Source organism: Strongylocentrotus purpuratus, unplaced genomic scaffold, assembly GCF_000002235.5.
Source record: "Strongylocentrotus purpuratus isolate Spur 01 unplaced genomic scaffold, Spur_5.0 spur5_scaffold_19, whole genome shotgun sequence".
Classification (NCBI taxonomy): Eukaryota; Metazoa; Echinodermata; class Echinoidea; order Camarodonta; family Strongylocentrotidae; genus Strongylocentrotus; species Strongylocentrotus purpuratus.
In genome coordinates, this window is record NW_022145604.1 from 1,702,475 (window position 1) to 1,766,866 (window position 64,392).

At 38.0% G+C, this 64,392-nt stretch overlaps 3 protein-coding genes and 1 long non-coding RNA gene across 4 annotated transcripts in view; 2 read left to right on the plus strand and 2 right to left on the minus strand.

Moving 5' to 3' along the window:
• LOC115925950 overlaps positions 1-2,642 on the minus strand; it is a 2,756-nt gene extending 114 nt beyond the window's left edge. Inside the window, exons 1-2 of the long non-coding RNA XR_004064881.1 lie at positions 2,501-2,642; positions 1-1,611 (exon numbers count right to left, since the gene is read on the minus strand). The exon at positions 1-1,611 is cut by the window's left edge and continues 114 nt beyond it. This is a non-coding gene — a long non-coding RNA (uncharacterized LOC115925950). The remainder of the gene's footprint in view (positions 1,612-2,500) is intronic.
• A 185-nt stretch (positions 2,643-2,827) lies between these two features.
• LOC105438434 lies at positions 2,828-9,932 on the plus strand. The gene is made up of 8 exons (XM_030990004.1): positions 2,828-2,973; positions 3,793-3,874; positions 4,642-4,860; positions 5,463-5,540; positions 6,189-6,267; positions 6,986-7,032; positions 7,781-7,845; positions 8,533-9,932. Exons 1-8 carry the CDS (start codon positions 2,930-2,932, stop codon positions 9,458-9,460), a joined length of 1,542 nt encoding a protein of 513 aa, XP_030845864.1. The 5' UTR covers positions 2,828-2,929; the 3' UTR covers positions 9,461-9,932.
• Positions 9,933-20,536: 10,604 nt separating this feature from the next.
• LOC581353 (urea transporter 1) lies at positions 20,537-46,290 on the minus strand. Its single transcript, XM_781359.5, has 5 exons — positions 45,501-46,290; positions 30,005-30,191; positions 28,308-28,455; positions 22,125-22,259; positions 20,537-21,469 (listed from the first exon to the last, which is right to left on the minus strand). Exons 1-5 carry the CDS (start codon positions 46,010-46,012, stop codon positions 21,231-21,233), a joined length of 1,221 nt encoding a protein of 406 aa, XP_786452.4. The 5' UTR covers positions 46,013-46,290; the 3' UTR covers positions 20,537-21,230.
• Positions 46,291-59,330: 13,040 nt separating this feature from the next.
• Positions 59,331-60,458, plus strand: LOC100892230 (delta-type opioid receptor-like). The gene has a single exon (XM_003729518.2). It carries the CDS (start codon positions 59,331-59,333, stop codon positions 60,456-60,458), a length of 1,128 nt encoding a protein of 375 aa, XP_003729566.2.
• Positions 60,459-64,392: the final 3,934 nt, after the last annotated feature.

Below are 64,392 nucleotides of genomic sequence, written 5' to 3' on the forward strand. Positions count from 1 at the left end.
ATTCGCCACCAAAGACAAGCATTACACATCCCAAAACCGCCACAATAACTCCCAAAACATAAATGTCAGGAGGCCAATGTCTATGTGTCAAGATGTCAGCGATAACGAACACTTTATTAACTAGTCTTGGCTCCAAGCGCACGCAGGCGCGTTACATTTACTAATAATACAAAGACATTTCATCAAGTAATAAATGCAAACCAGAAAAAGTAATTGAGCATATATATTCCAAGTCACCTGTATTGCTATGAAGAACTATAATTGAAGAGACTTACATCTCAGGATACTGCACTACACTATTCAGTGAAACCTCATAGTAACATGGTCTTTTGACATCATTATTTATCAGGTATAATAATAAATTTGAAACTGATTACCCTCAAATGTACACAGTAGATACAACAAGCCAAAGAGTGCACAATCTTATGGGTTTACATCTAGTGACATCTAGTGACATTATTCCATATAATTGTTCTGTTATCAAATCTCTTCAAAAGCAGTTTTCCATTTTGGAACAAAATTCAAACCTATGTACAAAACGATCTATGGGTGTGTATATGGTGTGCAACTGTGCATTACACAAGCTTTTCAATTGCAACACATCTGTGAATTCTTCTCGTTTATTGAAAATGGGCTCACTTGATGTGAATTTCTTGCTTTTCATCTTTAATGATGTAAATCACTTGGTTGAGAGCAATCCAGACAATGTTATAAAAAAAGGTCTACATGTTTATCTCAGGTTATCCATACTGTACCTGCAGAATCAAAGCACATGTAGAGTGCAAATAATTTGCAAAAATTATAGCAACTGAATCAGATACAGCAGGTACAATTATGAAGCTTATAGAGTAAATATTCAAATACAGTGTACCTCACAACAACTCAAAATTCAAGTACATTTTGTTTAACCCCTAATTTAATCAACTCTTCTAAGTTCCACTTTAGTTTGCCTTCGTGTAAAGTTAACAAACAGAAAATTATGGTTAGGTTGTGCAACTGTCACAATGTGTCCCAAGAATTTTATTTCATTACACAGAACAAAAGTCTCAGATTGTTCTGTTTTTTTAAAAGATTATTGAAAGCTCTCTCCAGTTTTAAACGGCTTCACAGTCAATCATCCAGTGGATAAGCTATGCAGACAAGAGGCAAAATATAAAAGACTGATCTGTCTTTGTAGTTTGTACGAATGGAGTTCTATGTTTTGTTTTTTTTCCTGAAAATGCGTTCTCTCCAAAGTTGTGTTGAAGTAGGTCAAGCTGATCCTGGCTAATGAGCTTGCTTTCGTGGACTTCCTGCAAGAGAGTCCTGGTTTTTCCATCTCTCCTGTTTACCTTGTTTCACCACTTGAAGCTGTTTCTTGGCATCCTGCACTTGCTGTCTGGTTATATTCAGTTTCTAATCAACTCAGACAGAAAAAGAATAGTCATGTTCTTTTGTAATGTCATAGGGTTTCTTTGGAGGCACGGGAACACTTTCGGATGTTGTACATGGTTTTGCTGGGAGTCTTGAGCCATGGGTCTGTTTATAGGGAGGATGTCCAGGAAAGACAGTAGGCACAGCTCTAGGAATGAGATGTGGTGTGTAACATCCTTTCCTCTCTTGAGTGTATTCCTGCATTACAATAAAAGCAAATGGAAACAATAATGAGTTTTTTCTCATAACATGACAATTGTTCTACTATTCATGCTATTTCATGTGATTTTTAAGACTGAAACTGAAAGCAGCTTCCAGCCAAATAAATAAAATAATAATAATGTCAGCAAGTCATAAGCAAATTTGATAGAAATAGTGTAGTGTGCGGTGGGATTTTTAGGCTTGCCTAGCCTAGTTGGATAACTCCTGTGATGTGAAATATGGCAGGCTAGCCTGGCTTAGACCAAAAGCTTCAGTCTCTCTATATCGTCGGTTGTTCTACTGAGACTGCGTCTGGCTCCACTAGACCTCTGATTATATTATGGGGAATGTCAACAAATGTCAGTTTTATTAAAGAAATGACCCATATCAGACGGTTATTTCTGTCTAACCTGGCTTTGCTGTTCAGGCTTTAGAAATTAGAGACTAGAGTTTAGATCTAGAGTCTAGAGTCTAGATCTATCATCTAGCTCTAGTCTAGTCTAGTTAAAATATAAAGAAGCTGACATTTGATTTTTAATTTATCTTGAAATTAGATAAGATCAAATTAATTATATCATTTTATTCTAGACTTTTCTTTAATAGAATCAAGCTCATGGAGTTATATTTCCGAGTTGGACTCTCTGACTCTTGGAGTTGCGAGCGACTCCAGCGCAGCAGAATTTTCCCATCACCATCCCCAGAACCTTAACCCATGCCTGCCCCAGCCCGGCGGGCGTGGACTGGCGCGCTCCGCTGCAGCAGGAGCTGCCGTGGCTTGTCATGAGACAACCCGGGTACAGACTACAGTCACTGCATTATCTGCATAAACTACATTTTTAGCTCTAAAATCTCCTTATTAATCAACATAACATTAAGAAGAACTTACTTGTGAAATATTATGCAGTTCCCTTTCTTTCTTCGGTTCGAACATCCAAATGCAACGCACGAACCTGGCTTCTTCAATTTTTCCACGTATGTTGTGCACAGTATCTTGTTGGGTCGTCCGTTTTTCTGCCCTCCTTAGTAATGGCGGCTACCGCTCCAGCTCGGAGCAGCAATTTGAGCGAGTACGCCCTCTAGTGTTTAGTAGTATATATCTCTATGCCTCTATGTCATTGGCTTTGTTTAAATGGCGCACACAACTAAAATGGCGCACACAACTGTAAACTGGTGTATTGAATTGAATTGAATTCCTAGTCTACATGTACGACGTTGAGGTCAAAGGTTGTTGATACGAGCAACAAAGAACGCTCAATACTTTATCAATGGAAATGTAGAATTATACGGGACTATTGTGTTCACTTATGCCAACAACATGAACGAGGAGCCAAAGGTCTCAAAGCGGATAACACGTAAATTGTAAGTGGATCAATTTTGGTGTTCATTTGACTTTATTTTCAGCGCTAAATATCCAATGTTCTGCCCTTTATTTATGCCAGTCCCACACACTTAGATATGTGTAAGCAACTCACTGTGTGATGAAACGAAACTTGCACCGAGTGAATGGCATTAGAATTGACTACTACTAGTACTAGACCAAGTAATAACATGCTTTGCTGCAGTGAGTGAATGTGAGCTTCTCAGTTTTATGATTAAGACATGTTTTGTTGTTTAATTTATTTTATTATTATGCAAAGCATTGATATTCTTTTACTGAGTCTTTGATCATCAGACGACATAGCCATGCCGGGTCTACAATTATACTTTGATTCAATTAGTTGATACATCGGCGCTAGTTCAGAACAGAAGTGTATCTAGACTTGACCCGTAACTCCGGCATGGAAATACTCTACTAAAACATACCGAAAATCGACTAAATCTTCATCAGTTGTTCAAATAATGGTCATGATTTAAAAGTTGTTATGTTTCTTACCTGTTTCGTGTCATTTTTCGAGTATTTTTCCTAAAAACGAAGACTTATGCTGCACAATACAATTGCATACCGTACCGACGGTGGGGTGCAGGCGCGCGTGTGTTAAGTTAGGGACCGTAATGATGAATTGCTTAGATTTTTACTTTATGTGTTTGCATTAAAACCATCTTAACCCATTGACTGCTTTTTTAGTTCTCACAGACTTTAATATTTTTTAATGTAGTCTAGGAGTTCCCCCAAACAATTTGTTAGTACCAGGGTGGACTTTCTTTTAAAAAAAAGCTTTGTTTTCTCTTTTTGAACAGGGAGAGATATTTAAACAGAGAGAGGGTTGAGCAGAGATTTGACACCTCTGGGCAAGGACTGACCAGTACACACCCACTGGTGGTGAGTATACAAATAATACACATCAGTGAGGGCACAGTTAGTAAGAATTACCCACACAAGGTACCTTTGAAACAGTCTAACACGCCCGAGGCGATAGCCGACTGTTTTGAAGGTACCCATTGCTGGTAATTTTACTAATGCCCCAACAAAATGCTATGTATTATTTGTTCATCTATTTATTTGGTATATGAAATGATGTTGATTTTTACTAATGACCAGTCATTAGAATTGGATAATGACCGGTCATTAACCAAATTACGCCTGGTCACGTGTACGCTTTCAACCAATCATTTGATTAGGATCCAAATCATCATCTTACATGTATAATATTCACTATTCTTCAGTGGAATTTGACAGTAACTTTTGTAAATAAGCTGGATAGATATTGTGTGTTTTCACTATATTAATGTTACCCTCTGTGTTTGTTTTAAAGAAGGTCATTAACAGAATATGATACAATTAAGTTTGTCTCCTTACAATTATGTGTTTAAACTTCATACATGTATGAGATAATGTCATTATTTATTTTTTATAATAATGGGAATTCTAATTGTATGTGGCACCATTTAGTGGTTGCATACAGGTCATATTATGGCAGTGTCATATTCTGCAACACAGTTGAGGAAAATCATTGTACTTTTATAAAAATTCATGCTGTAAGTTAAAGTGTACGTATCTAAAAATATATATATGATATGAAAATAACAATATTGTCAAATTTGTGGTGCTAAGGTACTTTTTTTTTTTTCTTTGAAAAATGTTATCAGGTAAAATTGGAGTTGGCATATCTGATAGCTAATGAGGATGAAAAGAGGAAAGATGGAGAGAAGCAAGGAGCAGAATCATCTCAAGATGACAGCAAGAAAAAAGGAGAAAAAGCATCACATCATGGATCCATGCCAAGGATCAGATCACTCCCTCAGAAGAAGACCAGAGTTCAAATGTCAGAGATAGAGAGACTAGCCAAGACTGCTCAATCTGCTCTGGTAAGTATTCTTAATTCAAGTATTGTTCTCTCACTCTCTCTGTCTCTGTCTCTCTCTCTCTATCTCTCTCTCTCTCTCTCTCTCTCTCTCTTTCTCTTTGTCTCTTTCTCTTTGTCTCTCTCATGTTTGTCCTTTTGTCTCTCTGTGTGTATGTCTGTATCCCCCTTCCCACCACACCCCCTGTCTGTCTCAGTGTTTCTCTATGTCTATGCATTTGAATGGGGGGGGGGGCTGGTGGTGGGGAAGAAAGACCACCTACCCATCTCTCCCGCTTTCTCTTCCAACTCTTCTTTCTGTTCATCTCTTTTATCTTGTTCTAGTCAAGTAAGTCTATGGAAATTTGCAAAAAAAAATGTCTTTATCCATATACATGTACCTAAGAAAGGAGCACGAGCGTATATTCCTTTTGATGTGCTGTAGCCAGCACTAATAAATGCAAATTAATATTTTTGTTTTGGGGTTATCTCATCCAATATAGTATAAACTACCCATTGAATGATTGATGCAACTAAACATAGAATATTTATCAAGATGTGAACAACAGCAGTCACTCTGCTCTTTGAGCTTCATTTGTATTTATTTCTTTATCTTTTCTCTTCCAGAAAAGTATTGATGCAGATAAGATCAGTACAGTGTATCGCTTTAGACAACAGATGATTCCTTATGAAGTCAGACATCAGGTTTGTATTCATGCTTTTTTCTATCTTTCATTTGGAAAATACTTCTTCTTTTGCAAACAGATGCATTGGTTCAGGGACCAACAGATTAGTTCATGCTCAAATGACCCCTAAATCACAAGTATTGTCAGTTTTCTTTAAATTTCCTTGGTGGAGAGTTCTGATACTCCGTTGAAAAAGATGTTCATGATTCAGTAAGAGGAAAAGAGATATTATTCTGATCTTTGATCCGATTCAAATTAAACTGATTGAATCTATGCGCAGCACAAAACGTACACCATTTGGTACATGGATCTAAAAATCAGACTATCTACTAAAAGGATTGCAATCACTAAAGTTGATTTGACACTAACGGTCATTATTTTCCCACATAAAGACATTTTTAAGCCCTTTTTTGTTGAGGGAAGTTCTAAATTAGTATTATCTTTCATATGCGGGTGGGATTTAACCTTTTCATTTGTTGTTGATGTCATTCTGAAATCCTCCCCTACTCTCCCCCCCCCCCCTTTCCTTCTGCCTCTCCCTTTCTGTCTCCCTCTCTATTTTTGCCTCATAACCTCCCCTTTCTCGTCCCTCTCTTTGTTTCTTCCCCACCCCCCCCCCCCTCCACCTTTGTTCCTTCTTTGTATTTCCTTGATACTCTCACTACAGGGTAAAGTGAAGCAGGTCTCAACGAGTGTCCATGCTATGTTAAATGCAGAAGAAGCCTGGAGGTACAGGAAAGAAAATGGTGAGAGATTGGGATGCACATGAATGTGAAAGGAATCTATGGGAAAACAGTGACCTACAAGAGAGGTTTTGGTGCAAACAAAAGTTCCACAGGGGAGGGAGGGGGTGGGGGGGGGTAGGGTGGAGAGGGGGGCTAGAGAGACCCCATCACTCTGCTGTCATATATCACAAATCCTCATTCCTTGTTCACCTATTTCAAGGCCAAACAGATACATTTAATTTTTGTGTCGTCTATGCCCCACTCTCTCTCTCTCCCTCTCTCTCTCTCTCTGGCTCTTGAGGCCCCTTTCACATAATGGTAGAACAAAGGGTCCTTGCAGGATCAGTAAGCAAGTAATATGGACAGTGTCGCCACTTCAGCTTTACTTTGACCCACATTAGGATCTAATTAACTTTATTTACCTTCTATTGAACAATACATGATCTGTCTGTTATCAGTTTGCGAATGATGTTTTACTTTGATTTCACTCTTTTTTTATCTCTCCTGGGATTAATGTTGCTCCCAATATTTCATCTTATCTTGATGTTTCAAAGTTTAAAAATGATAATTGCTACAATTATCACATTTATTTTGCAATGATCAACATAGACGTTATATACACTGTACATGTATTCAAATGTAAATCATAAGCAAAATAATTAAGAGCAAAGATATACAGATTATTTAAATACCTGTTGGTCACATGTTTAGAAAATATATTTGGATACTTTATTTTTAGATGAAAGAGCAAAGGTAAAGATATATAGAGAGCAACAAAAGGCTAAGGTAAGCAAGGCCATCATTTTGATTATTGTAAAGAGTGTCTATCATAGGCATCTCACATTTTCTAATAGAAATGAATGTTGTTACTTTTTTTGTAAGGTGGTTATCAATAGCATATTCCCAAGATTAATATCACACACCATTGGCATACATGCCAACTGTTCAGATTAAAGAGGAACATTCCTCTTTTTGGGAGAAGATAATTATCATTTTAATGCAGGTGTTCCTCTTCCTGTACAAATTTGTCTGTAGTATTGAATAGGAAAGTTAGGATTGTTCCTCTTTTTTTTTTAAATAGCATAATTTGTGCAGATTTCTGATTTTCAAATGTTGGCATGTATGCATTGAATCAAATATTATGTTGTGACTTTAGCTTTCACATTTATTGTTCTAAAACATAATCATGGAAAGAGTAGAATCATTGTTTTAATTTTTTTATAAAAACATATTGTTACCATTTTACCCTTTCACAGAAATGTCTAGCTTTACATAGTAATGTAATGCCATGTATGTCTATATTAATTATCACAGTCGGGCTAACTCGGACCCAGGAACAACTTGGCTCATTGGGATTATGGGGCCGAGTTGTCCCGGCATGATTGAATTTTTTTAATGAAATCTTTTAGGGTTAGGGTTAGGGTTTAGGATTTGCAGCAAGGCCGAGTTGTCCCCGAGTCCGAGTTAGCCCAGATCTGTATTATCACAGTCATAACCCAGTGTTAATTGTAATTTTTCTTTGAACTGTCCACAGGCCAAGGATAAGGCTGCTCAAGAGGCCAAGCAGAGAGAATTGTCCAAGCTACCTCCAGGAATCAGGTCAGAATCTTTCAGGAAATTAATATTGTGATGATTTCTTTTCTTGACAATAGTATGTTGGAAATCTTCTGTGAGCTGTACTCATACTCTGGACATTCTTCATGAAAGAAAACTTTATGATTTTGTTTTTCTCTAGAAAATAATTATTAGGGGATATGCTGCAAATTATCTAGCTTTGATCATGCAATGCCGTATGTTTCTTCTTTAAAGTGTATTTCATAATTGCATAGTTAATAATTGGTTCTATATCTGTAGCGCAAGTAGTTTAGAAGTAAACTGAAAAGACAATGTAATGTCATCTGCTCATTTTAGATGCTATTGCTAGTACATAGTTCTGGAAGGGCAAGTCCATGGTGTGTGCTCATTTAATGTCCAATGTGTTTTCAGTTTGTTTTAGGGGTCTTATGAACATCAATTTAGAAGAAAAAAGTTGTTATCATTATACTTGATGTTTTGCCTGATCCAGGATCTTTGTCTATTAGGGCTAGTATACAAATTTACGAAGATCATGGACTTATCCAAATAATAAAGCAGACATATGTAAGACTTCTAAAATATTATGAATGTTTGATTTGTACTGCATAAGTTGTAACTAATTATAAGCATTCAATGGAATGCCTTCCCGTGTATAGATTTTATGACAAAACTTTAAGTGGTTTTACATTTTAATTTTTTATTATTTTGTAGAATGGAAATAAAGAGGCAACAGGAAAAACGCAACAACAATCCAGTACTTGAGAAACTCTTGGAACCTGATCGATGCAAAGCCTCCTCACCTCAATACAGCGTTCCCATGGCAACTGAAGATAACTTTGCTGATGTGGAGGAAAGCCTGTATGAAGATGACTTTGAAGAGGAAGAAGATGACGATGTCGTTGGTAGTAGGGTAGGTAGCTCCTCTGAAAAGGAAACTGGGATGACTGATGAAGATGGGATTATAAAGAATGAGGACAGTGGTAGCGGGATAATGGAAGATGAGAATGAAGATGAAGCACTCATAGCTGCTGTCACTATCGCTAATGACGCAGGGAGTGTTTCCTCATTCACACCTTCCACGCTTACATCAGTGACTTCTCGGCCCCAGAGCACAAAATCGGCACACCAGGATCAAGAAGTGGCTATGACTTACGAGGATGACAGCTTCGAGAGTGAGGGGGATGAGGATGAGGACCAGAGTGTGTTCATGACAGACCTCAATCCAGGGAGTGCAGGCGGGAGTAGGAGCAGCTCAAGGGCACCGAGCAGGCAGCACCGTCAGGACGACATCGGCATGGTGACAGAAGAGAGAAGCGTATCTGAAACAAGCTTGAAGCATGATCATCCCAAGCAGGTCAAAGGTCATACAGGTGATAACCCCGGGTCAGGGGAGGTCAGGCTGCTGGCCAATCAGCTGTCCCGTGCCGTTGTGAGGAATGCAGCTGAAGAGGAAGGGGTGTCCTACTCCTCCATGTCCTCTATCCGGAGTGATAGGTCGAAGGTCGCATCAGAGGATGTTGGACAAGCTCAGGGTAAAGAGAAAAATAGGCACAAGACACAAGAGTACACAAGAACAGAGAGTGTCATCTCTCTGAGCGACAGAGTGAAGAGGGATTTAGAGAAGGAAAAAGATGCCTAAGGATCGCCTATACATGTATTTAGGGAATTTATATACATTACCTCATGACCATTTGCGTATTCCGTTACCATGAAGTCAGGGCAACATCACTAGATGTCAATTCTAGCATATCCACAATCATTTCACAGCTTTATTTTTATACATATCTGGTCAAGTTTATTGAATTAAAGCCCCTCTGCACTAGTTTGGTCAGGAGGGATTAAACCTCCATGCATGGTCACTGACAGATGGTTATCTCATCAAATCAGCTCTCAATTAACATAAGAAAAAGGGGATCATGGGGATGGTCACAGATTAGGCATTGTTTGCTATGTAAAGGGCGCAAGTAGCTATAAGTAGTGCAAAGGGCCTTTAAGATAAGTTGCATGTTATAAATGTTTGCATTATCATTATCATTGCCATTGGAAGTGATAATGGGAATTGTGACTTTGTTCAGGTATTATGGTGACACATGCCATATTGAGTTTTGTTTGGACTGCTGAAACATACATACAGTGCAGCTAACTTAAATCTTTTACCATTCATAATAAAAATGGCCAAAATATCACAGGGTACAACCTAAATTTTATTTTGTATATAATAGTTGGGTATTTCAACAGCTGTATTTGAGTACATTAATCTTTGTACATTTGTACTAAATCTTGTTTGTGTGGTTGTGTGTGCTTAGTCAAAGATGTAGCTTGTATATAATAGATTGAATGTCTGGGTTGATCTTCTTAACATCTTCCTAACATCTTGCCATTTACATCTGTATCATTAGATGGTAGAATTGTTGGTCTTTTTAGTATTTATCCAAATGTAGATGACTTCCCTGCATTTTTATGCTTCCTCAGTCCTGTGTCTTTTCAACCTTCTGTTTTCTTCTTTTAAATATCCTGAAAAATAAAATATTGACAATCAATATTAATATACATGTATATAGGTGTATCATGTGAAGTCTAACAGAGCTCAGGTTTTGTTTGTCATAATTATGGCTGACAGCGGCTTAATAAACCTTGGGATAAACGTGTACAATTTGACAGTGTGAAGTGTTATTAACTTGTTAACTTTGAATGTATCACAAATGTATCCACCAGATGTACTAATTGCAAATTCTGAGTATAATTTACCAAGTTACAAATATTATACTTCAAATCATAGCAACAGAACAATTGTAAGGTTAGATTTGTTGAGATTATCAATATCAAAATATATCATAGATGTATGGATTTTGTTCTGTGGTGATTTTAACCATAATTGCTGCATGTGTAAAAAGTTCTTCCAACTTTTCTTCCAGTATCTTCCAAGTTTGCAAATCAGGTTATATTATCCTCTATGAATTTTTATACACAAAGTTATTTTTTTTATAAATAGGGGTACTTGTATATATCATTTAATCTTGATAAAGTACACCGTACTTTAATTTAGACAATGTAAACTTGTTACAGTTATCAGTGTTCATAACAACAGAACAATTTTCAGGTTAGATTCGTTGAGATTTTCATTGTATGAAAATCTATATAAATGATGTATGTACTTTGTTCTGTGATGATTTTAACCATAATTGCTGCAGTATGATCCAGGTTTGCAAATCGGGTTATTAAGAATTTTTTTTTACACAAAGGTATATTTTTATAAATAGGTTTATTGTACTTTTATAGATCAGTTAATCATGATAAAATGCACCTGGACTTCAATTCAGACAATTTAACTTGTTGCAGTTAATCTCTGTATTCATGGACCTCAGTGTTCTAAACTTTTAAATCTAGTTTTAAAATAAATAAACCGATATAAATAACAATCTATACAATGAAATGACACTTTTGTATTCTCTTCATAAAATAAGTAATTACTCCCATTTTTGTAAACTTACTGTATTGAGCCTTGAGAGATGACAGGTGTGTTTAGACATTGAGACCAGAGGGGAAGAAGAGAGAGAGAGAGAGAGAGAGAGAGAGAGAGAGAGAGAGAGAGAGAGGGAGGATATATAGTGAAAGAAAGGGGTATATATGGGGGAGAGACAGAGGGAGTGAGAAGGGTGCAGAGCGAAAGAGATTATTATTATTATATATGTATGTATATATATATATATATATATATATATATATATATATATATATATATAATGAGAGAAAGGAGCAGGGGAGAGACAGGGAAAGAGAAGAGAGAAAGTGGGGAGAGGGATGTTTAGAGTGAGGAGAAAGAAGGTGAAAGGAAGGGAGAGTATGCAGAAAGATGGAATAGACCTGGGAAATAGAGGAGGGAGGAAAATATGAAGGAAATGTAGAAGAGAGAGTAGGGGGTATGTACTTGATAGCTGATACTTCATACATACACTATGTTTAAAGAAAATAATATTTGAAAGCTGAAAATAAGAGAAAGTGGTGTACGAGAGGGGGTGAGGGCTTTTACTGGTTTTACTCTAAAAATTAAATTTGACTTTACCAGCAGGTGTTGGAAGTGGTCTGGCAGGAGGTAATTTTCTCATCATTTTCTCATCTCCCAATCCTTTTCCTCCTCTCTCGCTTTTCCTGTCTCTCCTTCTTGCTCCTTTCTCTCCCTCCCTGTTTTTGATTTTGTTTTCCTTTCTCTATCTCTCACACCCCCCCCCCCCAGACTCTCTCTCTCTCTCTCTCTATCTCTTTCCCTCTCTCCACTCTCTCTGTATTCAACCATTACGTACATCATTACGTACTTATAAAACATAATAACGTGACATGTAAGAAAGAAATACAAATGAGCCATTTGAGGTTTTTTGTTTTGCAAATATTTATTATCATGATCATATGCATATTAATCACCTCTACTAGCAATTTTAACATAACCTCTTCCCGAAGGTGAAAGATGTGATATATCCTTAAAAGAAGAAAAAAAATGTGTCATGAATATGTAATGATGATTTTCGAATCATCAAAGATTTTACCTGGAATACTATTTTTTTCAAATGAGATTTCATTGCAGTGTGAAGCAAATACATTACAGTACACAATTGATGGTGAATATTGACCAAATTTTGACCGGTGACTGGGAAATTCGAAGGGCAATGGTTTAAATGAAATCCTGTAAGTACAGAGCTCTTTATTTCTGAAACAAAGTAAAAACATGTTGTCGCTTACTATATTAACATATCAAAGAATTATGAACTGAAAACCGAGTGATGTAAATTTGCACTTGATTTTCATTTATCCCGTTTCGTTTTACCCAAATTTTCATCTCTTTTTATTTGATAATTAGAAAAAGCATTAAGGAAATTCATTGTTAAGATTGGTTGCCATAAATGGTAAAAGTCTAAAGTCGTTGTCATTTGATAAGCAGCAGATCTCTAGTCCAGCGTGGAATCTCATTCCTCTATATTTGGTTTGGGTTTAGAGGAGAAGGCCCGCTCTAAAAAGACAAAAGGCAGGATATAGTTAAATAAAACAAAATATATTTTGCATAATTACTAGTCTCTTTAAACGACTCATCTAGCTTCAGACAAAATTATTGAAACATTTCGCATGTTACTAGTTCGCCTATTGGACTCTCAATATAATATCACATCTTAATAATCTGTGCATTTAAGCTATGTTAATAAAGCTAGGTTAATATTAAATATTATTATGTGATACTGCATTTGACATGAAAACCGTGATTTTCAATTTTGAAGTATATATGTGAAAATTGATTTGTCGCGATTTACGTCCTTTAAAGACCGTCAATATTACTGGACCAGAAGGGATTAGACCACACAGCGAGGTCACTGACAGGTGGCCATCTCATTAACTCAGCTCTCAACTAACATAAGAAAAAGAGGATCACGGGGACCAACAGGCACCGATTTGGGAAGGTTTCTATAGATGGAGCAAGTAGCTACAAGTAGGACAGTGGGGCTTTAAGAATGTGACATAATTACATCTGAAAATATTGAATAAAGGTCAACCAGTCTACCTTTCATTCTTGAGCTGCGAAAACACAAGAACAACAAATTTTAAAGGGCTTTGGATAATTTAGTTGTTAACTTTAACATACATGTAGGTCAATTACATTCTTAATTTTGTATTTAATAAACTTAGAGTCTTTATAAAATGCTAATATATGTACATGTGTCTTGTTTCTTTTAGTTGTTTATTTTTTGATCAGCCTTGTAAACTATGATTCCATTTCTACCTAATGTCACATTAAGGCTTTGAACATGAGTTTTACTCAGATTTTGCTCTCTCCCAAAGCAATATTATGTTCTGAAGATGCTTTATATCATGTATGTCTATAAAAATAAAAAAAACACTAAATTTGTTTTATAACATTTACTATCTTTTCTGAATATAATTTATTTCACTTGTCAGAACATTGACGATTAAATCTTAAACCAACAATGTACCACCTAGAGTTTATTCCTTAAAACCAATAATTTCAGTCTTACCTGACACACTTCCTGGTAATCTCGGCAGCAATCACCATAACTCATGCAAGCAGCATCGCAGAAGCAGGCTCCAGTGGGGTTCATGCCACCGCATGCACTCTCACATGAATCTCCTACAGAAACAGCAAAAACAACATTAATAACTATAATATTCGAGGTTTATTAAGCGTTTAATACAAGTACAATGTTTCTAAGCTGGCAACAGAAATGTTACTACTCTGGTTACTATATATCAGGCTAGCCTACAAACAGTATATGCACATTCTTCACTGATCAGGGAGCACCCGAGCCAAGAGCAATTTTACAATCGCTTACAAAACTGAGCAAGCTACAATGTCTTTGAAGAAAATCAATACATACATAATCCCTTGCTTAATAATGATTTAAGTCCGTGCCGGGGATCAAACACATGACTATCGCATCTCCAATCGAATTTAAACTATTCGACTACGATGTGAGGTGTGAGTGCGTGTGTGGAGGGGTGATATAATTCACATGATTTGTATCCCCTCCAACATCGTTCCCCTTTTAAGGTTTTGCTGAAAAGGGGTGTGATTATCTTCGACACTCTTACTTGAATGGGGTAAAACTTTGCTGCATGAACACATATATAAAAGAGGTGAATAATCTACTAACCTGTTGGAGGGGGTCCACTGGGAGGCAGCAGAGGGGTAGAGCTGTTACTTGGCGGTGGAGGAGGTGGGGAAGAACCGTTGTTTGGTGGAGGAGGAGGAGGAAAAGAACCGTTGTTTGGTGGAGGAGGAGGAGGGGAAGAACCGTTGTTTGGTGGAGGAGGAGGAGGGGAAGAACCGTTGTTTGGTGGAGGAGGAGGAGGGGAAGAACCGTTGTTTGGTGGAGGAGGAGGAGGTGAAGAACCGTTGTTTGGTGGAGGAGGAGGAGGTGAAGAACCGTTGTTTGGTGGAGGAGGAGGAGGGGAAGAACCGTTGTTTGGTGGAGGAGGAGGAGGTGAAGAACCGTTGTTTGGTGGAGGAGGAGGAGGGGAAGAACCGTTGTTCGGGTGTGAGTGGTTACCTGGGGGTGGGGTTGAAAAGTTAGAGGAAAAAATCCCGCGCTTAACGATTCGGCTGGCACGTGAGTGGTTACCGGTTCCATTCCCTGGTCTTGGTGGAGGTGGGCCGGTGCCGTTGCTTGGGAGTGAGTGGTTACCGGTTCCATTACCAGGTCTTGGTGGAGGAGGACTGGTGCCGTTCATTGGGTGTGAGTTGTTACCGGATCCATTACCGCGCTTAACAATTCGGCCGGCACGTGAGTGGTTACCGGTTCCATTACCTGGTCTTGGTGGAGGTGGGCCGGTGCCGTTGCTTGGGAGTGAGTGGTTACCGGTTCCATTACCTGGTCTTGGTGGAGGTGGGCCGGTGCCGTTGCTTGGGAGTGAATGGTTACCGGTTCCATTTCCTGGTCTTGGTGGAGGTGGGCCGGTGCCGTTGCTTGGGAGTGAGTGGTTACCGGTTCCATTACCTGGTCTTGGTGGAGGAGGACCAGTGCCGTTGCTTGGGAGTGAGTGGTTACCGGATCCATTACCTGGGGGTGGTGGAGGTGGGCCCGTACCGTTCCCTGGTCTTGGTCTTGGTTGTGGCCTCGATGGCCGATTGCCGGTTGCTATAAGAGTTTAACAGAACAAATATGGACCAAATTAAAAAGAAAATAATTCCTTTATTAAAATGTCATAATCGTACACGCATTTGACTCGTCTGCTATGTCCCCACAAAAATCAGTGCCACTGATATCTTTTGAAGAAAAAAAAATTAAATGAAGCGCATAAAATGCTTCTCAAGTTTCCCATACTGATGGTTAAACGTGTTCATACTTACGAGCCTGTGCGGCACAAACAGCAGCAAGGACCAGGATGACCAAGAGTCCGCTGAGAATGATTCGGCCTGCCATGATGATATTGATGATATCAGCTTTGAGTGGTCTTTGGTTGCTTGTGATCAGTATCTGGAAGGACACTAATTATGGATTTCATGGTTCCATCAGACCTCTATTTATACCTTTTTGACATTTTAATTCTTTAAGGTAGGTCCGAAAAGGTATAACATTCAAAATGGACTACGCGTCTGATTTCAAGGCGCAGTGTTTAACAGGTGTTCATATGTACATGTACTTCTTTTAGATCATGACACGTTTACGCTACCATCCCTTCTAACTTTTGCTAAGTAATCGAATTTTCTGCTTATTGTCCAGTTTTACTGTATGGTCTAGTGGATTTTATTTCATTTATATTGGAGTGGTTTGTTTATTTATGATCGATCGTATGCATTAGTTTCATTTTTAGATTAAACAATAAGCTTTTGAGAGGTCTTGAGTTGCAATGGCGCTGTGTTGGCGTTGTAAGCCAAGCAATGGGGGAGGGGTGCTGGCACCAGCGGATGGCATCGATCTTATTTGGCGGATGAAATGGCTACCAATTGAGTAGAGGATGATGCTTGAAGTCCCAATCTCCCCCCCCCCCCCCCCCACTGTCTTTCTGTTTGTTTATCTACTGAATTTCGATCAGGGGGCACGCCTATCTTTATTTTATTTTTTTTATTTTGTTCTCTCTGATGATTTTACGTTTCCTAACACCTCGAGTGATAACTATGTCCATATCCAATGCGAGACATTCGTGAAATTATTTACATTGATTTCGATTAGATAATAAGTATCCTCATTAATAGAAATATGGATAGAAGGGGTATATTCGCACTTGAAAGGTAATGCTTTTTATAGGACTTTTCAGGCTTGTGCGCATTAATCACTGAGTCATCATCATGTTTATCAAATACGGCGACCATCCCCTTCATGTACAGGCCCTTGTACAAACAATCACGTGCCCACAAGCACGTGTCACGGACAATTCAGTGTGTGTAACTATTTAGTTTGAAAGATAATCTTTCGCGGATCTACATATAACATCGCCTTAAAACTATCTGGTTAAAAAGCTTAAAGCTGAAGTTCAATTCTGGTATTGTGATTGCATTGTGAAAGAAACGATGTGGAATCGATCAGAAAAGGTAAATCATCTATCATATAAGTATACTGCAAGGTTCTAGAATCATCAAAATCATAAGAAATTTGCCTAGTCTTGGTAAATTTACAAGCACTGTACATAGTATGTATATGGGACTACAAGAACATGTGCCATAAAAATCTGTCCCGAATGTTATGCTGTTACATGCCATATTTAGAATATTAAGGCATTTTGAAGAGCCATGCATTCAGGGAACATCTTAAATCTGATTTTATTCCACACTTGCATAATAACAATGATAACAATGATAACACAAATTATTTTTCACCTCTTCCTAGAACTCAACCTTCTCTTTAAACAGCAAGTCGCGCCAGTCGCACGATATGTTTATTATCCCAAAGTAGATTCAACTTTAATTTCACCTATTCTCTCTTTCTCCACGTCTTTCATGTATATCCCTTTTTTCCTTTTAATAGTAGTAATTATGGTGGCTTCTTATATAGCGCACATGTCCGTCACGTTGTGACGCTCCTGGGGCTGCCCCGATTATTACCCTGGCTTTCAAGGCAGCCACTGCGGTGCTCTAGCATTTTAGGGAATAAATTCCTGCCAGGTACCCATTTACATCACCTGGGTTGAGTGTGGCAAATGTAGATCAATGTCTTACCAAAGGACATTAATGCCGCGGCGAGACTCGAAACGCGGACCTTAAGATTGACAGTCCGTCGACGTATCCACTCGACCACGACACCTCTTTTATTTTCTCATCGCCTTACCCATTGAAAATTGTTAATCTTATTGGAAAAATTGTGGTGACTTTTTCTTTGATCAGCACTCCTGATAAACCAGCAATTGTGTCAATTTATTATTGTAAGTAAATGGTTAAGAAACTTGCATGTATACGAATTATCCCAATTATGATATATTTTTGTTGTACATTTTGCTAATCACAAAAGCAATAGGCGACTGTAAAGTATTGAATATTGTCATTTGATTTCGGAGACGACTCTACCTAAATCTCTAAATAGTGTTAATAGATCATTAAAAGATCTTGTGCTGAAATACATGAAATACAATAATGCAATTTCTTTGTATTTCTGTTCCGCTCGTTTGCCTCTCTCTATCTCTCTCTCTCTCTCTCTCTCTCCTCTCTCTCTCTCTCTCTCTCTCTCTCTTTCTCTCTCTATCTATCTCATTCTCTCTCTCTCTCTCTCTCTTTCTCTCTTTCTCTGTTAAATAGAACCTCCTAATAAACATCATTAATGATATTTACAAGATTGTTGATTGCTGCCCTATCGAGTTGACACCAGCCTTTGACTTTCTCCGTTATCGATTACAAATGGCAATGGATTTATTTGAATTTTTAAAACTATTTCTCTGTTTTTGGCGCAGATTGTTCTTACTTTATTCTGATAATTTTATTTAAAGGTTAACTATAAAGTAGAACTCTACTGAAGCGATTCGGCCTACACTGAGAAAGAAAGAAACTGTTCATAAGAATTTAGTTATTACTCTGAAGACTAGGAATGATGTGAATGAAGGACAACATCGATTAGATCTTGCTTAAGATCATGACATTAGTATTGAGTAAAAACTGTACTTTGAAAGGGTGTGGAATTACTTTACTTGGGCGTATACGAACATGGGCGTGTAAACACAGGTGTGTTTGGGGACTGTGTGTCCTAACCTTCATTGTGGATATGATTGTGATGATTGAATCATGGAACATTCCAAATGAATGGCTCAATATCTGTCTGTTTCATCATTATTATTACCCCCCCCCCCCTCTCTCTCTCTCTCTCTCTCTGCCTTTGATTTTCCTCACTATCTCTGTATAATTAATTTGTAATTTATCAATGTGGTCTACGTGTTTGAAGATAAATATTAAAAGTATCGGAATTTCCGTTCATATACTATTTTCAATAGAAAATCGAGCTGTTAACGTTTTTGTTAATGTTCGAAGGATTCACGTCAAACATCTTTCTGTCAGAAATGTATTTTTAGTTTTTATATTATGCACTATTATTTGAAAATGGTAAATAAATAAATGAATGCATTCTGATTGGCTCCTCCCTCGTAACCTTTCTCATTTTCCTACGCTATCCTTTTTCTCACTCTTTATTTTGACTACATCTATATATTCTTTATGAATAAGGATAATTGAAGAATCTAACCCCTCCCCCCAAAAAAAAAATAAAATAAAAAATAAATGAATAAATAAATAAATTTTTTAAAAATGACGAAAAATAAGAAGTGATTATGTTATACAAATTTTTATTCTGTAAAAATCTAATCTTTAATATTTACATATGTTATCCAAAGAAAATGAAATTAATATTATAGGCCTAACGCATCGAGGACAAAAGGGGAGACTACATTGAAGCTAAGTGATAAAATTACTAGCTTCTATTAATTGCAGTTTAATATTACCCGATGCTATCCAGTGAAGTGAATACTTAAAGCAAATGAAGGAAAAACAGTTTAACCCAGAATGGCCTTACCACTAAGCTGATTATTTTTTGTTACGACGCACATAAAACTCAACACCAAAAAACACGCAAACACAAGAAATGTTCCAGAAAATTATACAAAATTAGTATCTACAAATGCTGTTTTTCCATTGAATATCTAAAATGTATGTATTCAATGGTGTTATGTGGTCTGTTATGGGTTAAAAATACAGGCGAGTTGAAACAGTGGAGAACAGTATATTACTATATTACTCACGGTATTAATAATAATAATAATAATATTAATAATAACATTAATAATAACATTGTAAAAAAACAATGATAATAAGAATAATAATAATAATTAATAATAATTAATGATTAAAGATAGTAATACTATAATAATGAAATTAATAATAATAGCAATGATTATAATAAAAAATAATAACAATTATAGTAAAAATAATACTTTAAAACACTGTTCAAATAATAGCAATAATATAAGTAAATATAATAGGAATAATAGAAGAAATAATAATAGCAATATTATTAGCAATAATAATAGCAATAATATTAGTAATAATAATAACCTAAAAACAATAACAGTATAATAATGTTATAATAATAGTAATGATATCAAAAAATAAAGATATCAATACTAATAGTAATACCGATGATAATATCAATAATAATAAAAACAGGAATACACAATATAGCCTATAATCTGTCGGTTCGGCAGAGTGGCCGAGGTATTTTGTTATATTGCATTTGTTTTCCTAATGTATTATCTTTGATCCTCACTCATTCTGGATCGCCGAGCTATGTAAAGTTATTGTTCTTCTGACATTGAAAGAATTTGAACATGTATTCCTTTTTGTTTGAAATGAGAGTCAAAGCAACAAATGCTCTGATTCAATCCGATATTGTTAATTATCATTTTATAAAAACTGGGTTGTGCCCATAAGCATAAGCATAAGCAAGTTTATCCCACCGTATTAATTTTATTTTATTGCTGTATTTTTCCCTTGTATTCGGAAGTGAATAGAGCATTGCTTACTAAATCTTGAGTTTATGAAATATAGTTCTATAGCGGGCGCTGCTCATGTTTTACTCATATCAATCATTGACTGCCAAAATCAAATCACTGATCTGTTGTTAAAAAGCATTACGTCGAGAGCAGTGGATGTTTTCCATATTCTTTGAACAAACCGTTCTACTTAACTTAAAGCATATAACTTAGGACCCAAACTGAATTGTTTTAAAATGAGTAAAAAATAGACAAATGTAAAACGATACACCATAGAGAAGAGGACAATTTAACAACTACAATAACAACAAAATGGTTTGTCAGTTGCAATCATGATAACAGCCTTTCTTACAAGGGCCTCAAAAAATAATTGCGAAGTTCGATATAAAAAAAGAAATCGGCATTTGACACGAAACGTTTCATAATCAGACGTATTAATATTTCAGTTCATATCATCCAGAGGCGCGCTTAGTCATTGAAATTATTCTCCGCGGAAATAAAGTTTCGATTTTATACAAACAAAAGTTACTTGACACTTGGTCAGTATATTAAAATTAATTATCCTGCTCATAATTGAGTAATAATTGTAAGTGTGTAATCATGAACCCAGGTCCAATGTATAATTCGTAAATTAGAAGTATAAGATCAGAGTAGTTTGATTATTATTCCGTATGCCAGGATAAGCAGATATAATTTTTGTTTTAAACAAAATAAAGAAGAAATGCCCAGCATTTCCAATGCCCTGAAAATTGACCTCGTTAGCATTCAAATTCTTCGTTGACGTCATTCTCCATGTGAAGATTAGTGTTGCATGAAGTCGTCCTTAAAAAGAAACTACATTCACCATGCAAGAGCAATCCTTTATCAAATTATTCATAGTTTGTGTGTTCAAGGTTATACAAAACAAACACTGATTGTCGTTCAGAATGTTTCTTTTTCTTGAGCTACGTCGGGTCTTGATCGGGTTGTACGTTCGTCACTCCAACAGTGGTCGACTTGAAAAGTTTACGATGTTCTTCCGGGTAGGTCATGCGGTCACCGGGCACGCGCAGAAGCTGTTTGGTGTTGCTGTCCACCAATAAGAAGAGAGCAGCTACAATGCAGAAGGGGAAGGCTACCACGGGGACCTGGGCAGCAGCGAAAAATCGGGCCATTGCCCCTCTCACCATAGCTGCGAAGATGGCTGTGGAGACGGGTAAAGAAAAGATTTACAGATTAGAGAAGTGCAAAGAAAAAAGTAATAAAACTGAAGGAAATACTTAAACTACAGTGTGTTGCAATGTTATTTTGGTTTTAGTTCATTCCTTTCTCCCTATTTTATTTACTATCATTATCATGGTACCGTATTCTGATTCAATTGCATTCAACCGGAGTGCCGCAGGACATCTCTTGGGGTGCCGCGAGAGAACTGTATTTATATCAATATTCATTTTGGAATAATATAAATTTAGTGAAAACATAATATTACAAATCGCTATGCACCTATGTTAGGAAATGACATTCTTAAGTCAATAAAGTATCTTCCTACGTCGGTCGCTTTGCTCACTCGCAACATTTACAGAAAAAAATGTGCCCTTACGTGTAAAGACTTACTAATGCCAGAGTGATGCAAAATTAATCTTCTATGATGAATTTAGAATTAGAGTGACGCGAAACTTTGTATTTGTTTAAAGGGTACCGGTTGAAAAACGCTCAATTATACAACTTAGTATCGAGCTCTTAGATTGAATGTTGTAGCAACGATGGAGGTAATACATGTCCCTGATTGAATGGTGTAATGTGTGTTCAAGATTATCATACCCTTCTCCCTCTTCTCCGGATCGCATACTTTGACTTACCAGAAATAAGTGCCATCAAATGTGACGACCAATTCAATACATAGAAGACGCCCCCTATCGCCCCACATGTGAGAGCCGAATTATATCCCCAGCTTCCGTTATAGATGTCTGCTGGGGTAGCTGCAAGAGCCAGACCTAGAAGGAAGGGGATAATGACAATAAAATAAGTCATGTAAAGAAAGCATCAGCGTCACTCAGAGGAGATGTGTTATATTCTACTCAGACGAATAATGTAAATTACATTCTTCTTTTTTAGAAGGACAAAAGATGAATCTGGCAAATTTTGTATGGACTCATGTGTGTATCATAAAATCTTCTTCAAATGAACATATACTGCATTATAAAGGGGAAAAGTCTGGCATCGAATTCCATTATACCCCTCTCTTTCTCTCTCTCTCTCTCTCTCTCTCTCTCTCTCTCTCTCTCTCTCTCTCTCTCTCTCTCTCTCTCTTTCTTTCTCTTTGTATGAACATGTATGTCTGTCTGTTTATTTGCATATCCTTCTTCGAACCCCTCTCTATCCAAATCCACAGTCTGGTTGTCTTTTCTTGTCCCCCGTCTACCTTTGTCTCTGTCTCTACCGGATTCTCTCGATTTAAGATCTCTATCTCAAAGTATTTCTTGCACATCTACTGTCTCTCCAGGGCTCTCTCTCTCTCTCTCTCTCTCACTCACTCTTTATCCCTATCTCTCTCTCTCTCTCTCTCTCTATCTCTCTCCCTCTCTCTCTCTCTCTCTCTCTCTGTCTCTCTCTTCTTTCCTTAATAGAACATACATGCACTCTCTGACATCTCAAACCATTCACTGCAAACATACAAGCGTGTACAACAATCGCATCTTGTTTATACGACTCATATTTTCTTTGAAATGGCCTACCCTCGCTGATGTAATAATCCCAAGGAAAATGTTCGTTCCACATTTTCTCGGACAGTAAATATTTTTAAATTGGTGTTAATGTCACCTTCGCTACTCTTCAAACAGCTCCCTAATCTTATTTACTCCCGCGCTAAGTCTTCAAGACGGGCATATCAAAACCAATTTATCCGCTCCCAGCACTCAAGGCCCATCGAGTGTGATTAATTCAAAGATACCATAGCTTCAGTATGACCTTGAAGAAAAAGCACCTAACAAGAGTAATGAAGTATGGATATGAAGAGATAGACATGGATCATCTTCATCTTCTTGACTCATATTAATCGAATTTGGGGGACGATAGTGCTGTAAGTGCAGAGGTTGTCAGTGGAGCGTGTTGACGCGATTTACTTTCGAGAATCTCTCTCATGATGTTATGAATGCGATCCATAAGGCACCGACCATGCCGACTTTAACGAGTTAAGTCCGTTAGGAGCTCGAAATGTGTACTTATACCGTCCCAGAGTGGTAATTTCTATACTTTAATGCAAAAGGTTGACAATCATTGAAAAGTATCTACCAATTTAACTGTAAGGAACATTGCGTCATTTGTATGTATTTGGCATCACCTGTGCCTGGGAGGGGAAAAGCGAAGTAAATCACTATGACCATCGAGTCACTTCTCTCGGTATACCCGATTGGGATGTGCAGTTGAAGCATTACAACGGCCGCCCCCCCCCCTCCCCCTGCTCTTTTAAGAAGGGTTCAGTACGTTTTGACTGCGTAGGTGGGGACCCTCGTTTCCACATGAGAACTTCCCTTAACGCCGTATCCGAGGGACAGGGATTTTACCACTGTAGTATGTGGTTTGTGTCACATCTTTAGTAGATGTGAAACTGGTATCAGGAATGTTGACCATCGTGAAGGACCCTGCTGCAAACATTCTCAGATAATAATAATAATAATCCGTTTTTTTTTATATAGCACTCAATACATCGATCCAACGATGTGCCTAAGCGCTTTACAGATATATTATTACCCCGGTCATCGGATTCAGGCTTACCCGCACACAATGTGGGCACATTTTCTACTCCCTGGGGAGCATTCCAACCAGTCGCCATTTTACAAGCGCACACTTGCTCGTTCAACCACATGAACGGTCGCATCCTACCGGGTACTCATTTAACACCTGGGTGGAGAGTAGCAAGTGCAGGTAAATATCTTGCCAAAGGATATTAGTGCCGTGTCGGGATTCGAACCCTCGACCTTCGCATCTACAGTCAAGCGGTTACTCCCTAGAAGATCCATCCGCTCTGCCAACTACAGAGGCATAGTAACCTTTTAAAGAAAATATTTAGTCTTGCGAGAGGTAGAATAATAATGTGTGAGCATCTCAATTCTTTTTTTAATGGATTAAATTATAGAAGAAGAAAAAGTCCCCTGAAAAAAGGCTCTTCATATGCCCTCATTTTCGAAACATAAAAATAAACAGCTGAAATGTTTGAACCATACGGTCGTTTCATAAGTTTGTGTAGTCCTTCGGTATAGTGTAGGATTGTATGCATACGAATTTCGGCAAGACTGAGCTATTTTTCATAATATGTGATGAATCTAAAACCTGAAACTTTACATAAAGGTTAATGAGGAATTATGTGCCCACATAATCAACGTTTTCTTGTTTCTTCCCGGCATGTTTGTTTAACCACCGCATGACCACAACACTACGATGTGTCTATAGAACAATTGCCGATTTATCCCCCCCCCCCCCTCCTCCACCTCGACGATGTAAAGCGGGGTGACCGGGTATTATTCATTCAAGGAAGATTCTCATCCAGCGATGCCAGAATGACTATCGTCAGCTAAAACTGAATATAATGAATATCATTAAAGGTAAAGACTAGTACTGGTCATGCGATTGCATTGTGAAAGAAACGTTGTGGAATCGATCAGCATATAAGTATTGGTGTGTACTGCAAGGTTCTGGAATCATCAAAATGATAAGAAATTTGGCCCAGTCTTGGTAAAGTTACAAGCCCTGTACACAAAAAGATGTATAGGGGACTATGCGATAAATTATTATATCTATCCGGAATGGATAGATATAATAATTTACCAAATATATATCAATTAGTAGGCTGTTTCCCGGGAAAATTTGTATCTCCACATAATTAGTCAAAACATATTCTTTTACTTAGACCGGGCATGGTGGCTCAGTGGTTAGAGCGCCCGCCTCATGAACGGGAGGTCGTGGGTTCGAACCCCGGCCGAGTCATACCAAAGACTTGGAACAATGGGACCTTCTGCCTTCTAGCTAGGCGCTCAGCAAATTAGATTGGAGAAGGGTAGTAATAACATATTATGTTATACAGGGCCCGCTGGAAGAGCAGTTCCATAACTGAAGTGGCTACCCTAGGTAAATAAAACGTTATTATTATTATTTTTATTATTATTACATGATTTGTAATAAGAGCTTCCATTTCATTTTTTGAGAGGGGGCATTTCCAAAACTGGTCTATACCTTTAATGCACTGCCTTGCACATGATAGAAATTCCATTCGATTGCTCATTGCATCAGGGAATGTGGTAATTGTATTGCGTTGCTAAGCGTATAGGTACCAATAAACTATACATTGATTATTTCTATAATTTTGACATGGTCTTGAAATTGATGACGGCATCATGTATAAGATCATTACTTGATTATTTGGTTGATATGAAACGAAAAGAAGAAATGGAGAAATTCAATGTTACATTTACACCGTTAGAAAGAATATGTCCTCTTTCATCTTGTTTTGTAGATTATTACGACCACTTCTAGTCTCAGATAATGCTATCAAAATATTCCTTAAGCGGGATTATACCTAAATGAATATAAATCGTGTCATTTTTATGTTTTTATGCGCTCTGCTAAACAACCGTGAGCAATGAACTGCCGAACTCAACGTTTCCTATATGCCTTTGTTCCTCTCTCTTTCTTTCTCCGTACATACCATCTGTCCGCTACGTAATATCAAGTTCTTTTGCATTTTTCTGGTCATGTCACATATCTATTAACCTGTCATCACTCAGGATCGCAAATAACTATCACTATTCATATTTATGTCGGGAGACGTTCCGTGTACATACGCGATATCATTGGTCTGTATGCAATAAGATCTGTAATCCCAAGTTTCTTCCTATTTGCTTGTCAGAATATATGAATATATGTCGTTTGTAATTTGTTCACCTACTTGTTAATATCGATGAAAACCCCGAATTACAATTAAAATTTAAGATTTCGTTTTTTGTTTTTGTATATAATTATGTTGCGTATGATATCTATGTCATGATATCTATATTTACTATGATATTTACGCATATTATATAATGAAAACTTGTTTGTAAAATGTGATTAAATCAAATTTCCATTAAACAATTATTAACAATAGCAATATAAATTGAAATTGAAATGTCATGGTAAGGATACATCATTCTCCACCCGCCCGGCAATCTAGCTATCAATACTGCTTTCATAGAACCAGCATTTGTCAACTCAGCTGGAAAACGTCAAACGAAAGAAGGAAAGAAGAAGAGAGAACCACAAATGGATTGCTCTTGCCTCCCATCTTTGATGTAGTAGCTCTCAAACCAAATTCGAACAGCTTGAAAAGGAACCCAACCTACTCGAATTACGTAAATATACACACTCTTGACCATAGACATAAACAGATCGCTGAAGTAGACAGGTTCCCAATGGAATTAAAATGGAGTGGATGGTATAGCATGGTTAGTAATAAAACATGTCTTGTTTCAACAATGCTGCTGATTTTAGTTGTGGTGTCCGACTATAAAATTCAGCATTAGCCTGCAGTAATGCCTGACGGAGTGACACTGAAGCCGAGCATGCCATCGCTTAGGCATCGAATGCATGAAATAAGATTATGCTGGCGTCAATTTATGGGCAGACACGAATACATATAAGTAGAGAGATGAAGGAAAGTGAAATGGGAAATAATAAGATGGGCCAACATTCAGTAAGATTCACTTACTAATATGCTATATCTACATGTGGTGTTTTTTTGTCGCAACGTTCCAACATTAGTCAGTTATGAATGTTAGGTTTCCTTGGAGTAATTTCGGCTTACACACAGTAAATAAGGATCGCGTGCTCGATCTTGTAATTAACAAAATGGGTGTTAGGTGCAAGCAGAAATTATTTTACAAATAGGTATGTTGCATAATGTATGTTGGGCAATGCCCACGCATATTGGTATTGTCAGGCATTTGCGTCCATGTAACTCGGTAAAGTGTTTATCTAACACACGACTTGCTCCAAACAGACGATAAGCAAGGTGAACAAGACAAAGATATGCAGGATGTGGGATAAGAAAGAAACAAATCATGTGTACAATAATAATAATATAAATAATAATGATAATAATGATAATAGTATCGATCATTTAAAATCTCTAAAAACTAAAACTATCAAAGCGCTGACAAAATCCCAAAATGAGAAGAAGAAACATGAAATACATGGACTCATCAAATTGGATATAAATGGTATCTAGTTACTGAGGGAAGAAGTACATGTGTATGTCTTAATTAAGGGATCTTTTGGAAGAGGCAAGGCTGTTTAATTCTCTGATGGAAAGTTATATATTTATTCCATGTATCGCTTTGCAAAGTAAACATCAGTGGGATATCAAGCGATATTGTGACGTTGATTAAGAACCATTATTGATTGCTTAACATTTTCAAGATCTATGCCGCTTAAAAATTCTGCGATCCTTAAACATACAGTGGTCCCACCCCTGCGTACGGATTATTACCAAAGTGTTTCAAGATATCAGTCAAAGCAACACACTTCGAGCTTTAGGTGATGACGCCGGAGCTGTAGCACCATTACAGATTGATGTTAATCAGTAACATGTTGATAGAGGAAGAAAGAAAGAAACTATTAACTAGAGAGTGTCCAAACTCGGACTGAGAGATGCAATTTGTCTTCTTGCAGCCGAAAACCTGCCAACCCAAGTAGACTACTAGTGCTGTAGAAATAACACTCTCGTGAACACACTTAAAGCACACGCTTATAAAGTCGTATACGACCTTCCAAAATGCTCTCTCTCTCTCTCTCTCTCTCTCATTTTTTTTCATTATCCTCACCTCTATCTCTTTGCTTCTGTCTCTGTCTCTCTGTCTCTCTCTCTCTGTCTCATTTTCTGTCATTATCCTCACCTCTATCTCTTTGTCTCTGTCTGTCTCTCTCTGTCTCTCTCTCTCTCTCTCTAAAAGAAGAAATGGGCTTTTTTTCGGGGAAAAAAAGTAATGACATAATGATAAACAAATACCTACCCGTTAAAGCGCCCAGTATTGAGCCTAACAAGCAGTGACTGAAGACGATGGGGGAACATACCAGCATACCAAGACTCATTAAACAACCCGTGATGAGACTATCACTGCCATAACACTGGGCTATACCTCGTGGGATGCTGGCTAGTACCTGTAAAATAAGAAAAAGAGAGGGAGAGGGAGAGAGAGAGAGAGAAAGAGAGTGGACTGGGGAGAGAGAGAGGGGGAGAGAGAGAGAAAGGAAAAAAGAGAGAGAGAGAGAGAGAGAGTGGAGGGGAGAAAGAGAGGGGAGGGGGGAGGAAGTGAGAGAGAAAGAGTAAGAGAGAGAGAGAGAGAGAGAAAGGTGCGGGGAGAAAACAAATTAAATACCATAATATTGTTCATATTATCATGAGGATTATAGTAGTAAAAAAAAAATTAAAAAATAAAAAAATTCTTCATCAAACCAATATTTGAATACTAAGGGCCAAGAATACAAAAAAAAATAAAAAATAATCCTAATACATGTATAAACAATGCTGACAGTTTACATTGCTCTCTCAACGCCCCCTTCTCCTCCCTTAAAAAGTAAAATGTCAGCTATCAAAATTTACATATTCATACCGTCTTTAAATTCTATGCCTACTTTTCAACGCTTTATCTGTCCGACTCCAATTTGAGATTTTAATTTTGCACTTCCAGCATGCTTTGCGATTTCCAAGCGTTCATCGATCCCCGAATCAAAATATTTTACGATGACATGACTTATGGAATTTCACACTAGAGTGACACAGTCATACTGAAACCCCTATTACAAATCAAGATTGGATGTAGAGCAATTCCATCAGGAAATACCAAACAGCAATGGTCGTTATAGATCGGAAAGAAGCAAAAAATAATACTAACATCTGATAATTCGTCTTCTTCTAAAAAGGATCTTAACACGTTCATAACGATCGTTCTGAACCAGCAGACGAATGATTTCCCTAGGGTTTATTGCCACAAATTAACAATTTTCATCTCTGATTAGAGTCAAAACACCTCAGGGTTGTCTTTCGACCCGATAAATGTGTTTTTAAAAAGTAACGATTTTGAGGGCCTGCGTAAAATTTATACTTTGAGGAGATTGGGTTTTTACACTATTCCCATCACGAAGATACACATCAACACATACATATATTTCGGTCGTATAATATTTCCTATATCATTCATTAGCACATTTCTAGAGATTATCTTCAAAATATATTTGAAGCAAGAACGAGAACAAATACGGGCTCCGATCTTTAATATTGAACATGATAAACAATGGTGTGTTTTGTGGGTTTTTTTTGGATATGGGGTTTTGGGTTCATGAATTAAATTGTAAGCTAACCAAGTTGTTAATAGGCCTTTGGCAGGGACTGTTTCAATCTTATTTCCGGCAGATCACTCCTCTAGGACAAGAAACACCCAAAGTCAAAATTGACCCCCCCCCCCCCACCGCCCCCTTCCCTTGCTTTGGTACGTCACGATCTAGGACAATCACAAACCGGACGACGTCCCCCCCCCCCCCCCAACAACAACAGTCACACCTTAAGAAAGTGAATTCGATGATGGTGGCTGGTCATTTATTAAGAAAAAGTAGTATTATGGGGGGGGGGGTCTGTCAGAGTAGTATTTGTCGGAGAAGGGTTGTTATGCTGGTAGTTGTACGAGGGTCGCATAATTATACAGGAACGAACCTGAAGCCAATCCAATGCTTCGACTCCCCATGCTGCCGGGCTAGGTCCCCCTCCCTGCTGGGGGAAGTGAGGGTTGTGCGGACCGGTGGCTGCTATGAAGGAGACAGCAACAACGTTGAACGCCAGGTTGAAGGAGGGGATTCCCCATTTGGAGAGCAGAACGGAGAGGGCGCTGCTCAGGAGTGTGCTACAAAATAATAAAAAGGGACGTTATTAAATGATCATCCATAAAGGTTACTGAAGTATTAGATTAAAGGTACTATGTCCCTTTTGCGGCAAACCTCAAATTCTGTAGAGCTTTGCAGGAATTATGAATATGTCGTCCCTATTTTCACGAAGTGACGGCAGTGAATGAAAATCGCATACAATTTGCGTGCAGATTTTCCTCACTACCGTCACTTTGTGAAAACAGGAACGATGTCATGTATGTCCTATCTGTGAAATTTAAACGTTAGCAGTGTCCTAATATTCAAATTATGCAAGGAAACCCGTTTACTTGCTAGACTTCACTGTCAGACGCTATTGAGTGACTGATTTGCTTTTTTTCTTCTAATAACATACATAAAATGAGCTGTGAAGGGTATATGAGCATTTGTCTACATCAATATCCCACTTCTTGTGATGGCCAAAATTAAACTGATTGAATCTTTGCGCAGCATCAAACGTATGACCATTCGGTGCAATGGTCTGAAAATCAAGACTATTATATAGCTCCTAAGTCGATTTGACAACTAAAAGTCGTTATTTTCCCACTTGAAGACATTTTCAAGCCCCACCTTTTTTAGGGAAGTTTTAAATTAGTGTCATCTTTCAAATGCCGTTGGAATTAAACATTTTCATTTTTTGGCCTGCAAATGGGACATAGTACCTTAAAGTGGGCACGAATAATCGGTGGATGATAATGTCAATAATAATGAAATAAAAAATTCGTTGAATATATTTGTTATTTAAAGGAACTGTAAAAATATGGAAAATAAATAGAAATAAACTCCAATATTGTTACTATCACAAGGGTATAAAACCTACTTCTATACCACACATGGGAGATTAGCTACATGTACATTCAATATTTTTATTCCTCAGTATTTCTTTCTTTTTTTCTTTCTTCCTCTCTCTTTAATTTTCTTCCTTTCTGTATATTTTCCTTATTATCCCACTGCAGCTTTCTTGTGGGTCAATGGTAGGACTTGCCAATTTAAAGAAAGAGAGTATCGAGAGCTTTTCAGGGGGAAATGCAGTTTATTGAAGGATTTGTGTGTGGGTTAGAGAGAGAAAGAGGGGGAGAGAGAGAAAGAGATGGAGAGAGAGCGAGAGAAAGAGAGAGAGAGAGAAAGAAAGAGATAGTGAGAGAGAGGGGGAGAGAAAAGGGGAGAGAGTGTGATAAAGAGGGGAAACGAAAGAGAGAGAGAGAGAGAGAGAGAGAGAGAGAGAGAGAGAGAGAGAGAGAGAGAAATTGGATAGAGAATGGACATGAAGGTTGCTCTTTAGAAGTCTAAACCTCGGATGAAAATGCAAACACGAAGACGAGTTGATGATAAATATTAAATATGTACTGAACGGACATGGATACGATGTCACCAATTGAAAGATGTTTGACGAGCTTAACTTGGGCGATGGAAGGTGAGGAAATTGGAGGCCGTATAGAGAATATTACAAAATATAGTATCCCTTGTGTACCGAGGATAGACCCTCATCAGTATTAAGACTGCTCTCTTTGAGAGCCCTGCAAACATGTTGGCTACAATACATTTATTCAGGTATATTTGCTATCAATGTATCATGCCAACCTGTAGCTACATACATCTAACATGTCAAAGGGAGCTTATTCTGACAGACGTGTTAATATCTGAACTATAATTATATTACATTGTTTGACAAATTGAGAAGGATACTGATTTAAAATATTGTGTCAATCCAGGTCAAGAAACAAAAAGACAGATAAAACAGTTATCGTTACAGCATGCTCTCTTTCTTTTTCTTTTCGTTTCTTATCTTTCCATCTCTTTCATAGTACCTTAAGTTTTCTTTTCTCTTTAGCTCCTATATTTATTTTATTTTCATTCCCTTCCCAATGGTATAAAGGAAATAGAAAAATATGCTCGTTTTAAGAGGAAATTAAAGTGATACCTAATACTTGGGAGTCAGAGAAGAGAAGTGAATGACATTTATGATTGAAATTTGTATTCTTCTGCCGGTTCATACTTTTTTCAATCAATCTTTTCTCTTCTTTTTTCTATCTTTGTTTTATTTCTTTCTTCGGTATGCTGTTTCACTTGGAACCGCTGATGCTAATATTCCGTCATTTTCTGCATCTCGTATGCACGGTTTCTGCAGTTGATAAACATAATACAGTGTACATGTTTAACCCCTTTTAATATCACAGCCTGGAGAATGAATGGAAGAATTTTGAAAAAGAAGATCTAATTACAATGGAAACGTGCTCGCTCAATCAATCTAGACAAAACGGAACCTTAACAAAATTGGGTTTCATAACCTGACAGACCTATATATCATGCTCCATCTGTCAGATATTATAGATTAAAATCTTTAATTAAAGGTTCAGGTCTTGTAAGCTTTGAAACGTTTTTGTTAAAGATACATATAATACATTTCTGATCACGAGACTTAGCAATTCATGACAAATTATGCAATAAGTTGGGCATTATTCAATCTTGCTCGGGGGGGGGGGGGGAGGTTCAAACGTGAAAAGAGCAACTATATTTGGTAATATTACACAATACTAAGGCCATCACTTTCTAACTTAATCCAGACTCCCAGTGTAGAGCTTGCCAATATTTTCAATTAACTTCCTGTCTCTCTAAAACATGATCTTTATCCATGTTTAGGTGTATTTTTTTCCCGTTGTAACAATGCAATTATATTCAAGTCATTTAAGTACAACCTGTAGAAGATGCTGGTCAAAAACATATGTTAAGAACAGTTCAAATTGTAGTACGTGGGAATGGAAAGTTGTAGCCTAAACAGGTATAAAATTACCATCGCCTTCATCAATTATGATAATATAACCTTTTAGACACATGAAAAGAGGCTTAATTGAGTAGATGGAGATGTATATATAGAAACTCCATGAATACCCCGAGGTACTGATTTAGTTGTTATGTCATTTTCGCCCGCATTCATTACATGTTAATGATTATTAAAACCACATGTTACCTTGAACGCAAAAGAATGGCATTTTTGGCCTACACGGAAATTAAAATGCTTTTTTTTCACAAGGTGCATATCATTTTATTACAGTTATGTTAATCTAATCATAATGTGTGTTGCCTACACTAAGCGATTCAGATAATATTATTGTGTAAGTATGTATGTATGTATGTGTGTTTATATATATATATATATATATATATATGTGTTTATGATGAAAAAATATATGATAAATTCCTCAAATAATACAATCCAACTTCATTTTTGTTTTTGCAGGTTTGAGCTGGACAGTGAAATGTCTCACCACCCCCCCCCCCCCCCACCTCCCCACCACTCGATATATTTTCCGCAGTATTCTTAAAAGCTTAAACTCCTTTAATTTGACTTATTAGATGGTTCATACACTTCCAAGACCGCATTAATATCCTTAAAGGCTGAAGAGCTCACCAATATCCTGTAAGAGTATAACAGGCTGGATGAGAAGATAGAGTAGAGCACTTAGACACTGAATTATTCCTCCTTGGTTATTTGATAAATTCCCTGATAAGGTTGTGGGTCGGAGAAGTGCGGTTTAAGATACTTAAATGCTATACAAGTTATTTGGAGAATATTGTATACATATATGGAGAAAAAAATTGCTAGAAAAAAATCTTCATATTCCTTGACTTAAAACACTCAAGACAAGTACTCTGTTCTATATACACACCAAGTTCTTACTAGCAGAGCTATATGATTTTGATATTCCCATATATATTTATCGATAAATCACTTTACAAACACAGCGATTGATTTTTACATCATTTTAGTATCCTTTACAGCCATTGCACACGATGCGTCAAGTACTGCGTCAGCGAATGGCGCGGTCGTTGACGCACCATGTGAGAGCGTTATCGTTGAAGTCAAATGCAAGGAGAATATTGCAAAATGATATTATGTCGAGTTATAAGTACAGGGGTTGTTTGCCCTTCACGTACTTCATTAGCGCAAGGAATAACGCAAGCGAAATGATGCATCGTGAACAGGCATTATTATTACCTTCACGTCTCACTCCCACGTTGAATTTCATGATTACTTCTGAATGTATCGCTCTCTCTCCGCTGAGTGATAACTAATATGCATTTTCAAAGGAATCAATCTTTTCCTTTCCATAATTATCATCAATATGATTTCTGGTTAACGTTAAATTCTCTTTCTAACATAACCGTTCCGCAGAATAGGATCCCATACCCTTTTTTCAATATACAATTTGGCCTCCATGTCGAAAGATGCCCTCATTTGCCTCACCTTGTGTTGCTTTAGCAACCGTATCAACTCCTATTCTTTTCAAGGAAGTCATGTGTGCGCATACAATATGCATGACCAATATCTTGCAAGGTTTTAATGACAATTTTTCTAAACTGATATATTAATTACGTTTGTGACCCATAACAAAATGTTTCTTTTTTGTCGTTGACAACATAAAGCTGAATCTCCACACAAATAATGACATGTCTTCTCATTTTCGTTTATTTTCATTAAAGATAAACTTGAGTTCTGGTAAAAAAAGAAAATGAATTCTCACAGAATCTAACGAAACTTACACTATATGTTCAAGATTACAAATAAATGTCATGTGCCAAACAATTTTGGAAGAAAGTGTATACTGGCTGAGTAATGAGCATAGAAAGATAAGGAAGTCAGGGTAGTACTAGCCCCAATACCATGTGTGTTGTCCCATATACATCTTTCTGTGTAAGTGATTGTTACTTTACCAAGACTCTGCCAAATTTATGATGATTTTGATGACTCCAGAGCCTTGCATTACACACCATTACTTACATGCTATATGATCAACTTTTCTGATCCATTCCACATCTTTTCTTTCTCAATGCAATCGCATTACCAGAACTTAAGTTTATCTTTAAATATTCTCCAATGACTTTTCAACTGCATCACTTTTACCACACTAAACGCCATATCATATCGTCATGATACTTATCTTCTCTCCAATAGATTACAAATTTTAAAAAAATGAAAAATTGAAAGGGAATAATATTTTACCTGCGTGTTCAGTCTAGTGCTGTTTGTAATCGCTCCCGACAACTCTACATATCGATATGCCAGAGAGTAACGAATTGAAAAAGACCAAGGGAAAATTAGGCTGAAGACCGGAAATAAATTGTCTCGTCGTCCGATAAAACTGTGAAATTTGGCGTAGGAGACTGCTCTCCACCGTTGTTGGTTTTGACAGAAAAACCTGACAAGTTCCTGAGTACTCTTTACTACATTTACGGATAAAAGGCAAGCACTATTTCTTGAGGGCTCGCAGAATTGTAAAATGCATTAGATGTTCATCAATGCGCATGAACGTTCTATAATATAAGATTTCGTACACATAACCATCGACCCGAAATTTCTTACTTTGTGTACAGTTCCGACAATTCACGTGTGTGATGTGCCTGGTGTATTCAAGACCTTACTTAATAATGACAGTTATAATAAGAAGAAGAAGAAGAAGAAGAAGAAGAAGAAGAAGAAGAAGAAGAAGAAGAAGAAGAAGAAGAAGAAGAAGAAGAAGAAGAAGAAGAAGAAGAAGAAGAAGAAGAAGACGAAGAAGAAGAAGAAGAAGAAGAAGAAGAAGAAGAAGAAGAAGAAGAAGAAGAAGAAGAAGAAGACGAAGAAGAAGACGAAGAAGAAGAAGAAGAAGAAGAAGAAGAAGAAGAAGAAGAAGAAGAAGAAGAAGAAAAAGAAGAAGAAGAAGAAGAAGAAGAAGAAGAAGAAGAAGAGGAAGAAGCAACATCATCATTATTCTACATTATTTCATGACCGTCGGCCCTTTTGATGCGTTTTACCTGTTTACAAGCCATACTGATTATATCATGTTATCATCGGAATCGTTATGTCATGACTGTTTAATTAGAGCATGAACCTACTACATAATTAGAGAGAGTTCTCATTCACCTCAACTCTATGAAAAAATGATTCCTTTGAATATTGGGAAGAGATTTCTTTGTTTCCGAGTGGCATGGCTTCATCAATACCCTTCATGCATAGTATAGTATTGACAGTCCATTTATAAGACCGAACTCTTTGTACCCGCTGCAATCAATAACCATTACCATTGATTCCAATATCGTTTTCTATCAATGTTGACATATTATTCTCTCTCTCTCTCTCTCTCTCTCTCTCTCTCTCTTTGAACACACTTTTTTTTTCTTCAATACTTTTTTTTATTGATTCCAAACAACACAAATTAATTTTAGAAATAAAATACAGTTCTTTTTCCTTGACATGAATTCAAAACATTTTCATTACATTTTACAATTGATGAAAACAAAAATGAAATCAGTTGTAACATAAAACAAATAACCCCATCCAACCAACACACTACTACCCCCCCCCCCCCCCTCCCCACCATGCGTCACACACACCACCCAACCACACTTCCACCACACACTGTTCCTAGCCTCCTCAGAATACCCCAAATTGGAGCGACAGACAAACAGAAACAATCTATTTAAAACATTTCTTTTTTAAATTAAACGAGGCTTCAATAGCCACACACAGTAGCCCAGTGTTAAAAGTTCATGAAAACTTCACTTGTTCCCACTTTTGTAAATGTAAGGCCAATTTTAAATACCTGCCCTCCCTGCAATATTCTTTTCTTCTTCCCTAAATTCCAACAGTTCTTTTTGAAACTCTCCCAAAGACAACACCCACAAAAAAACTCACAGCGCACGAACGCACACACAATTATGCACGCACACACACGCACGTGAGCCCTCTCTCTCTCTCTCCATGTCCTTCCCCTATCTGTCTACACATGTGCATATTATAATCTTTGTAAATGACAACTTCTCTCTTTTTTCTCTCTCTCTCTTGCTATTACAAGTGCATATGCCTTTGTATGTCAGTGTCTATGAAGTATTGTTTGTTTATCCATGCTAAATACCTGTCAGTTAACATGTTAAATTGGTTCGTTCCTCGGCTCCTTTTTTTCTCCCATAATGTGTGTATCCCCCTCTCTGTCTCTCTCTGTCTCTCTGTATGTCTCTCTCTCTCTCTCTCTCTCTCCCTCTCTCTCTCTGTATGTCTCTTTCTCTTTCTCTTTTTTTTAAAATATCTCTCTCTCTCTATATATAATATACATACCTTTTTTTACTTTCTCATTTAGTCTCTCTATCCCTCCCTCCCCCTTCTCTCTCTCTCTTTCTCTCTCTCTCTCTCTCTTTCTCTCTCTCTCTCTCTCTCTCTCTCTTTCTCTCTCTCTCTCTCTCTTTTTTCTCTCTCTCTCTCTATCACTCCCTCTCTAACTCTCTCCCTCTATCTATTTATATAACTATCAATTTGCTTTCTTTTCCACTTTCTCTCCTTTTTCATCCTCTCGTTTTTTTCTCTCTCACTACATGATTACAAACTGTGATCGCACCAGACTCCAACAAATCAAAACCATGTAAATATTGACATTTAGCTCGCCTCCTATCTCACTACGTGTTGATATGAAAGCTCTACGTGACATGGTATTTACTGAAGATGGCACGCTCCAAACAAAGAGCTATCAACGGGTCGTTTTAAAATGGTGAGCTCCAGTTCAGATCGTGACAGAATTCAATGAAGATTGTCGTGAATATCACAAACCTTGCCTCAAAGTATCGAACACAGTTAATATTAAATTTAATGGGAAATTAGCGAGGGCTAAATCACAAAACATAGTTCCAAACGTGAATGTCCTTGTTGGTGACATTTTATAGTGAATGTGATTTGGCCATGATTTAGGCCTGCAGGTTAAGTCCCTGGAAATACGGTTCTATTAGCCTTTATGGATCAAATTCAACCCGGGTAGATGTATAAATCGATACAAAATGAAGGACATTGATCATTTATTTTTATTTTCAAATTATTAAATATAGACATTTTGCATTTTCATCTTTTTTTGTCAGCCCTTGCATACTGTATTATTATATATATTATTTTTATTTTTTGTGTAGGCCTATATAAAGATATACATTAAAACACTAATATGATGGAATAGAGTTTCTGTAAAAACAGCATGAGGTTAATTCATTTCAATTCAATTCAATTCAATCTCTTCTGTTCCCCCGTATCGATTTCGAAAAGTCATTAAAAAAAACATCAGTCCCAGTTTTGGCATTCAATTAATTGTGATTGACTATGATTGAATGTTTGTGTAAGCTCTTGTGTGTGTATTTATATATAAACCAAAGAGTGATACAGAAACATACATAAAACGTACCGGGTAAATGTCATGTCCATGCCCTGGTCATCTCCTATGCCTGTCATTCAGATGCTGATTAATACACGTGATGTGTGCTGCTGACCATTAGGCGGTCCCAAAGGGCATACGTAAAACACTCCCGCTAGAGAGCTAATGGAATATTATGCCAATAATGACATTCTAAAATGATTCCGCAGGGCGACTGTAATCTAACTTAAAACGTGACTGTATAAAGGGTAACTGTGCTTCGTGTGAAAGTGTGCTGGAAGCGTCAAGATCGCTGGAAATTGGAATGTTTCCCTATTTGCTATTTCTTTTCTACCTCTCATGTCTCTCTCATTAAATTTCTGTATTTTTCTTTATTCTTCACTTGTGTCTCTTCTAATTTTTCTTGTTTTTTGTACTTGCTCTTTTGTATCCCCATTCTCTCTCTCTCTCTCTCTCTCTCTTTCTCTTCTTTCTAATGTCTCCTTTTGTTCTCTTTTGATACACTACCCTACACCTTTTGTTAGTACAAATCAATTTCCCATAAAGTTGAAGATTCATCACACGTAGTCTGTTGAAAATTACTTTAGCATTTTTTTATTATTATTTTTTGTTTGTTTCATTACCATAACGACTAATGCGGTATTCACTAAACTGATTCAGATCTGCGTCGATTATACGACACATATAGATAATTGGAAAAGGCATATTAATTGTGCTTTTTAGTTATTCAAGGCCAAAGGGCTATATGAAATGTGCTATTTCGAATTAAACAGAGCAAGCAATAGAATTGTCACATTTCCTTGATGGCTTTTATAATCCATGGTATGTATTTTATACTTTTTTATTTTTTTATTTGTTTGATAGCATTATTTTTTCTATCAAAAGAATTATCCTTTCCTTCTCAGGTAACAAGTGAATGAATGTTAGCGAAAGCCATTGAATGTGAATTGGATCAGAAGTATTACATTTTGTATACATTCTCTTGCCTCATTAAAGCCTTCGATTTTTCAAACCGAAGATTATACATCATCTTGTTAAGCAACATTTCATCTCTGGTCGTATTTCTAGAGTCGTCGGAAGATATGCAGTGACCAAATACATTTTTGTTTGTTTCGTTGTTGTTTTTGTTGTTTTTTGTGTTTGTTTGTTTTGAGCGTAGTTTTAATATTTTTAATCAATCAAGTTGATGGCATGACTATCTATCTATTCATTTAATCTCCATTAACCTTTACATCAATCTATTCCACAAAATGCTGAAATCGATATTATACAAAAGATTATGACTCGAATCATCATAACATCTAAACCTATTTTCTGCATCAGTGAGACTCAATATCGTTAATATCATGCTGGCATTATACTTATTCAAGAGGCCTTGATGAAATGATTACGATCAGTAAGCTGATTCTTATGACCAACAGCCTTTTCACACACAGCTAAAATTCATCGTATCTACAGATGATTAGTATAAACATGATAACTCAACAGTTTTAAACATGTTTATAGAAAATTTTCTTTGTGTGAACATCGTTCATACGATTCATACGCCCCTAAAAGCAGGCTGCAGATACGAAGTTCGTATCTAGAAAGCTTCACATTTTGTGTGTGAACGGTTTTTCGTGTTTAAACGTGTTTAAACTGGATGGAGCGAGCGCTCTGTTTGATATGACCTGACCTCCAATGCGCGATGGCACTACTGCGCATTTTAAGAGCAGTAGTTAAGCACGAAACGATTAACGATCGCACTGAAATTTCTGTGTGTGAATGATGTCGTATGTACAGCTGATTAGTTTAAAGCCCTTTAAACTAATCATGTTTATAGAATTTTAGCTGTGTGTGAAAAGGCTGCGAATCTCGCAGAAAATGCTTTCATGAGTAATTATTCCATTCCATACATACATCCACAGGATTCCTCTATTAATGATCAACATAATCATTTTCACAAAAGATCGACACATGCACTATTCCATGACTTTTCATATCAATATTTAGACAATAGAATATTACAAAAAGACCTTGGCCACACAGCAACATATAAGAAATTAAGCTTAATATATGAAGAATGCTGAGAATTATAAGAACATTTATTCCGTTAAATTTCCTTGCGCCTGATGAGTAGAATCGGTTTGAAATAAATTTATTGTTGGGCCTTTAACAGCGTAATATGCGCTCTAAATAAGCGTATCTTTATTTCTTCTTTTTTCCAAAGGGGTTAAAGTTTGGTTTTTGATGAAATTGGTTTGCATTGTATAATATCCGTGAATAACACAAAGATGTCATGTAAAAGTAAAACATTAGCATGATACGTTTTAAGGAGATTTAGTCCAATTCTGAAACTATGGACAAAACATTAGTGCTTTTTTTGTTTAAAGTGAGTTGAATAATTAATTATATAAGCCATTGATTTTGAAATTTAAATTTCAAAATATTGTTGAAGATTACAAAAGCATCTCTTTTTGGTATTCTGGTGATTGTCATGTGTAGGAAAGATATGAGACCCTATATTTAGTAAGACGAACACTTACAATGACGTTCACAAAATCAGGTCAAGAACATCGTAATTGTGTGCATTAGTGCGTATGGAATCTGTGTATTGAAAAAATAGGCAGTATTGATTTATCTATTAATAGTGGGTTCTTGTATAGCGCTCATGTCTGTCATAAGTGACACTCCTGGCGCTCCCAATTATTACCCTGGCTTTAGCAACTCTGATTTATATTCCAGCCATCATGTCCATAAAGAATCATTATAAACCAATCTTTCAAACGAAGGATGAATCGATGTCATTTCCTCGTTTATTTTCCTGACTATCTCATCTCTGATATTGGATCCTAACATCCGAGAGATAGGTGCACCACATTAATCATTGATGTTCAGGGCAACATATGGTGCAATTCTCATCCACGTCAGTCTTGTTTATAGAGGAAATGTGAAATGGTGACTCTAAATAGAATTCTAGGGCCATCATTCTGAATTCGGGTTTAGCTTCTTTATCCGTGTCGTACTCATAAATATATGACGATCAAATAAAGATTTCAAACACAGATATGCACGCATTGGACTAACAATTCAGATTAACGACGATTCAAAATTGCTTTAACGATTACAGTTTGAAATTAAACAATGAAAAGAAAGATAATTAAAACATGCTACTCTTTAGCTTTCAGAGGCAATTTCCCCCATATCAACAGACCCAAAAGCTCGCACAGTAGACACTTTGAAGTTTTTTGTTTGTTTAATGTTTCGTATTTTAAGTTTTCAAGTTATCATTTAAATAGAACTATAGCCTTGATAGCAGACTATAAGTTGAAAATAGACAAATCAGAGAAGTAGACTGCTGAAAGTTTGAATGAAATTCGCAGATAAAAAAGAAAAGGATATGATTTTGTTAAAGTTGTAAACACTATCAGTTGGGCTCTTCAAATTGGCCGAATCGGAAATGTCTCTGTGATATAGTGGCGGACAACTTTCCCAGTTGTTCCAACATACAAAATGACTGCATTTCGATTTTTCTCAAATGTATGACTGGGGAGGATCTTTTATCTTTAGAGGGCCTACACTAATATGTTATCCATAACATGGATTGAGGTAGCTCCAAGGGATAAGGCACTGAGGAGAAAAAAAACAGAAATTGGTGATATGTTTGTACACGACAAACGGAAGATTAATGCGTGAATACGTCACGATCCCCCGACCAAACTGCCAATATGTGGTTTGTGAAGATTTAGTGATATCATAATTCAAACATTCATGACTTTCTTATTATTTGTCCGATTTATTTCGAACTTTCTCTATTCTGTTTATCTTATTTTTCTACTTTCATGCAAATGAATTTATTACACGGGTTGGATTGCCCCCCCCCCCCCCCCAAGAGATAATTTAAACGCATCGGTTTACATTATGCTCATCTGTAATTTACGAGTTACTCGCTTTTCATTAAACCCCAATAGAGAGTCAATAATTCAAACGTGTTACTGCGTCACATAAGTATTTTCTCTTTTATTATATAGTTACGTTATGACATCGTGTTAATGTAAGGGCTTTATAAAAGAAAAGCACAGTTTGATTTATTTTGAAATATAATAAGTTAAAACCGCTTAATTACCATACTAATTCAATAGACCTACTTTACAACACAGACCTATAGTTACCAAGCCCCATCTGGATATTTCTGATATCTAAAAGAAAGAGGAGGAGAAGAATAAGTAGGGGAAAGAGAAAGCAGAAAGAAAAGAAGGAGAAGGGGGAGAGAAGAAGGAAGAGAAGACAGAAGACTCTCTCTCTCTATCTCTATCTCTCTTCTCTCTTTTCTCTATTCTCTCTCTCTTTCTCTCTCTCTCTCTCTCTCTTCTCTCTTTTCTCCATTCTCTATTCTCTACTCATCACTTAAGACTTATTTCCGTAACGATTTATTCTGCTGTGTCTCTTCTCTTCCCTTCCCACCATGTGTAGGCAGGAGATCTTCTTTTATTATTTCAGACTTGTTGTCGCTGTCTTTCTACTTCTACTACATGTCATAGAACCAATTCACGTCAATTATACTGAGAGAATGAAAACACATTAACGGTGAATGACAGTCCTATCAGCCTATCCGGAAGGTGTGAAAACACTCATTATCAAGCACTAAATCTGCACCTGCTTTTACTCAATTATTCAAATATACACATTTGAAAAGAGCCTAACGGCAAAGAGACAGACTCGTTCATCGTCTATTATTTCATCCCAACGCACAAGTAAATTGCATCGATTTTCGAGTTTAAAAAAAATCTACATTAAACAGACAGTACAAGGCAAAATATAGTATCTTTAAGCAAAAATGTACTAATAAACGTATGTTACGGTCATGTCTATTAAAATCACGAGTTATCTGCTATTCAATTATTTTGTTTCTTTAATTTTTATTATATTTTTTTAATTATTTTATTTTTGTCTGAATTTCTTTTATCTCGCGTGAAAAATTTCGTATCCTCCCCCCCCCCCTTTATTAATGAGAAAGTGGCTAAACCTGCATTTCTATTTATTCGTGAATGAATTCTGCAGTATATTATTTCTTCAACGGAGATGGTTGAATGGATGAATAAATAAATGAATTGAATTGAATAGAATTGAACGACGCACGAACTCGGACAACCGTGGTTTTTAGTGTGCAATAATTGCCTGCTTGTGGTCACAGACTATCAATGATTTCTTCCATCTATGACCATTATGTAGATAGGATTGTGTAGTTTATCAAGAAGTTACTAGCTAGTAACTTCTTGAGTATATCTTATACTTTCCAATGAGGTATATACGTGTCTGGGGAGAGAAGGAGCGGAGGAAGTGAGGGTAATGTCCTCCAACGTTTGTTTGCCTCTGTTGTCATTGACTGGGTATAAGGGTATAAAAATGTGATGAATACATCATCATTTCTCTAGGTTGGGTTTTCCTATCCTTTCAAAGGAGAAGGGTGTCTGGGGAAGGGGGAATATATGTTCCTAACGGTGGCTTACCTCTGGTCGAACTGATTTCAGATATGAATAACACATCCATAAAATGTTCATCGGTTGGAGTTTGATTATCCTGAGGTGTGTATCTGGAGAAGAGGAGGGGGTAAATGTCCTCCAAAGTTCGCTTACCTCTGGAAAGTTTTATTGCAAGTCGTACTAGATGGGATGCATTCATCTATCATAATTATCTATTTTTATCATTTATTTTAATTATGGGATATTATCCTTTCCATGTGTTCGGGAAAGGGGAGGGGAAGTAAAGTCCTCCAACGTTTGCTTACCTCTCATCAGATTGATTGCAGATAATATAATACATACTGGTAAGTGTTTTAAGGGATTTTTATGATTGGCTTCAGGAGGGGAGGGGGTAATTAATGTCTTCCAATGATAGCCTATCTGTGATCGGATTGATAGTGGATGGGAATCTTAATATGCATCCACATGATAGGTGAGAGCCGTGATCCGAATGTAACCTTTCCAAGTGGTTTATTTTCGCGGAATGGTTCGAGGCAGAGAGTAAGGTGGTTGTGTTCGCCAACGAGTGTTTACCTCTGCCTCTGTTTATTTTGACTGCGGAAGCCAGAAGGTATTGTAAATTCAATTCATTCATTTATGTTAACCGATAGGAATCGTCATCTGAGCATCGGACTTTTTTCAAGGAAGTGTGTGTCTGGGGAAAGAAGGGGCTAAAATTTTAATATCGTCCAACGGTAGCTTGCTTCCGATCATATTGAATGCGGGTAGAATATATAAATATATCGACCATTTTGCCTATCGGTTAGGGTTTTTGATCTGAATATACCGTTTTTAGATGCTTGTTGCCGGGAGAAGGGAAGGGGTAGTGGTACGAATATTCCTCCAAGGCTCACATACCTTAAGAACGATTAATTGGTATATGAACAAACATATTTCTTGCGACTGAACTAATGAAATGATTGATCAAAAGACAAATTGAATAGATCCTGTAATATATCAAATCATGTTACTAGTCTTGCAACCTTCTGTTTATGATCTATATTTTAATAAACTCTCTCTCCTCTCTCCTTCCTCCCATTTTTCATAACACGCACGAACACACACAAGAACACACTTTCTTCGCCCACACACATAACCTCAGGCTGTCTATCTTTCTTAGTCTCTCTCTCTCTCTCTATATATATATGTCTATCTCTCTCGCTCTCTTTTTCTATCTCTCTTTATGTTATATGTATCATTACAATTATTCATGCAGACCGATTCGACACCAAGAAGCCTTGGGGACAGTCCGACGGTAAAATGATATGTTCTCTAAATTGTCTCGTGGTTGGCATGTTGCATTATTGACATTCATCTGGGATTCTTTTTTTTTTTCTTGATTTTCTTCTTCTTTTTGTTCTTATTTGATATGAACGGAGTTTGCTGCTTTCTGTAACATCAATTTTCAACAAAAATTGTATTATAAAAATTAAAATAAATACTGTATTTTCACCCCCTTTGACTTTAATCAACATTTTGTTTTACATTCAAGGCTGTTGGAAGGATACTTTCTGGTTTGCAGGCTTGCCTTGCCCGACAATGTCTGCTCCAACATTAACCATAGTATAGTATAATTCTTACATGTTTAAAAATTAGTCTCTAAGTCAATATGAAAATTACTTACCTTAACATGCCACATATGACTACGGGAAACACCAGGTACCCGTACCAATCCCCTGCAGCCGAACTGGATGCCAACACGTACCCAACCAGGAGACCATTGAAGGAGAATGCTCCATTGTCCATTCCATCCCGATCTAGATGCAGGACTAGACCCGTCGTCTGGGCGGTCAACATGGCCAAGAGTCCGCAAATAGTCCGCCAGGGACTCTGCACAAATAGTCCGGCCAGTATGAGAATTCCACTGAATGGGTTGTTCACGAAGATGGGTTGTCCCAGTGCCCTGGCGCATGCTATGGGGAATCGGACGGGTAAGGGTTTATCATAGACCCAGTCACTGAGAGGTCGCACTGTCCCGGTAAAGAAAGAGAGGTAGTAGGAGAGACCTGTTTGAGTTGGCTGGAGATGGTTGAGACCCTCTTGACCAGCAGCTTGACCGTTATCGTCTCCCTGCGCTGGCGGCGTGGTCGCATCACCGTTCGGTATGTCCACTTCATGGTCGACACGGCCATCCATGTTGCTAAGCTTGCCCGAAACCAAAACAGCACCAAATTAACTCCTCACATATTTGCTAAGTAACGTCGTAGAAGAATAGCCTCTATTCGTCGCCATTCCAGCCGATTGTGTTGTACTGGGTCGATAATCTCGTTTACATGCGTGAAATTGAGCGTGGGTTTTTGCAAACAGCACTCAGCATGCTACCTTAACTATCTCAAACATCCCAAATTCGTCGCCTTTTACATCGTCCACGTCTCCTCGAGCTCCACACACAAACTACCTGTTTGCACACACTCGGTCTGAGCACTACACACACAGATTTGGCACCGTTTCCATTACCTGAGTGCACTGTGCTTATCTACGTAAGATTGTAAAATTGTGAAATTCAGAGCTTTCCCGCTCACCCAGTTCCCCTTAGTGCGTTGTAGTGTCCACGCGTACTTGACGTCACAAGAAGTCGCATCGGAAAGAATAAAATAACCTCATCAATTCTTATTACACCCTACTTGGTAAAGTTGATATGACAGTGTGCCTCTTCAATAAATATTTTATATCCTCCGTCTCTCACTTTCTTCTCTCTCTTACCCCTCCCCCATTCTCTTTCTCCATCTCTGTTTTTCTCCATGTCTATTATCGAGAAGCATGCTTCTGATATTTGTTTTATTTTGCCATGTATTTGCATCTTAGTATGTTTCTTTTTACCTTTTCCCTCATGAGGAACTGAATTAAAAAAATGATTTTTTTTTTTTTTTTCATTTCTAAACGGGATTTATCCAAACACATATGGATACCTCTTTCTTTGTTGGTTGGATAAATTTTGTTTACTTATTTTGTATGTATTTCTTTTTAATTTGTTTTGCTTGTTTGTTTTATTAACACTTGACATGTGCAGATTTCAAAGCGGATTGCGTTATTCTTAGACATTATTAATATTACTATCGCGGTTCGAGTCTCTGCGGGAAACTAATGTCCTTTGGCAAGACTTTAATCTACATTTACCGCACTCGACCCAGGTGAGGTTAATGTGTACCTGACAGGAATTAATGTATAGAAATGCTAGAGCACCATAATGTTAGTTATGCTATAAAAGCCGTGGAAAATTGTGGAAAGCCATGAGTGTCAAGTCTGACAGATATTAGCGGTATACGAGAACCCACTATTATCAGTATTATTATTATTTTTATTTCAAACCATTAGAATCGAGCCGTCGTTCATTTTCAACTGTCAGTATTTCCCCTTTCTCTCTCTCTCTCTCTTTCTCTCTCTCTCTCTCTCTCGTACTCCTTTGATGCCATCTGATTTCATTCGCAAAGGATGAAACATTTACATCAAATAAAAGTGTATAACGTGGAAGTTAATATAAAGTGACATAGAAAGACACAACCATTTCCAGAAATGTGAAAAGAGGAAACATTAAAAAAGGCCCAGTTACCTTTTTCTTTAGAATCTACAAAATAAGAAGGTAACAAGAAAAGTTCAGAATCATTTATCTATTGTTGTTAAATGCAATATATAAGTAATAGTTTTATCGACAATTTTACAAATTTCCTCTGACAGTAGTGCATTGCGTGAGCTTACAATGATTGTCTCAAACGAATTGAACAAGAACAATTAATTATAAAACACAAAAGAAAAGGAAATGGCTTGATAATACATTTACTGCCTATGCTCGAAAAATGCCCCTTTTAGCGGCGAGAGTGAAATAAAATATTAAGGGGGCGCTGATTTTTTATGGGGGCTGGAAAATTGGCGTTTCTCTTCTGATGGAATGCAAATTAACACTTCTATTGATCTTGGAAAGTATATGAAAGGGTGCCGTATCATTTTCTCCTTTCTCACTCTGAGTTGATTTTTCACCCGTTGATTGAGGTGGGGACAAGTTCCTCCTTGCCCCTTTGAGCTCCAGAAAGCCGCCACATTGCCTGATCTCAGATACGTTATCTGCTGACGATGTCAATATTACACTCAGGATCGTTGAGATAATTGTATAATTGAATCTGGGGCTTGAGATGAATATACAGCAATTATCGCATTTATATTGGTACCATAAACTGCGGGAGGTAAACATGGTCAAGAGAGAGGGTGAGAGGATGGAGGGTGAGAGGAAAGAGGGTGATGGAGGTAGAGGGTGAGGGAGTGAGAGGGTGGAGGGAGAGAGGGAGGGGAGGGAGAAGGTGGAAGGGAGATGATATATGGTGAGGGTGGAGGGAGAGAGAGAGAAAGAGAGAGAGAGGAGGAAGAGGGTGAAGGGGAGAGGATAGATGATGAGGGAGGCGGTGGAGAAGGGAGAGAGAATGGAAGGTGAGAAAGAGAGTGGAGGGAGAGAGAGAGAAAGAGAGGGGGAAGAGAAAGGGTGGAGAGAGATAGAGAATAGAGGGTGAGAAAAAGGGTGGAGGGAGAGAGGATAGAGGGTGAGCGAGTAGGTGGAGGGAGAGAGGATAGAGGGTGAGGAAGAGGGTGGAGGGGGAGAGAGGATAGAGGGTGAGGAAGAGGGTGGAGGGGGAGAGAGGATAGAGGGTGAGGTAGAGGGTGGATGGAGAGAGGATAGAGGAAGAGGGTGGATGGAGAGAGGATAGAGGGTGAGGAAGAGGGTGGAGGGAGAGAGGATAGAGGAAGAGGGTGGATGGAGAGAGGATAGAGGGTGAGGAAGAGGGTGGATGGAGAGAGGATAGAGGGTGAGGAAGAGGGTGAAGGGAGAGAGGATAGAGGGTGAGGAAGAGGGTGGATGGAGGGAGGATAGAGGGTGAGGAAGAGGGTGGATGGAGGGAGGATAGAGGGTGAGGGAGAGGGTGGAAGGAGAGAGGATAGAGGGTGAGGGAGAGGGTGGAGGGGAAAGGATAGAGGGTGGAAGGAGAGAGGATAGAGGGTGAGGAAGAGGGTGGAGGGAGAGAGGATAGAGGGTGAGGAAGAGGGTGGATGGAGAGAGGATAGAGGGTGAGGAAGAGGGTGGATGGAGAGAGGATAGAGGGTGAGGAAGAGGGTGGATGGAGAGAGGATAGAGGGTGAGGAAGAGGGTGGAGGGAGAGAGGATAGAGGGTGAGGAAGAGGGTGGATGGAGAGAGGATAGAGGGTGAGGGAGAGGGTGGATGGAGAGAGGATAGAGGGTGAGGAAGAGGGTGGAGGGAGAGAGGATAGAGGGTGAGGAAGAGGGTGGATGGAGAGAGGATAGAGGGTGAGGAAGAGGGTGGAGGGAGAGAGGATAGAGGGTGAGGAAGAGGGTGGATGGAGAGAGGATAGAGGGTGAGGAAGAGGGTGGATGGAGAGAGGATAGAGGGTGAGGAAGAGGGTGGAGGGAGAGAGGATAGAGGGTGAGGAAGAGGGTGGATGGAGAGAGGATAGAGGGTGAGGAAGAGGGTGGAGGGAGAGAGGATAGAGGGTGAGGGAGAGGGTGGAGGGAGAGAGGATAGAGGACGAAGGAGAGGGTGGAGGGAGAGAGGATAGAGGGTGAGGTAGAGGGTGGAGGGCGAGAGGATAGAGGGTGAGGAAGAGGGTGGAGGGAGAGAGGATAGAGGGTGAGGTAGAGGGTGGGGAGGAAGAAGAAAGAGGGTGAGGGAGAGGGTGGAGGGAGAGAGGATAGAGGGTGAGGGAGAGGGTGGAGGGAGAGAGGATAGAGGGTGAGGGAGAGGGTGGAGGGAGAGAGAGGATAGAGGGTGAGGGAGAGGGTGGAGGGAGAGAGGATAGAGGGTGAGCGAGTGGGTGGAGGGAGAGAGAGGATAGAGGGTGAGGGAGAGGGTGAAGGGGAGAGGATAGAGGGTGAGGGAGAGGGTGAAGGGAGAGGATAGAGGGTGAGGGAGAGGGTGAGGGAGAGAGGATAGAGGGTGAGGGAGAGGGTGGAGGGAGAGAGGATAGAGGGTGAGAAAGAGGGTGAGGGAGAGAGAGCAAGAGGGGGAAGGGAGAGGGTGTAGAGAGAGAGAGAGAGAGAGAGAATAGAGGGTAGGAAAGAGGGTGGAGGGAGAGAGAGAGAGGGGGGGGAAGGGAGAGGGTGGAGAGGAAGAAGAAAAATGGTGAGGGAGAGGGTGGAGGGAGAGGGTGGAGAGGAAGAAGAAAGAGGGTGAGGGAGAGGGGGAAGGGAGAGGGTGGAGAGAGAGAGAGAGAGAGAATAGAGGGTAGGAAAGAGGGTGGAGGGAGAGAGAAAGAGAGGGAGAGGGTGGAGAGGAAGAAGAAAGAGTGTGAGGGAGAGGGTTGAGGGAGAGAGAATAGAGGGTGAGGGAGAGGGTGAAGGGAGAAAGGATAGAGGGTGAGGGAGAGGGTGGAGGGAGAGAGAGGATAGAGGGTGAGGGAGAGGGTGGAGGGAGAGAGAGGATAGAGGGTGAGGGAGAGGGTGGAGGGAGAGAGGATAGAGGGTGAGCGAGTGGGTGGAGGGAGAGAGGATAGAGGGTGAGAAAGAGGGTGAGGGAGAGAGAGCAAGAGGGGGAAGGGAGAGGGTGTAGAGAGAGAGAGAGGGAGAGAGAGAATAGAGGGTAGGAAAGAGGGTGGAGGGAGAGAGAGAGAGAGAGGGGGAAGGGAGAGGGTGGAGAGGAAGAAGAAAAATGGTGAGGGAGAGGGTGGAGGGAGAGGGTGGAGAGGAAGAAGAAAGAGGGTGAGGGAGAGGGGGAAGGGAGAGGGTGGAGAGAGAGAGAGAGAATAGAGGGTAGGAAAGAGGGTGGAGGGAGAGAGAAAGAGAGGGGGAAGGGAGAGGGTGGAGAGGAAGAAGAAAGAGTGTGAGGGAGAGGGTTGAGGGAGAGAGAATAGAGGGTGAGGGAGAGGGTGAAGGGAGAAAGGATAGAGGGTGAGGTAGAGGGTGGAGGGGGAGAGAGGATAGAGGGTGAGGTAGAGGGTGGAGGGGGAGAGAGGATAGAGGGTGAGGGAGAGGGTGGAGGGGGAGAGAGGATAGAGGGTGAGGGAGAGGGTGAAGGGAGAAAGGATAGAGGAATGGGAGAGGGTGGAGGGAGAGAGGATAGAGGGTGAGCGAGTGGGTGGAGGGAGAGGGGGTAGAGGACGAGGGAGAGGGTGGAGGGAGAGAGGGTAGATAGTGAGGGAGAGGGTGGAGGGAGAGAGGATAGAGGGTGAGGTAGAGGGTGGAGGGAGAGAGGATAGAGGGTGAGCGAGTGGGTGGAGGGAGAGAGGGTAGAGGACGAGGGAGAGGGTGGAGGGAGAGAGGGTAGATAGTGAGGGAGAGGGTGGAGGGAGAGAGGATAGAGGGTGAGAGAGTGGGTGGAGGGAGAGAGGGTAGAGGAGGAGGGAGAGGGTGGAGGGAGAGAGGGTAGATAGTGAGGGAGAGGGTGGAGGGAGGGAGAGTGGGAGGGAGAGGGTGGAGGGAGGGAGAGTGGGAGGGAGAGGGTGGAGGGAGAGAGGGTAGATAGTGAGGGAGAGGGTGGAGGGAGAGAGGATAGAGGGTGAGGTAGAGGGTGGAGGGAGAGAGGATAGAGGGTGAGGTAGAGGGTGGAGGGAGAGAGGATAGAAGGTGAGGTAGAGGGTGGAGGGGGAGAGAGGATAGAGGGTGAGGGAGAGGGTGGAGGGAGAGAGGGTAGAGGGTGAGGAAGAGGGTGGAGGGAGAGAGGATAGAGGGTGAGGAAGAGGGTGGAGGGAGAGAGGATAGAGGGTGAGGGAGAGGGTGGAGGGAGAGAGGATAGAGGGTGAGGGAGAGGGTGGAGGGAGAGAGGGTAGAGGGTGAGGAAGAGGGTGGAGGGAGAGAGGATAGAGGGTGAGGGAGAGGGTGGAGGGGAAGAGGATAGAGGATGAGGGAGAGGACGGAAGGAGGGAGAGTGGGAGGGAGAGGGTGGAGGGAGGGAGAGTGGGAGGGAGAGGGTGGAGGGAGAGAGGGTAGATAGTGAGGGAGAGGGTGGAGGGAGAGAGGATAGAGGGTGAGGTAGAGGGTGGAGGGAGAGAGGATAGAGGGTGAGGTAGAGGGTGGAGGGAGAGAGGATAGAAGGTGAGGTAGAGGGTGGAGGGGGAGAGAGGATAGAGGGTGAGGGAGAGGGTGGAGGGGAAGAGGATAGAGGATGAGGGAGAGGAGGGAAGGAGGGAGAGTGGGAGGGAGAGGGTGGAGAGAGAGGGGATAGGTTGAGAGGGTGGAGGGAGAGAGAGAGAGAGAGAGAGAGAGAAGGAGAGGATGAATGGGGAGAGGATAGATGGTGAGGGAGAGGGTGGAGGAGGAGAAGAGAGGATACCTAATATCATTGATTCAAAATATCATGACTATGTCCTAAAATTATGGTTGTCAATCTTTCATGATTAATTAGAAAGAGTATTAAAGTGAGTTAAGCGGGGACATTTTTCATAAGTTTCTATATGATTATTGATCGTAACGCCAAGCAAGTATGTCCATGATGCCCAATCTATCAATTTCAAGGTGACCAAAACCGTCAACAACACGTTCTTCTTCACCTGAAATCAATATTAATGACCCCTCATTAACCAAATCATTTCAACTCGCGCATGGCAGACTTAATGGGGTAGAACAGGTAAATTAGTTGCCAGGCAACGTCGTCCTTTAAGCGTATGTATCGGTAATAGATATCACGATACAAAGGTCACGAGGGCCTGCCATCGGAAAATTCATTATATCCGCAATTTATGTTTTATTTAGTGTATACCACAGGTTTATCTTGCTCTCTCTCTCTCTCTCTCTCTCTCTCTCTCTCTCTATATATATATATATAAATATATATATATATATATACATATTTATATATTGTTTGTATGTTTGTTTGTTTATTTTAAAATCAGATTCATCCCGCTATTGTTTTACAGAGAGGGAGAGAGAAGACAGGAGAGAGGGGATAAGAAGGGGAAGAAGAAGAAGAAGAAGAAGAAGAAGAAGAAGAAGAAGAAGAAGAAGAAGAAGGAGAAGGAGGAGGAGGAGGAGGAGGTGAAGCAGGAGAAGCAGATGAAGAATACGAAGAGGAAGAAGAAGAAGGAGGAAAAAAGAAGAAGAAGAAAAAGAAGTAGAAGAATGGGGAAGACGAAGAAGCAGAAGATTTTGCCACCATAACTGACATTAATATTGTAGCCAGTAGCTCGACGTCATCGTTTGTCTGACTTTTGTAATACAAATTTAATGCATTTTTCGACAAACGGTCGTAATACAATTTTACTGAACTAATTGCGCCATACAAGGAAACTAAAATTGTATATTACGCCCCAAACCTGTATGTAATATTTCACTGCGAGACACATAACACATAGAGGCTCACTAACGTTTTAGCTTTTGTATTTTTTTTTCGCATCTTACACATTTACAAAAAAGCATTTATTATATCTGAATTTAAGGCATTTTAATACATTGACGTACATTGAACAACCTTTCGCCACATAAAGTAACTGCAGCTGCGCAGTCGGTTTTCATTTTTTCACGTTTGGAATCCATTAAAATCATACGGTGATCATTCGTGATGATATTGTCTAATGTAATCATTCTAAATGCATTTTGACTTTTGCAATCCAAAAACCTCCGTCTATGATAATCAGGCCCGTAGCCACGGGGGAAAGGGGGGCACGTGGGGGAGCACGTGCTCCCCCCCCCCCAAAAAAAAAAAAAAAAAAAAAAATCCAAGATCAGTTGAACTTTTTTAGACCCCTCCCCAGGACGTCGATCAATTACATGTATTAATCAATCACAGTCGATCAATTACAATGTAATACAAATTTATTGTAAGTTTTCAGTTTATTTATTTCCACACATCTTAAACAATTTAACACAATAAATGCAAAACATAATAAAACTGAAACAACAAGTATAAATGTCACAGATTATAACATCTTAATAATAACTGTTATTACACAATATAGCCGGTATCATTAAATGATGAACGAGAAAAAATATTATTGTTTGTTTTAAGGTCCTGTGACAGTTTATCCGGGGTCTATTGCTTTTTACATTTACAGAATTCTTAACTTCAATCCTTGACCAAATACTATACTTAACCCAAACCCAAATATTAAACCTAGCATAAAAACTCAATTGGAACGCTTCACCTAAATAATGTTAAAAGTTCAGATGCTGGATCATGCAAATGTTCTTCCATGCATCATTTGCATTATTATTAATAGGTTCATAAAAAAAATCAGCTTGTGATCTAATCTTTCTCAGTCGCGTTAGATTAAATTATTTGGCATGTCTTTAATTTTCTCTCATCTTGAATGAAACGATATACATGATAGTATTTTTTCTTAGGCATTCAAACGGCGTTAGGAGCTTAACACCCCCCCCCCCCCCCCCCGAAGTATTATTTTGGTTCGGTAATATGATTTAAGAAATCACGTTTGCCTTCCTCGGCTTGCTCGAGATGATAACTCCGTCTTGTCTGATACATGCAACTGCGCGCCAGACAATACCTCCACTGCCATTCTTTGCTTTTTGAAAAATGTTAATAAGCTTGATCTATTTTGACCGATCCCGATCGACTTGATGGTCATGCCTACATGAAATAGAAATTGCTTTTCATGAATCATTTGCTGTGTTTGCTGTCAATGACAACCAATGAGCATTACGCAAAATTGAAAGACTTGTGGTTTCACGATTGCTCTAGAATCTAATCCAGGAACAATCTTTTTGACATAGCAAGTGTAACTTTCGTTCATAAATTAATTTATATTTTAAATATTGCTCACATTCTATTGATGAATAAAAAACAGTTGCACAAGTGTACATTGTTTTATAAGACCCCGCGCAAACATATGCAATAAATGCGAAATATCGGAGTTTCGAGGTGCTTTTTATGCGGTCTTGAATTGAACTCTGCGCGAAGTGGATTCGGATGCACGCCATCTGCGATGACATTGGGATAAGACAGTTTTCATTGGTCAGCACGAACTCGAAGTAACAAGCCTTCTATACAAACTTCTGTGAACTATATCAGTAACCAAAAGTTCAAAAGTATTTTGTCATTTTGATCTCTTACTTTACAACAGGTTTTCCTTTTTTCTTCTTTTTTCTCTTTCACTACGATCGGATGAGTAAATTGATCTTAAAGGGAAATCCTACCTTAATAGCAAACTTGTCTAGAATAAAGCAGAAAAATCAGAGAAGCATGCTGAGGAAAGTTTGAATGAAATCGAACAAAAAATTAGAAAGTTTCGAATTTTGAAATTTGCAATTACTATAGATATGGGCTGAATGTATAATGTCTATGTGATGTAGAGTGGTGTACAGCTTTCCCATTTGCTCCAATACACGAAAGGACTAAAATTTCAACTTTTCATTGTATGCCTCGGGATGGTCTGTTCTTTTTAAAAGACTCTCCCTGAAATATTTTGAGTAGTGCCCCAAGGGTGAAGGCACTTTGAAGAAAAAACAGAAATAAGTGATATTTTTGTACGCGACAAACGGGAGAGTAATCCGTCACTACGTCACAATCCACTGACAAAATATCCGATTTGAGATTCACACAGTGACACAGCTGTAGTGATCTCATATTTCAAACACTTATAACTTTCTTAAAGTGACTTGGTAACATTGTTAATATGAGAGAAAATGGCGCAAAGGTATAGTGACAACAATACAATAGTATAGTACAATTACAGATAATCTAAAAGTTTGAGTGAAAACAGACCAAAATGGGAAAAACTGATCTGATCGATTCCTTAATTCTCCCAACTATATTATTACAATTTAATTACATTTTAGGTGAATGTAAATCGTCACAAAGCAATGACTTAGCTCTATATACCGTTCCAGACATTTGAGTGTTGAAAGATTTTTAAAAGCCTGTCTCGTGTCTCATTTTCATGGAAAAACGGTTAGAAAAATTCAAAAATGGATGGGAGAATTTACTGTTAAAGTGTGATGCACAGTGACGCCTTCAAACAAAAACATAAATATCTTTGTGGTTTGAGAATCTTTTCAGGTTTTTTGCATGTTAGAGGGTTAGTACAGTAGAAAGAATATAATAAGTAACATTTCATACAAAAATTACGCACTTTTTTCATCAACCTTCAACAATGTTACTGAGTCACTTTAATATTGGTAAGTCACGTGAACTGGTTTTTGGTTCGTCGTTCTTCAGAAAATGTGACAGAGTAGAGAGAATGTCAGAAGAATCGTTCTCTTTTTAGCTCTTTATTTTCATTCAGTATTATTGAGCATGCTTTTTCCATTAGCAGAACAAATCTTTGAAATTTTATTTGAATGATGTTTTTTACCTCTCTCGAAGCAAGAAAATAGAGCGGAGGATTATTTCCTCAAAGTTTATCATTCAAAGGGCAAACTGGGCCTATTTGAAAGGAGGAACGATATTTGCTTTTATTTTCTCTAAATGAATGGATGAAAAGAATGTAATGGGCGATCCAACGTCACAGGTTTTCGCAACCTTCATGGAAAGCACTGCATATAACCTTTGAAAACATAGTTAAATTTACCGTTACTTAATTGATTATTTTGATTTTTATATTGCGAAATAAATTGAATTGGATTGACATGGAATTGAAATATGCCTGCTAGGCAATATCATAAAGCACATTGTCGTATACCCTTTTAAATTATTTAAGTTAAGGTTGTGACTGAATAGAAAAATAGACGATTTGAAGGAAGGTGAGCAGACAAATGACAGGAAAGGCAGTTCCCAAACTTTTCCTCATTTACGAAATATAGGCCAACCATAATGCACATTTGACGATGTTTTAAAACATGTATTTTCGATTATATTTTTCTTGATTATATTGTTGACCTCTTTATTTAAATGTCTCCATTCTCACTATCCCTCGGCTAGCTGTTACTTTAAAATGATTTTCCACTTCATTCAAGTAAATCGCTAGACCTTTAATGCAAGCAAAGGCTCGTAGGTATTCAATTTCTTCGGTGGGAAAAATATTTCTTTATGATAAAATTGAAGACACTCCAGGGCCCCGTCTAACAAAAAGTTGGTATCAATCGCGACTTATTTGCGAATGATACCAATCGCAACCATGTACATAAGAGAAAGGAGACTACAAACTTGCGATTAATTGGAGGAATAACGATTGATTTGGATCAATCGTAAGTCTTTGTAAGAATGAAGGTAAAAGTTTAAAAAATGTTGAAGGGTCTTAAGATCGAAATAATACTATATTTAGGGGTGGAACTATACACAGGGGGACTGGGCACGGGGATCCATTACCACTGAAATCGAATAATGATCACAATGATGATGATGATGCTACTACTTCTAATAACTACTATAGCTACTACTAATTTGCAATCAATATAATTCCAAAACCATTCCATACATTATTCACATAAAATACCGATATTCATTCGTCTGACCTTCACCTTAATAATCCCAAAGTTATGATTATGATATTATGAATGTATAACTGTTTTCATGTCATTGCTTTCTTATTATAATTTCATTGAACAAAATATTCTTAGTTTATTTCATTTGTATTTTGTTAATAAATGCAGATATAAATCTGCCTTTATGCAAATTAAAAAAATGTTTACCAATTTGTTTATGAATAAATGGAATAACAGAATAGACCTCAATGGCAACGTATGCATTTTAATTGCATTATTTTAAAACTGTAAACGTTTGTTGCATTTCTTCCCCCTAACATTCCTAACTTGAATAAACATTTTTCGAATATGAATGACAGGTGTTAATTTAAATGATAAAAATGACGCTTCGACAAGTGACGATTAATTTGAATGCTAGTTGAGCAGTTTCTAATATAAATGACAGATATATGAAACCCTTCGACCAATATCCTAAATTAAATACAAAGACAGGAAAATTGAATGATAATTGGCATGGCAAAGCCGACCTGCTCAAACTTAAATGCAAAGTAAATGAATTCGAATGACAAACTAGCGAATTTCACCGGGACTTCGTATAGTATACTTCGTTCTCATATCACGTATGTCGAGAGCCGGAACGGTATGAACCCATTGGCTTTAAGACAAACTTATCCAGCTTTCAGTCCTTGAACAGATGATAATGGACTTCACTATTCATGATGTCCTGCTGTCGAACCTTCCCCATGTATCATGAAACTGTCACATTAAATTGATTATGGTTCTCCCCGTCATCAATCCTTTGTTTTCTCCTGACAGCGGGGCATATATTGATATGAAATAGTCGCACAAATCCTTATTTGTTTTCTGCAATGCAAAATCAATTTTTCCAGGTATCCCTGGTAAATATTGATTTCTATCATTTTGTCAAAAACTATTAACGTCTATATTGTAGGCCCCGCTTAAAATAATTTTTGAGGAGAGTCGTTGACGGCGCGGTTCTAATGAGATTTTGATCAATAGCAATTCATTAATGTACTCGATTCGAAAAAAAAATTACCAAAGAGATATTCGTTAAAATATTAAGTCTCTTCCGTAACCAGGCTTTCTCGTTCGAGATTATCAAAACGCCCCGTTAAAAAATAAGTTGGCTATATTGCCTCGCAGAATCTTGTCGTGGCACATAGCAGCATCCAGAAGCCGGGTCATGGTTTATGGTAAGGGTTCCTCCTTGTTTGTTATTTGATAACCTGTTTTAGTTCATGATCATTACGTCCAGTTACATTATGTATTGTAGCGTTTTAACATTTCAATTGGAGTCAACAGTAAAAATGAATATGCGCAAATAAATCAATTTCTGTTAATGCTCATAATAATGTTTATATTTACCGTTAATCGTTAATGTTGCATCTGAGAAGCAAAAGAAATTACTATGTATACTTAAAGAAAAATTCCTACTAAATTTAAATTTGACTCGTGGTCTTTTAAAATAGCTAAATTATCAGAGAGTCACAATTCTACATTGTACAATAATATTACTGAAGAATGTTATTATATGAAAATGTATTACTCGCGAAACCACAAAAGCAATTTGGTCAGTGACAAGGGCATATTGGCTAAACTCAAAGGAGTATTGATTAAATATATTATCATTTCAGTGAGATAATCTGCGGCAATCTTAATATCCTCTCTACATGTAGGTGCATTCATCACAGTTTACCTGTCATGGGTGTATATTGTATAGCGCGAACAGGTATTTTTTTTAAATAGAGACCAATATAATATGTCATGCGAGTATCCATCTAATTAGGAGTCTAACTCGATATTCCTCTGGGCACAAGTATCACAAAATGATACAGTCAACTTTAGCAACACTACGTGGTCAAGATACAAGAGTGTGTTCGTCTTCAAGAGGAATGAAACCACTTTAATTAAACACGTACAAAACGATTTGTGTATAAGCCAGGATTATTTTGTTGTTTCTGAATGAAAGAGTAAATCTTGAACTTTCTTTTTTAAATACTGTCTCCTCACAGGGTATTTGTGAATGCTGAAGAAGTGTCCATAAAACGTTCCTTCTAAAAGAATACCCGAACGACTATTATCTTCAACCTTTAACTATTTGGCCTAATCATCAAAACGAAGACAATGGCTAGATGGATTAACAACAGCACAATTTTAATGACAGGAGTCGTTACTGTCACTACTTTGATGCCATTTTCGACGGTTTTGGAAGAAGACACCGCTCAATCTAACAATCGTCCAGCATCCGCTGCAGCCCCAGTTCCTTGGGTCTGGTTACCCATGGAGTGGTCGTGGTGGGTCATTGCTCAATTGTTCGCTGCCATACTAGGAATGTGTGGAAACCTTCTGGTGATGTTGGTGTTGTTCAACAAACGTAGAGCCCGTCGGTCAACTGATACTCTGATCGGAGCCTTGGCTTTCGCCGACTTCTTGACATCTGTATTCTTCATACCACACCCGCAGATTGCTACTCTACCAAGTGATACTTGGCTGGCTCAGGTCTACTGTCGTATCATTCATCGATCCATAATCATGTGGGTAGCCGTTTTGGCTTCCGTCTTTACATTAACTGCCATCTCCCTGGAACGTTACATTGCCATCGCACATCCTTTCTTCTTCTTAAGAAATGTCAACCCTGCTCGCACCTCCAAGTGCATCTTCATTATATGGGTCGCTGCAATTGCATCGAATAGCTACCTGGTTGTTCGAGGGTATGCAGCTGGGAATACATGTGTCGTTATGTTTTCATCTCAAAGTGCTCAATTCGCGATTGGTCTTTATGTTTTCATCGTGGAATTTGTTCTCCCGATGATGGTAATGATCTTAGCACAGATCATGACAGCAGTTGTCCTTCACCGGCAATCACTTCAATTCCAGGAGAGCAACTCTAACAACGATCGATCAAATGCTAACATGAACCATATCGTCGCTAGGAAACGCGTCATTCAGATGCTTTTCTTGGTCACGACGGTGTTTATCCTCTGCTGGGGACCGGTTCAAATCTTCTATCTGATGCTCAACCTCAGACTTCTAGACATTTCGCATTTGTTTGGTCTTCACTATCAGTCCCTGGTCGTTCTCGCGTTTGCCAACTCCTGGGCGAATGTTTTCATATATACCATTCGTGACCCTCAATTTCGTCAGGCCATGTGCGATATGTTTCGGAGTGATTCAAAATCAAAAGCTGCACTCTTTGGTGAAGTCGCTGCGAAAGATCCAAGAAGGTTTAAAAGGTCTTCAACCAATGTGTAAGATATCCATGCTGGTAATCATAAAGATGCACTTAGTTGAACCTGATCTAACGTAGTCCATTGATCATGTAGAAAGCCCCGTGTTCTCTCTGTATTATGTGCTTATCGTAATTCAGTTAGAAAATCAATGAACGAAATCAATCCAGATATGTAATCAATATTAGAAATTGATTCATGTTAATACGTAATCTACAAACAATCGTTGTTTTTGTATACAACGCCTTTCAGATCAAGGCTATCAACTTTGAACGATGCTGTTTAGAAAACAATCTGCTGTTTTTATTGTGGTAAAATAGAATATTTGTATTATATAAAAATACGAAATTTATTTGTTTTCTTTACAGTTAACGCGGTTTAATAGACAGACATTCGTTTAAAAGTATGAAAACATCACACGTAAATTTTTATTTTTATTTTTGGTTCATAATTTTCAGACTTTTAAAACATGAACACGCACATCTTTAGGCATAAACATATTTGCAATCGAGCTGGTTTGACATGTATAAAACACACGCTATTATGTCCGGAAATAAAAATGTGCATGAAATAATACGAGCAAATATTTGATGAAGTTTTCAAGTCGAATGATGATATGGGAAGGTTGTGAAAAGTGACAAGTTCAAAGAATATCGAACTAAACGCACTTTATTAGCGTGTTCTACCACGTCTTCTGGTATTGGTTTAACGAACTGTACATTTCAAATGTAATGTCTGCGTTGTTAACACTCCTCTTACATTTGTACATTCTGAATATAAAGGATGCTGTGATGCAAGGAAGTTTTTAAAATCAATGAATTAAATGACGTTTTAAACATTGTGGCAATATAAGAACACAAAGATTCTGGTAGGAGATACAATATTTTAAGTGTATATAATTTTGTACAGATAATGAACGAATTTAAACAAATATATTGAATGCATAATTAACATACATTAGATGCAGGAGGGCTACAGAAATAAGCAAGTAGCTTGACGTGCCCGCAGCCCTCAACTTAGATACAACAATAATAACAAATACAAATAGAAAAGACTGACTTGCAGAGAAGAAAAGGAAAAAGGAGAGAACAGATAAGATTTGATTAAGACAGGTATATTGGTTTATCGGAACTCTGAAGATAACATTAAACTATGCATTGAATTTAATAAATTGCTAATAGAAATACTTATTAAATCTGTATATGACTAATTGATACAAAGGCGTTTTCATTAAGGAAATAATTATGACCAAGCATGTTTTATACAAACAATAAATGTTGTTATATACCTCACTTAAGTAATCCAGCAATCTGATTGGTCGAAATTGCATTTATAAACTTTAACTGTTCCCGAAAATTCCCGGTAACCATGGTTAAAAAACAGTTCAAAATCCCAATAACCATGGTTATTGGGAAAATAGGTCAGTCTCCATGGTTACCCCATAGGTTTACATGTTAAAAAATGGTCTGAGCGATCGAGGATACCGTACGTGTGCTAAGAATTGGTCGGTAATTTCAATACAATTGAATCTCGATCGATCTTACCGACAATTTTATCTTGCATTGTTGACATGAAGACGAAAATAAACTTCCAAAAACAAAAAAACAACATCTGCCGATAGATCTTGATCTAAATTCGTGCCAATATGCATTGCAAAAGTAAAAGAAGGGCCTGTTTAATGGAGCAGCCGCGAAGCATCCACCACGCGAAGCCGTTTCAATCCATTTTAATGTATATATAACAAAAAACTGCTTTGATCGGTAACAGAGCGCGATAGCCGAGCGGTTCAAGGCGCTGATTTTAGTTACATCACCTTTTGTACGCAAGAGAACGAATCCCATCTTCGAAAGAAGTTTTTTTTCTTTTTTTTTTCTTTTTTTAATTTTTTTTTTCGGCATATAAAAGTATTAATGACTGCTTTAATATTCGAGAAATAGTTGTTTTTATACGCTCTCGGGAAGGTTACAATTGGGCTTTCACCCTCGGCACGCCTCGGGTAATAGCACAATTCTAACCTTTCCTTGACCGTATAAAAACAACTATTTCTCTCAAAGCAGTCATTAATACTATAATATGTATTATTTTATTTTCATATTTTGATATAAATGTATGAAATTAATATTTCGTGATTCACTATTCTCCATTGTTACACTACCATTTTTTTTTATACAACACTTACGTGGATCCTTGTCATTTGATTGGAGGATTGTTGGTCACATGATATTCAATAGATGTTTTATTGCACGGGCGTGCATTTTTGGTTATATTCGCCATGCATTTTGGGTTATATGCAGACTGCGTACCTCTCTGTCGTGCGCGTATCCCTGCGTGTATCTGACGCGAAGGTAATCTGAATGTAATCGAGAAGGCTTGACTCCAACTTTAATTTATCTTTAATATAATGAGTCAAGCATAATTTGTTTATTAACGTTCTATTAGATCTTCTTCGATGTTGTATAAAACAAATAATGAATGTTTTTCATTCGTTCAATAGTGCGAATATTTTCATTCGTTGAAAGATTAACGTTAATTCTATTTAACTCGGCTGACGCCTCGTTGAATAGAATTAACGTTAATCTTTCAACTCATGAAAATATTCGCATTATTGAACTCATAACCGTTCATTATTTGTATAATATAAATTATTGTATTTGGAGACATAAACACAGTTATTAGATTTATTGAGAAACAAACTGAAAACGATAATTGTATTTTGTAGTACATTTTGAAATCTGAATGATATTTAAAAGTTTTATTTGATATTTAATTTTAAACATTGATTGATATTAAGTATTTAATGAAAAGTGTACTTGTTCCTCTCCTTTAGATAAACTGGGAGTAAATTGTATTGATTTTCTTTGAAATTTAAAGGGATAGTTGAGTTTTATTGCAGAGGGCGCTACACAAAATATTTGTTTTGTGAGATAATGAAAAACTGAATGTCAAATTTGAAAGAATATACAATTTTAATGACAAAATTATCCTTGTTTGAATTTTAAAATCGGTTCAGAGACGGCTGAAATATCCATAAATATAACCATTTCTAATATTTGTTGTGCCAAACAAATATTCGGTAATTTTGAACCAGCCGTTGAAAAACGAGTTAGCGCCTTTTACGTTGTATTCCAGCCAATGCCAATATTGGCTTTTTGTTGGCTTTTTCGTGTTGGTTATAATATGCACAACCAGCTGGCCCGTGTATTGTTATTATTAATAAATTAATTAATGGTCACCGTATTTTTTTTTAAAGTGGAGCTTAATTGGTATGATCGTATTCAATCTAAATTCACACATTTGGGAACTAAAATGACCTTCATAGCAATTTTATGCTCTAAAAGGGCACTAGAAATGTCTTAAGTAGGAATAAGAGCAATAACCATGCACTTTGATGGCATTTGCGGTCTTAAACAAGAACTCAACTATCCCTTTATGATTTAAATTAGAAAAGACACAGAAAAGTAGAAAAAGTATAAATAGTTTTATTGATTTTATTGAAACCTCACTAATTATTGTTCAATTCTGAGCTATACTTGTTCGTTAATTCCAGTAATTCTGTACTAGTTTGGCATTTCTGTATTTTTATGATAGGTTGTTTACAATAGTTTTCCAAGTCAACTTTTTGCTCACTGACCCACTTGTTTAAATCAAATTACTCACACCAATTCTGTTTATAAGTTACTTGGACGTGATATGGGGTTTGTTTCTTGGCGTACTTAACTATGTTCACCACTGGATTGCCCCACATATTAATTATGTACTTTATAATTTTTGATCACATTCCTAAATTGTGTTAATAAGATTTTTAATATTATTGCAAATTCCATTTATACTCTTTGATGTAATATATTTCATAAATATAATAATAGCGCAATCTCCATTGCAGGAACGTTGATTCGGTCCCTCATTGTTCTTTATTACACATGTATACGACTTTGGTCATTCGCAGTGTTCGTTGGATG

Excerpts from the sequence above, each read along its gene's own strand:
- LOC105438434 (XM_030990004.1), top strand. The coding sequence starts at position 2,930 with ATGAACGAGGAGCCAAAGGTCTCAAAGCGGATAACACGTAAATT. Across the intron at positions 5,541-6,188 it reads CTTATGAAGTCAGACATCAG|GGTAAAGTGAAGCAGGTCTC; the intron begins GTTTGTATTCAT and ends CTCTCACTACAG. Across the intron at positions 6,268-6,985 it reads GAGGTACAGGAAAGAAAATG|ATGAAAGAGCAAAGGTAAAG; the intron begins GTGAGAGATTGG and ends CTTTATTTTTAG.
- LOC581353 (XM_781359.5), bottom strand. The coding sequence starts at position 46,012 with ATGGATGGCCGTGTCGACCATGAAGTGGACATACCGAACGGTGATGCG. Across the intron at positions 22,260-28,307 it reads AATACTGGGCGCTTTAACGG|GTCTGGCTCTTGCAGCTACC; the intron begins GTAGGTATTTGT and ends CCTTCCTTCTAG. Across the intron at positions 21,470-22,124 it reads TTTGATGGCACTTATTTCTG|CCATCTTCGCAGCTATGGTG; the intron begins GTAAGTCAAAGT and ends CCGTCTCCACAG.
- LOC100892230 (XM_003729518.2), top strand. The coding sequence starts at position 59,331 with ATGGCTAGATGGATTAACAACAGCACAATTTTAATGACAGGAGTCGTT.